Here is a 64848-nt window from a genome sequence, read left to right as displayed (position 1 = left end):
TTTTATATATTACTTTTTTGCCAAAGTGTGACTTACCAATGAATATTTTTTTACTGCTGTAAACTGTTAAACATATTATACTTATCGAATATCTTTTATTTCCGTATTTTCAACACGTTTTGTACAACACTACAAAACGTCTCAAATATATCGATTTTCTTGCTGTAACTCGTAACTTAAAACTCGTGTACACGTTAAATATTAATTAGTAAAGTAATCAATTATTTATACAAAGTACTAAAAGAAAGTAATGTTCAATACGATTTACTTAGTTTAATTTATCAAGAGACTTGTTTAGTACTCTGATAAGAATGTTGAAAAATTTTCACAATTCTAAAAATGTTCATCAATCTATTTTAAACTAAAATGGAATACAAAATGCTTCATTTGATATTCAGACGGAAAAACTTCAAACACGTGCTCCCTGATATTTAATAAGAACGTTTCATAGATAATTGGAAGCATTTTTTATTACATGAAAAATGTTTATTATTGTCGAGTTGCGTAGTAACTGATTATGCATTATCGATCGGATTTCGGCGTGTTCTAAAACAATATTCTATTGTGTCTCGTTTAGCTTCCATATTTATACTAAATTAATTGAATATAATCCGTTAATAGAGCTATTTATATCTTAAAAAGATAAGCCAGTAATCATTTTTTGTATTATATATATATATATATATATATATATATATATATATATATATATATATATATATATACTATATATACACACACACAACTACTTATATATAATACTTATTTAAAAAGTTGTAAATAATATTTGAATTGTAAATAGATAATCTACAATAAATATGTCGTTTAATTTTTTCATACAAAAATAAAATTAAAAATCCTAGATTACTACACAATAGATAGGTAAAAAAAAAATTAAAAGAAAAAAGAAAAAAAAAAAATACTATTTAGATTAATTTAAAAAAAAATATTGGCGATTTTTTTTTAACAAAAATATATCGTTATTTTTTTTTTTAACAAAAAGAGTACATTGGAAAGTCTTAAAAGAATTTTTAAAGCAAGATCGTTAAAAAAAATTAATTTTTAAAAGGGGCTGTCCATAAATTCAACAATTTTTTGGCGATTTTTACCTTCCTCCACCCTTTTGTCAACAACTTGCCAAACATTTAGAGATCCCCTAAAATTTTACGTCATCATTTGACAACTTTCTCTCCTTCCCAAACAAAATTAGATTCGTATATATATATATATATATATATATATATATATATATATATATATATATATATATATATATATATATATATATATATATATATATATATATATATATATATATATATATATATATATATATATATGCATATACGTGTGCGTGTACGTGTGCATGTGCGTGTGTGCGCGCGCGTGTGTGTGTGTATTTGAATATATATTTCTAACACAAATTTACACCAGTGACCGTTCTAAAGAATGCATCTAAGTGCGTTATGCATCTACGTACAAATTATATATTAATTTGCATAAAAATAAATAATATAAAACAAGGTGTAAATTTTACACCTTGTTTTATATTATTTATATTTATTTTAATTAATATGTAATGTGTACGTTGTAATTTGTACGTATAACACACTTAGATGTATTTAAGTTTTAAAAAATTCTAACGGTTTTAATTGGAATAAAATTTTAATTGTTAATTAAATTATGATAAAATAAAACTTCTTTTCATAGATTAAAAACTATTTGTTTATATAAATATTAAGCAATATTTCAATGAATTATAGGAATGTTTATGTTTTTATAACGGTTTTAAATACCATAACATAAAAACAAGGGTATTTATAATCCATTGAAATTTTGTTAAATATTAGACAAATTGTTTTTTTTCATACGTTACTTCTTTTAAATTAATACAAAAAAATTCAAAAATCTCATGCAAAAAAAAATTTCAAAAAATTAAAACTGTTTTAAAGAGTATATATGAATATATTCAAGGTTTGTTCATATATATTATATATTATATTATATATATTATAAAATATATTCAAGTTTTGTTATTTTTCTTATAGTTTTGGTTTTTATAGAATACAAAAATGTTAGAAAAATAATTAAGAAATGAGTGAATTAGGAATTTGAAGTAAGAAATGAGCGAATAAATTTAAAACGCAGCGCGCGTTGTAAAAGCACAGCATGCATGTCTCTACTCTCTATATAGAATTTTATTAATTCTTATTTTTATTGTTGTTTTTAATATTGGTCTTTGAGCTGAGTTAATGCCATGTGTCAGCTTAAACTATATCTGAGAAACTATTGGAGTTCATATATCTTCAGTTCAACTCGATTATGGGGTATTAGCAATTATCGTTATCAATACTACAAACTATTTTTTTAGGCTTAAAAAAGCAAAAACTTATTATAATCTTTTAAAATATGGAATCTTTTGTTAGGAAGTAAAAACGTATTTAAAAACATTAGTTAAATGTGTTTACGCAAAACTTTATTTATCAGTTAGTTCAGATAAAAAATTAGAAGTGCTTGATGCGGCATAACTAGAAATATATATATATATATATATATATATATATATATATATATATATATATATATATATATATATATATATATATATATATATATATATATATATATATATATATATATATTTGTAGTTATTAAGATGCTCCCAGAGATAATCACAGAGTACCGCGGAAGAACATTTAACTAGGAAGTTCGCGCCTTCTTCCCTACCAATATCGCTTATTAGACTTGAGCTGTCTTCAAACCTCGATCTCTTGGTTCTTAGCCAGAACTCTAACCACTGTGCCACGGCTGCCTAATATAAATAAATATTGCAGAACCAAAATGTACCTAAAATAACCTAAAAAACGTATTTTATTTATCGGAAAAACGAAATTAGTGAAGTAATAAGATTAATGAAATAACAAAATATTTTATTTAAGTTATAATTTTGCACTTGCAACTTTGGGTTGTATACATAAGATCAACGTTGATCCATAAACATTAAGTCAATGTGATCCATATACATATAAAACAATCAACTTTTACAACTTTCTTTACACAAGTTGACCGATATAACTGTCCAAGGTATTATTATTACGTCGGTATTAATCTTTTCATTCTAACATTGATCTTTATGTTGGATTTGCATCCGAAAAAAGAGCAGATGTTGGCGATGATTTTACATTCTTTAAATCGATGTTTGTGTGCTATAGCACACATAAATTAATTTAACCTAATTTACATACGATTGAACTTAATTTATATACGTTAGGTTAATGTATGTATGTAATGTATGCTGAGATATTACTTGAATAAAATGTAACGGTCAGACACAAAAAGTTTTGGATTTTGTAGTAAGTAAGTATCAGAATTAGTTTATGCAGATTTTATTTTTATAATCTTTGTTATATTAGCTTTTAGGTGGTTAATTACCATTTGGTAATTTACGATTAAAATTAAAACATGTTTGTACAATTACTTTAAAAATTTAAATTTGCATATCCTCTAACTCTATGTTAGTAAAATTTATTTCAGTTGAAAATTTTAACTATTTTTACAATTTTTTTTTTAATTATAGATTGTTTTTTGTAAAACTTTGTAAAGTTTATAGTTTATTATAGTTAAAAATACGAAAAAAAAAGAAAGAAATACTAAAAAAAGGACAATTTACATGAACTTGAAATAAAAAATAAAATGTCTGCGCAAAAATTTTTGAAAAAAATGGAGTTTTTTACTCCATTCGTAATTGCGTTGCTTAAGGTATTAAAGTTTCTTTAGGGAAGAAATACTAAGAAAACAAAAACAAAATAATAATGAACTTTTTAAAAGTAAAACCATTATTTAAATTTAATTTTAAAACTATTTTTAAATGAACTAGAATTTTTTACAATTTAATATTATTTTAATTAAAAATTAATTTCATTTAACATTTTTCACAATTAGAAGTAAGAATGAAACAGAAGTAGTATAAACTTCTTGTACAAATTAATTTCATTTAACATTTTTCACAATTAGAAGTAAGAATGAAACAGAAGTAGTATAAACTTCTTTTACAAATAATTTCATTTAACATTTTTCAAAATTACCACAGTATTTGACGTAATTTTTAAACCGTCAGTATTAAATTTGTTTAAGATTAGCGAATTATTATAAATTCAAAGAGTAATAATCCAAAAAACAAGTTTTATGGTATATTACTAATAACTTAAATTGATTGTAAAATTTTATTTCCGAGACTTTATGAAGCTTTTTGAGAACATTTGAACTTATTTAAATTTATTGACTATAAATACATAACTTTATTCCTATTTTTATATGCACAAATGTATTGAGTGCTTTTGCAAATTCTAAAATCAAAAAAACAAAACAAAACAAAAAACTGTTACAAGATGTTATAAAAGCGTTGTATCATTTACTCTCTATTATATTATCATACTCTCTATTATATTATCATTGTTATCTCTGTTATACTATCATTATATTATCATTATATTTGTTAAAAAGTCAATATAAAGTAGAAGTAAGGTAAATAAAGTTACATTAAGGATAAACGTTATATAATCATCTCGGAGTTTTTTCATTAAGATTGTCTTTGAAAATGATTATCTTAAAATTTTTTCTACAAGAATATTGTTGAAAGATTGTTCTTTGTTTCTTTGAGTTCCGGCACTCAATTTCACACTTTAAAACCTGAAAATCCATTTCGGGAATTATATTTTTTAAGACAATAACTTTTATTTTGTTTTTGCTTGGCATTATGTTGCCTAGGTTTAGGTTATGTCTATTGCACAAAACCTTGATACTATCTAAAAAAGGTATCAAGATGTTCGGTTTTTTAACTCTGACTCAACAATACCAAATGTTATTTTAAGGCGAATAAATGCTTAGATTATTTTGCTGTATAGTTGTTGATATAACCTGGATAAAAAACAAGGATGGAATATAACTTTTACAACATTTTGAAAGGTTAAGGAGTAACCTCAGTACGTTCCTTTCTACTATATCAAGCTTTTTTATTAATACTTTTTTATGTTCATAAAGCTTTTTGTTTACCATTCTTCTTTATTTTCACAAAATTATGTTCACGCTACTTTATGTTCATGTTCACCATTCTTTTTTATTTTCACAAATGTATGTTTAAACTTCTTTATGGTCACAAAGCTTTATGTTGCTTATTATATATTATCATTATTATCATTCTATTGAAGTTAAAAAAAGTTGGAAGATAGTTTAGAGGTCAGTCTTAATTTGAGACCTTTTTTGAAAAGAGGTTTTGTAGATGACTATTGCTGAGAGATTATGCCACCATTGGCGTCACTAGGGGTGCGGGGGTGCGGGTCGCACCAGGTGACATTATCACGTCTTGACACTGAAGGGTGACACCAAAATTTAAAAAAATGCAAATTTGGGAAAACAACTAATGCTTGTGTTAAACTATTTTTGCGTTTGACCTAACTAATAGTTTTTAGGTTTTAATTTTTCGATAATCTTTTCTAATAGCTCTGCTATATCTTTATTTAACCCACAAATCTTTCTAGACACTTGATGATTGGTATCAAGTCTCGGTTTATCGTCTGGTTTTGGTTCGATATCTTACAGTATCGATATCTAAATCATTAAACACTAGATAATCAGTATCGAGTCATGGTTAATTGTCTGGTACTGGCAAATACCTTATAGTATTGATATCGAGATCACGCAATATCGAAAGATTGGTTGTGTTGGTATCGTTCGGTACCGATAGTGTCATTTGGTATCGCAGCTCAGGTCTTCAAGAGAACTTTTATTTTATTTTTATAAACGATTAGTAATTTGAAATAGTATATTTGTATAATAACTGAAATGTAGGAGATAGTGGGAAAGAAGTGGGATATTAAAAAATATTTCTAGAATAATTTTAAGATCTTTTTTATATAATATATGTACTGTACCAAACAAGTTTTAATAAAAAAAGCATCACTTCGGGCACTGATTCCATCCCCTATGATTGACAGCAGGTTATAATAAAGTATAAAATTTACAATATACTATTTGTAATTTTAGAGAAACTGTGGTATTGGGGTAAATTGGGACAACCATGGGGTTAAATGGGACAATAGAATATTACATATTCTATTGTCCCATTTATCACCAATAATATCACCAATAAAAAAAAAGCTTTGGACCAAACGAAAACCTCGCTAAGTCTAATGTAAACCACGTGCAATGTTTAATGTTAAAACCACGTAATTTTGGTATTGGTTGGGGCGTAAGTATTTTTATCTCAATTAATTATAGTTTACGTATTTTTAACTCAATTAATTATAGTTTACGTAACGATCTTTGTGTGAATGAAATAGATTGTGAGTCATTATGTATTGAATTAAAAAATAAAAACACAAAAAACATAATTGTAAATGCGACATATAGACCACCATCAGGTAATTTAAAAAAATATAAAACTCATCTGAAATCATTTATAACAGCTTTCAATAAAACGCGAGATCATGTCTTTTTGGCTGGTGATCTAAACATTGACCTAAAAAAACATGCTTCAAATAATAATGTAAAAAATTTTATGAACACTCTTCTTCAAAATAACTTAATTCCCACAATAAACAAGCCAACTAGAGTGACTAACAACTCTTCTACACTTCTTGATAATATAATAACTAATAACTTTCATAATAACCGTCTTAACAAAGGTATAATCAAAACTGACTTATCAGATCATTTCCCAACATTCTTAGTTACTAATAACATAATAAATAACAACATTCTTTCTAAAACTACCATATTTAGGCGACAGATCAATGAAAACTCTGTAAAACAGTTTCAAAACCTTTTAAGAAACAACATTGATTGGATGTTTCTTAAAAGGTTTTGAAACTGTTATGGATGAACCTAATCTTAAATTAATTTAATTGCGAACCACCTTTTACAATCTTAAAAATAACAAAAGTGCTGGATTTGATAAAATTAACGTTAATGTTGTAAAATCTGTTTATCATATAATCGAACCTCTTTTGTTTCACATCTTTAATGTTTCTTTTAAAACAGGTATTGTCCCGGAAAAATTAAAAATTGCACGAATCACACCGGTCTTTAAGACTGGCAATGACTCTATTATTTCTAATTATAGACCTATATCTATATTACCGTGTTTCTCAAAATTGCTTGAAAGAATAATGTATAACAGGCTATTTAACTAACGGGTGATGCGGAAGTTATCGGACAAATCCTAATTTCATTATTTGAGCATAATAATTAGTTTTTGTGATTTATCTTTGATTTTATCACAAAAACTGATTATGATTTGAGCATGATAATCAGTTTTTGTGGTAAAATGAGGTTAAATGCAGCTGAACGAGAATCTTTTCGAAAGTGACTAAAAATGTTTTTTGTAAATAAACCTAATATAAAAAAAAAAAAAAAAAAATCGTAAATCATTTTGAAAAGGAAGGATTTGCTCGAAGTACAATATATGATAACCTAAAAAGACTTGAAACTGTTCAATCGTTTTCTGATAGAAAGCACCCTGGTCGTCCGACATCCTGGACTAGAGAAAAGAAAGCCGAATTAACGAGACTTGTCAACAATCGAAAAGGGGTCAGTCACAGAAAAATAGCTATTATATTCGGTGTAAATCAATCGACAATTGGTCGTCAGTTAAAAAAAATGAATATTAAATATAGAAAACGTGAAAAGACTCCAAAATACACTATAGAACAACAAATAAAGGCAAAGAAAAGAAGCAGGAAACTAGTTAATCAACTCTATAACACAAAATCGCTTCTAGTCATCGATGACGAAAAATGCTTTTGTTTTGCAGGGGACAACATGCCTGGAAATTCTGGATACTACACAAACAACAAAAAGACATGCCCAGAAAGTGTTCGTTTCATAGGAAAAGTGAAATTTCCAGAAAATTATTAATGTGGATAGCCATATCTGACCGTGGTATGTCCGAGCCATTGTTTCGCACTTCCAAGGCTGTAGCGATCAATTCATCAATCTATATTAATGAATGTTTCGAAAAACAACTTCTTCCATTTATTTACAAGTATTATGGAGACTTTAACTATTTATTTTGGCCAGATTTAGCAAGTTCTCATTATTCTAAAGATTCTCTAAATTGGAGGGACCAATATATTTATTACGTTGATAAAGAATCCAATCGCCCAAATGTGCCTCAAGCACGACCAATTGAAAATTTTTGGGGACATTTGGCACAGAAGGTTTACGAGGGAGATTGGCAAGCTTCAACAGAGCAAGTTTTGATTGATCGCATTAAACTGAAACTACAAGAAATTGATTTAAACTTTTTACAGTCGCATATGAAAGGCGTCAGAGCAAAATTGAGATCAATTGCAGATGGTGGTGTTTTTTCATATAAAAAATGATACATTTTTATTAAAAGATAAATGCTTTATTTAAAAAAAATATAATAGTAGTTTGTTTTTTAATTTATAAATAAGTTATTGACGTTTTTATTTTGTCCGATAACTTCCGCATCACCCGTTATTTATCAGAAAACAATATGTTGTACTTAAAACAGTTTGGTTTTAAAAAAAAATGTTCCACTGAACATACAGTGATTGAAATAGTCAATCAAATAACAAATGCATTATGTACTAAATACTTTAAATTAAGAGTTTTCATTGATCTGTCAAAGGCTTTTGATACTGTAAACCATAACATACTAATAAAAAAACTTAAACATTTTGGAGTAAAAAATAATAACTTACTTTAGTTCAAAAGCTATTTGACCAATAGAATGCAATTCATCTAATATGCGCAAAAACAAACAATTCCATATGCTGTAACTTGTGGTGTCCCCCAGGGCTCTATTTTAGGACCCTTATTATTCTTAGTATATATTAGTGATGTGCCATCGGCTAATGCCGATTGTGGCTAATAATAGGTTTAATGTATTTATTTAAGAGTTTTATAATAATAATAAGGGTTTAAATTACGTATTTAATATGTTCCTCTTCATCAGTAGTGATTCGACCTATTAGCCTATGCTATTGGTAACCAGCAACCGATTAATCGGCTAAATCATTGGCCGATTAATCGGCCGATGGCATCGGTTGATTAATTGGCATTGGTCGATGCATCGGTATTGACTATTAAGCCAAACTAAACAGGTGCATAGGCACACCTTATATATGCAAGATGCATACCTATTATTAAGATATCACCTTTATATACATACATTAAACTCTATAATTAGCCTTAATCGGCCTTTGCCGATGGCACATCACTAGTATATATAAATGATTTAAATTTAGCAACACACTTCTTAAATTGTATTCTTTTTGCAGATGACTCCAATCTTTTTTATTCCCACATATATTGTATATATATATATATACAATATATATGTTTTACGTTAAATTTTGTCAATTAACCAACTCATATTTCTGTTTTACCAAGATCGACCTAAATTATCAACGAGCATTAATTTTTATTAAATTTATTTATTTATTTCGCCGTTTAATAACTTTTACAATTTACAAGGTTTATTAATAAAAAAAACTGGCAGGGCAAGACATTATTTTGTCTTATCACCGAGCCCCAATCGTACGTATTTACAATAGCCGGATAATATATTTATACTTTACAAACTATTTATTAAAAATCATAAATGTAAAAATAAATTACAATTAGTTTAAGAAATACTTCAAGAACAATACTCATGTTAAGAGTAATAATCAAGTAAACAAGAAAAACTGAAAGAAAAGTAAAAAAGAAAAAGAAAAAATAAATTAATTAATTAAAGAGCACGTATTTTCAAGAGCCACACTATATACGTATATTATACAAAGTATTTGTTGAAAAATATGAAAATAAAATTTATAACAATTTGTAATAAAGTAATATGTAAATAAAGAACAAAAAATTCAAAATAAAAGAGTACTTAAATTAAAAAAACCGTTTTATATATGTATATTTTAAAACTAATTTAATTAAAAGTAAAATAAATAACAACTCATTAATAGTTAAGTAAAATGTTGAAGATTTCACCAATAACTTTTAAGATTAGAGGAAACACCATAACTGAAATAATGAAAAAACAAACAAACAAAAAAGTTGATAAATTCTTAATTTTTTAACCTAATTTTAAAAACAAGAAGAATAATAGAAATATCAATTTTGGTAATACTATTTTATTCCAAATATGGGCTGCACAATATGCAATACAATTGATTGAACTTAGTTCTACAAAAAAGTTCATTTAAAAAACTATTATTTCTTAATGTGTATTTATTTATTGGTTTTAAAGAAAAAAGGTCGTTAAAAACAAATAAAGATAAATCGCTTTTTAATATAATAGTAAAACATAAAACATTAAATATGTTCAGTTTATAAACATCTAGAACCTTCATATAATCAAAATAATATTTTGAATGTGAAAAGCGATCCGCATAACTAACTACGCGGATTGCATGTTTTTGACGGCGATATCCTGTAATTTTGACGGCGATAATCTGTAATTTTCTTTTATCCGTACTTCCCCAGGCGATGATTGCATAATTTATATAATTGTGTATAAATGAATAATAGAGTTGGGTTAAGTTTTTTTGTTTAGATAATTTCGAGCTTTGTATAAAATGCCAATATTTTTGGAAATTTTTGTGCTTACATGATCAATATGTTTTCTCCAAGTAATATTCTCATCAAGATAAACACCTAAGAATTTTAAAACAGTATCTCTTTTTATTATAGTTTCATCAATATAAATTTGAAGCATATTACTTGGTAAAAAACGTTTTTTTGCGCAGGAGTGAAAGATAATCCATTTTGTTTTGTTAATATCTAAAGTTAATTTATTAGCTTTGAACCAATTAGAAATGTGATTGAGTTCTTTTTTTGTAGTTGAAAAGAGTTCATAAATATCAGTATGGGATAAGAAAGAGTTAGTATCATCTGCAAACATTATACTTTTTAATTTGGAAGCTTTGTTTAAGTCGTTTACATAGATTAAAAATAGTAGTGGTCTGAAAATAGAACCTTGTTCTATTCTCAGGGGTTCACTTTGCTGACCATCATTACTATACACAAGTTGTTATCGATTTGTTAAATAGCTTTCAAATCATTTTAAGATTGTATTGTTTAAACCATGTTTAATTTTTTGGATTAAAATGCGATGATCGACCGTATCTAGAGCTTTTGATAGGTCAATAACACAAAAACACCTAGCGTATATTGAGATTTTTCAAAAGACTAAAATTTTAGAAAATATAGAAAGAACAGATATGGGACGATAATTACTGATATTGGATCTGTCGCCTTCTTTATGGATAGGAGTAACCCTGGCAAGTTTTAAACGTTCAGAAAAAATACCTTGATAATAAATAGATGCTCTGAAAATTTTAAAAAGAATATTTTATAATTTTCGTAGCAACCTATAACAATATTTCCGTTTATTTTATCTGCACTAGGTGCTTTAGTTTTTTTTAAAGATTTGAAAGCTTTTTCAAACTCATCAAATGATAGTTCGGCAGATAATTCTTCAGAGCAAATACCTTTATCAATAGGTATCAAAAAATCATAAAATGAGGTTTGGGTTTTTGGTATTTTACTTGACAGAGTTGATCCAATTTCAGTAAAATATTTATAGAATTCATGAGCTATTATTTGTGGTTCATACAAGCTATTGTTATCGACTTTAAGCATTTGTGGCCAAGAGCTTGAGCATGTTTTTTGTTTTCCAGTAATTTTTTTCAATACTTGTCAAGTGCTTTTTGAGTCATTTTTAACTTTATTAATTAATTTTGAATAGTAAGTTTTTTTTTATTTTTTCGGGTTTTTTCGAAAAGATTTTTGTAATCTTTGTAAATTTTTTCGCCTGCTGGTGTTTTTGTTTTCAGATATTTTATGTATAACTTTTGTTTAGTTTTGTATGATTTTTTGAATTCTTTGGTAATCCAGGGATTATTAAAATAAATATTTGCTTTAAATGTAATTGTAACAATTAGAAAATTAGATTCGTAAACAGCTGAACGTTTCAAAGAACTTTTCATAAAGGTTGTTTGCGTTTTCATAAAAATTTAAGTGTTTCTAATGTAATAACGAGAGCTGATTTTTGAAAGACTCAATATTTGATGGTTTATAATTGATGGTTTATAACTTTATTTAATTTTTGTTTAGGCGGTTGGTCAGTGTTTATGGTTAGAAAAATAGGAAAGTGATCTGAAATATCTGTTTTTAAGATTCCCAATTTTATATTACTGTTGAACAAGTAAGTGGAAATAATATTATCCAGCAAAGTTGTTGAAATTTTGACTCGGTGATAAGTTTTTCTTAAATACATCTGTTTAAATAATAGCCTTTGATAATGAAATGATAATGAAATAATAAAAGTTCATGTAAACCATATATAATCAAAATGTTTAATTTAACTATAATTTCAACTTGGTATTTGTTTTTACTTTTCCTAATAAAACATGTGTTAATTAATTTGATATTAAATAATTATATTTAAAAAACTTGTCTTCTCTTACTTTTTTCTTTACTCTTTTGTTATCTAAATCCAAAGAAAATGATGCTACTAGGGGTAGATGAGGCAAGATGGTTTTTCTTATAACAACTCAAGAAAAATTATTTCAGTGTGGTACAACCAATTACCACTTTATTTTAGGTGTTGCACCACCTTAAAGAAATTCACCCAAAAGACATTCACCTAAAATCATTAAAAGGTATTTTCTCATCAGATTTAAAAATAATAATAATCTGGTCTGTAGATTTATTTCGTTGTGTTTTCTTTTTCTACCATTATTTTCGTTAAACTTTATTTTTAACTAGCTGTTTACTTAACATTTGAAAATGTTTTACGATCGAAGGTCAATTATTTTAATCTAATAATGTTTAATTATTAGATTAAATTAATTGACGGAAAAATCTTTCTGATATATTGAAAAAACATTTCTGATGCCTTAATACATGCGTCGGAAAATTCATTTTAGAAATACTCATAAAGAAATGCATTTGTTGACTTTATTTCACTAGCTAATATGTCGAGAGAGGTTGCAGAAGACAGAAGAAGTTCGCTTGATTTGTTGATTTGAAATAAAACGTAATACCAAAAAATGATTGATAATAAGAAAGGCTATGTTACAATATATTCCGTCAGCGATTGTACTTCTGTGGCTATTGCCTCACCTCTCTTTTCCCAAGCATGTTCTTCCAATCTTTCGAGCGCCTCTAAGATTTCTTTTAGATAATAGCGAAGTGGTTTAACGGAGTTTACTCTACTTTCCCATCTGGTATCAGATTGTGGTTTGACAGAAATTGCCACGCACGATTTTAAAATTTCCTATCGAGGAGGAGACGATAAAAAGAGTGTATATAACCTTGAAAGAACACCAAAAAAAGAAATTGCACTGATGAATAGCAGTATACCATCGACAATAACAAGATTGAGTGAATGGTTCCAGAAACTTAGCTTGAACACCTTTTACTTTTACTTTCATATTAGCACCATTATCATAAGATTGACCTCGACAGTCTAAAATATTTAAATCCCAACTTTTTGCCTGATTTAAAAATGCATCAAAAAACCTTTTGCCAGTGGTATCATTTACTGTGAGATATCCAAAGAAATTTTCGGAAATGCCGATACCTACTCCAGGAGTACATGTTACTGATCGCAGAATAACGCGATTTCATTTGTTCTTTGTGCGAAACGTCTGGCGTACAATCTAAAATAATAGAATAGTATTTTGCCTTTTTTACCCTAGAAAGGTTTTTGGATTTAATCTCCTTTGCTAAAAGTCTAGTTAACTCGTTCTGTGCGTCATTGCTCAAATAGTGCTTCTTGGTTCCTTTGTCCTGAATTCTTTGCATAAGCTCATTGAGTACTTAGCCAGAAATTCAAACACCCCAAGAAAGTTTCAACAGCTCTTTAAAACAATAGCTGTGTCTGAACCTCGGAATTCAAGATTTCTTGCAGAAAGAAATAATGTCCAGTACCCTTTCTAATATAGTCCTCCATAATATGTGAAGTTGTCCCAAAGTTTGCAACATAGTCCTCCGAAATAGTGAAGTTGTCCCAAAGTTTGCAACAAAAACAAAGCACTTTATTGCTATTCAAAGAATTTATGAGCCATGTCCGTTCAAAGATTTCTTCATTCTTCATCTTGTAGTTACAGGGTTCCCACTATTAAAACTGAGGCTAAAAGTAAGGATTTTAAGGAAACTTGAGGAGATATTTTTCTAATACTTAACGAGATTTGGTCGCGAACGACAATTGGATTTTGTGATTTCCTCCCTGGCTGCAGCTTTTTCTCTTCTCTAAGTGACGTCACTTTTCACTTTTTTTATACCAATAATTATATCGTTAAAAACTTACGAAAGATAATTATAAACTTTTGCAAACTTTCTTTCATTGTTTGTTTTTTATGATATAAAAAACTAACAACGCATAATAATAAAAAAATCAATTCAAAAATACAAAATAAAAGTCCATATGATTATGGCCTTATAATCATAAGGACTTTATAATAAACAAATGTAAAGCTTTACAGTTTTCCAATCCTTTACATTTGTTTCTTTAAAAACGATGCGATTTAATTAAAACAAATAACTTTTTATTTCATAGTACTAAAGCAAAAGTAATAACATATAGCATAGTAATAAAATTATTTATTACCAAGGTAAGCTGTGAATTGCCGAAAACAAGAAAAGATTTATAATTTATAAATAAATAACCTTGAAATATGTAATCTAAATACAAACAATAATATATTCGCATATAATCATAAAATAGGTGACGTAGAGAAGTATACTTCTTCACGCAAAAGGCTGCTGTTTAATGGTTTCTCGTTAACGGTTTGACAGATTTTTATAAAGTTTGCGTTTTATAATAAAATTTTCGGGAGTGTTGAACAATTTTTTTTTTTTTTTTTTGCATTAAAAATATTATTGCTTTTTTTACGCTTGCGTAATTTAGATAATATCGTGATTAAAGTGCCAGGTTTTTTTATTAATAGTAACAGTAACAATATATATTTCAATACTTTTATTATAAAAGTTACAAAAAAAAGTTTTTTCAAAAACTTTTTTTTGTATCTTTTATAATAAAAGATACAAAAAAAAGTTTTTTTGTATCTTTTATTAATATATCCCCTAAAAATGCTACCCCCCCCACCCAATTGGGGAGTGTGGGGAAGCCTAGCTACGGCTCTGTATACTTGGTTTACTTAATTTTATAATATATATAAATGATCATTATATATCATCAAGTTTAACAACCATAAACTTTTGCATATGAAAAATAAATTTTTGTTTCATAAAAGTACTAATTGCTTTTCATTAATATGACAGGTGAATTAAAAAAATACCTCCGTTTGTAGTCTGGTCGCTACATGTAAAAAAAAAAGGAAAACTAAATATTTTTAGTGGACATTCTAATTTTTGTACAGACTTGTTTCCTATAACTTAAGAAGTTTAAAAATCTTTACGTGCCACTAGCAGAGCCGGCGCTAGAGTATTTGGCGCCCTAGGCGATTCTCACACACTGCGCCCCTACCCCCTACCCAACTTACTTCCACAAAGGAATGCTTAAGTTATATTATTATACTTTGTGTTTACATTCGGAAGAATACATACATGCGTAATTATAAAGAAGCGTATATTCGTGTAACTTTATAATATAAAATTAAATAATTTCAAAACTTCCTTTTCGCGCTTTTGTTTTTGCAAATGTAGAAACGAGTTCCGTCAGGTTAATGTTTCTAGCAATATCATGTTCACTTGACAGAATAGCTAATCGAGCAAGTCTTTCTTGCTGATTAGACGTTCTCAAAAATTTTTTTATCAGTTTGAGTTTGGAGAAGCTTCGCTCACCGCTTGCCACGGAAACTAGAAGTATCAAGAGGATTCTTAAAGGTATAACAGTGTTGGAGACACAATCTTTTAGGTTATTTTTTAATATAAAATTTATTAAATCTAGTGGCAATGTACACCTTGCAACTCGTCTTGAAATTGATTTCAGGTCACTACATAGATCAACTGCATCGATATCTTTGGAGTCTTCATGTTGCAAAGCTTTCTCAAGATTCAAGCAATGTTCCATAACTTCTTTGTTAGTTACACTCAGTAAACTGTGAACATCATAGAAAACCAAACAACGAACTTATTGTTTGTATAAAAGTAAATCTTTATTCAACCGATTGTATTGCTGTGTCAAGAATAGCAAATTAAAAGTTTATTTTGAATTTTTTTTGGATCTTGAATAGGTTCGTCATCTCCTTCATACGTAAATTGTTTATTCTTTCTTCTGATACGGGTTGATTCGGGTTCAAAAAGTGCAGGTATCTCTAAACTGACTGAAATTTCAACTGCATCTGCTAGTATTTTCGTAAACTCCATTTCATTTCTGCGATTTACAAGAAACTTCTTTATTTTTTTAAGATTTATGATGCCATGCATATCTAATTCTTTTGCATGAAATTGCTTACTAGCCATATTGATCACAAACAACACGTCGTACCACACAACCAGAGAAACGATAAATTTAAAACTAGAAATAGCGTTTGCAATAAACCGTGTACCTACCCGTGCTGAATTATCATATGCTCCTTTTAAATTTGTGACGTTCGCAATCTCTGCCAGAGCATCGTAGATATCACCAAGTTGATAACGGAGAGGTTTTAAAGCATCAATTCGGCTTTCCCACCTTGTTTCAGTAAGGTTTAACAGTAAGATTAGAAACATGTCGTGTTAAAACTTCGTTGTCGCTGGGAAGTTTTATTTAACAGCATCGTTAACAGCCAAATTCAATGTATGTGTACAGCAAGGTGTAAACAATGCTCGGAAACTGATATCTAAAATTCTTTGTTGGACACCTTTATTTTTCCTCCTCATATTTCTGCTAATGTCATATCCTTGACTGCGTAAGTTTTTAATAGATAAAGACATCTTGCCTAACTGCCTAATGATGGTTTCAGCCATACCAGCACCAGTTGTCTCCTTTAGAGGCATAAAATCTAAGAAATGTTCCTTTATAGATGCTTTTGCTGCAACGCCATTTTCTGGATTTGAAATCACATCCAAAAAGCGAATGATCATAGTCATTTGTTCAACATGACCGCATCAGGTGTGCAATCTATAATTATTGTAGAGTACTTAGCATCACGAGCAGATGTTAGAATTTTTTGTTTGTTTGCATTGGATAAAAGATGAATCAATTCATTTTGTATGTCTTTGCCTAGGTAATGTACATCTGTTTCATTTTCTTTAATCTTTCGAAGATGCTCATCCATAAGTGGGTTAAACAAAGCTAAAAACTCCACAAATTTCACAAAGTTATTAGCAGTGTTCAGTTTCTCATGCGTTCCACGAAAAGAAAAATTTTGCATACCAAGAACTCTAACTAAAGCTATTAGCCGTTTGAAGATTTTCTGCCAATACTGCTCTTCTTTTTTAACAAGACGCAAATGTTCGGCATCAATTGTTTTATTGTATTACAGTCGCAGCTCAAACTCTTTCCATGACTGAAAATTCGCAAGTTCACTGCTTTTCTTATGCCCTGACAGAATTGCGGACATGTTTTTCCAATCATGTGAACCATTGAAAGAAAGAGATGATGCAGTTGTTGTGCTACTGGTAAACAGTTTGAAGCAGATGCAATACACAGAGTCATTACTTACAGAATACTGCAGCCAATGTCTGCAAACTTTATCTCCACTGACAAGCTGGCGGTTGTAATGGTTTTTTGAAAATTTTCTTTGCATACTGCCCTTAGGAAAGTCAAACTGATCAACTTGTTTTGGTCCATGCTCTATCAAAAGTTGTCGCATTTCATCATCAAATACGACCCAAGTAGGCGGATCACTATAGGTAGCATATAGACCAGAGAATTTATCAATTTTATGCACTTCAGATTCTTTGCGTGCTACGTGTATTATATTATGTAATTCAAACTCTTCTGATACTGTCATCTCATCGGCTTCCCTGTCTGCTTCAACTTGATTTTTTAACTCATCTGTGCCATTTTCATTTCTCTGCGGTGAACAAAGGTACTTTAAAAAAGAACCAGCCTGTTTTGTTTTAAACCCTTCATTTGCAGCCCGTCGTTTACGATATTGCGCACCAGACAATATTTTCTTTCTGCCATCGTGGATTGAAATCACAAATGAAACTGCTAAAAATAATAAAAATGATCACCTCGTGCATCTTTAATATTTTTAAATTAAAATATTATTTTAGCTTCTTTATAAAAATTTTAAAGATACATTTTAAAACTTTTAAAGGTCCATAAATATAAATAATAACTCTCTATTAGTATAAAAACACAATATAAATCAGTTAATTTGTTACTATACTACTTCGCAATTGCTATCATAGAATATTTAATTAAAATTAATTTCTTACTATTTCTGAATTGAGACGCCAGCAAAAACAATTTTCTTAATAAAGTTAAACGTGCTAAAATTTTCTATAATGAGTAATGAAAACTTTGCATTGTATTAATTGCTTTAAAATTTCCTTCTGCATAAAGGAAAGAAAAAGAAAATCGCGTCTAATGAAACAAAAGTATCAAAGTTGATTCTTTTGTTTTATTTGACGCGATTTAAAAGATTCAAAATTTTAAAAGGTTCAAAGATATTTGAAAAAGATTTTAGCAATATCTTTAACATATTTATTTTTCATAAAGCTAGTTTTAGTGCCGCCCTTGACGGCCGCCTATTTCGCCTAGTGGTTAAACCGGCCCTGGCTACTAGGAAACTGCTTATAACTTTAGTTAGAGACATATATAGATGCAACTTGTTGAAAAGATTTCAAGTATAAAATGTTGTAAAAATGTATAAAACGTTGTTTATAATCGTTGTTTATAAACCGTTGTTTATAATCGTTATAAACGTTGTTTATAATCGTTGTTTATAAATCGAATACATTAATTTAGCATTAATTTAGTTTTTACAAATTATTGAAAGGGGGTTATCAATTTGTAAAATTAGTTATTTTAAATATAATTACTAAACTCTATGTAATCAAAATTTCACAAATCTTATTAAAAAAACAAATTTATTTATAATTGTTTTTAATATTGTATCAAAATTAAAGTAGTAGTAATTTAATAAATCTAAAAAAAAAAATTTGTTCCCGTTCTTCGTTTGCGTTAAAAATTTACTTTTCAAAAATTGTTTACTAAAAAAACGACTATATGATACACGCATTAGACAATTTAGAGATTATTCATACAAGCAAGCGATTTGAATTTTACGAAAATACTGCACAAACAGAACAAAGATTTCAGAGAGAATGACTTTGTACGATGCTTTTGTTGAATTGATGCTATAGTTGAATAGAAGAATTTGACGGGTCTGTTCAGTTGTGGTCACCAAAATAAGACTATTTTATACATCAATTTTAAAGACTTTCTTATACATCAATACCATTGATAAGAGGAAAATCATTGAGGTTTTTCAAAAAAGATTGAGAATCTGGAAAAAAAGAATAATCCAAAACCGATTGAACAGCTTATCGATCATGACGTACAAGAGATTCGCAGTGAGGTTTTGTCTATGAAATAAAACATACTTTGAATGACCTCCTAATAAAAACGAGTTATTAAGAGTTAAGACTGAAATTCCACCTCTTCTTCGCCAACTTTTTTGCAAAAGTTCTATTTTGTGCTAAATTTAGTAAAAAAGGAGTTGTCAAAACAAACTCTCTTTGTGAAGATGTAATTTATAACGTAACAAACGGCCATCATGGATGCTCTAAACACGTGTTACTAGGGTAAAGTACCAAATAAAAAACTGGATCAAAAGAGTTGGTGAAATGGCTAAGTAAATAAGGACATGGAATTTCCTTTGATGAAGTAAACTATTTAGAAACATCTGTTGCACAAAATCAAATTTTAAAAAGGTTTTGCCCTTCTGTTCTCCAGCCCTCAAAATTTTTTACCTTTGTTTGGGACAACAACGACATAAATTTCGAAACTTTAAACGGAACCTCTATACACGTTACAAATGGTATTGTCATTCAGTTACAAAACCTCGATCAAGTACACGAAAATGGAGTTAACGAATATATCATGGTGTTCCACTCTTCACTAAGTTAAAGCCGATATTTAGAAAGAAACTATTTTGATTTTCTACTATTTTTTTAGTAACCATGCTTCCGTTTTTTATTGACTTTTGTTAAGAGTAAGTTTAAAAATTTTTTAAACTATCGTTTTTCTATAATAGTACGATTACGTTTTTTAACAAGTTCAATGTATAATGACTTACAATCCGTTTCATTAATAAGATCATTACGTGGATAAAGCTTATTGAATTGTGGACAAAATATGCTTACGCCTCCGCTATCCTAATTTTCACGCAGTTTATGCGTAATTAACTAAACCAAGATGTAGTTAATAAAATCAAAATGAACTTTGCTAATCGCATTTACACCATATTTCTGTAAGACAAACAAAGCTAAAAATCATGTTTCATTTCATACAAGAAAAATTCTAAATTTTCAAAAATTTTATCAAAGCTTAGAATGTTGCTAATATATATTTAAAATACCTTTTTCTTTTTTTTAAGATTATTGATTTGCGTACTAAATAGAAATTTAATTTGTCTAAACAATTTGTTTTGATGTCAATATCACTAACACTTTCACAAGAAAATTAAAAATCAAAACTTTCCTCCATTTTTAAGAATAAAAACAAAATGAAAGAAAGAATTTAGATCAAAATTTTTCACTTTTAGTTTGTCGTTCTGTTACCGGCATATTTTACTGCATTACGCTCAATATAATACAATAACTTGTTAATTATTAAAAATAAAGACGTATATCCTTAAGAAAATGTATTAACTTAATAATCGAGTAATACGGCTGTAACACTTCCAGAAATAAAGAAACTTATAAAAGAAATGTTCAAAGAATTTAAAAAGGAAACGGAAGAAATGTTTCAAAAGCAAGAAAAAGCAGTTCTCGATATTATTGGCGCTGACATCAAAATAACAAATGATAGATTTGAAAAGGTAGAGAAAAATATTGATGGAAATGCAATTAACATAAATAAATTAACAAAAAATTAGAAGATATAAAGGTAAGCCTTTATTTTAATGAAGGACTTATCGACGAAAAAAAAATTATTCACAACAAATATCTAGATAAAAAAATTGAACATACAAAAATAGATAATGTATTAAAAGAAAAACAAAGAAACCTAGAAGATTGATCACGTGATTGATCACGCCGAATCTTGGGATTAATGAAATTTACGAAAAGGATAAAGAATATGGGGGAGGGGGGAGGGGATACCGAAAAAAAAGTCCAAACATTCTTCTCCGAAAAAGTTGGACTAAAAGATGTCGAAATTGAGAGAGCTCACCGCACTTGACGAAAAAACGATGGACGACCAAGGACTATAACACTAAATTTTCAGAAATACCGAGACAAAGTAAGAATATTGAAGGATTACTAAGTATGGTGTCCCACAGGGTTCTGTTCTAGGACCTTTACTGTTTTTAATATATATTAACGATCTGCCTCACTCTATAAATAATTCGATTGTTCATCATTTCGCTGAGACACTAATCTTCTATGCATAAATAAATCACTCGCGGAGCTTTGTAAAAAAGTTAATTCAGATCTCCATCATTTTTGTCATTGGTTAAATAGTAACCGTCTTTCCCTAAATATTATTAAAACTGAATTTATTATTTTTCACCCTCCAAAAAAAATTATTGATAATAATAATGTGAAAATTAGAATTAATGGTAAAAGACTTTTCCCATCTAAATATGTAAAATACCTCGGCCTATTTCTTGACAAAAACCTACCATGGTACTATCAACAAATTCAATTAAATAAAAAAACTCCCACGTGTCAATAGTATGCTGTCATTAATACGACACTATGTTTCCCAACATGTTTTAACATCAATTTACTATTCCTTGTTCTCCTCACATCTAAGTTATTGTTGTACTGTTTGGGGTCAAAAAGATAGTTTTCTATTACATCGTAAAAACAGTTTAAAACGCACTTCCTTAAAAATTATGACATTTTCTTCCTTACAATCTAATATCGAAAATAGGCTTTCTGAATTCAAAGTTCTAAAATTTCAAGATCTTGTAAAGCTTTATAATTGTTTCTTTGTGTTTGATTTTCTTCAAAATAAACTACCAAATTCCTTCAATAATTTTTTTATTAAAACAAGTGACACACACAAATATTACACGCGAAATACTGAAAGTTTTAACTTGCACACTTTTTCAACACTATTAAATACGGCAAGCGCTCTATAAAACATCAATGTATTTCTACTGGAACCAAATAATACTATTTATAAAAAAAAAGATTTTAACTAAATACCCTATTATTACCAACATTCTTCTTCTAAATCAAAACCAAATTAAGAAATTTTTATTTGAGTATATATTTAATGAATATTATCTGAGAATATATTAGAATTATCTGAGAATATATTGAGTTTATATTTAAAGAATATTATCTGATTATTTATTTAATGAATATATATTGAGTATACATTTAATGAATTTTATCTTTTATTATTATTATTTTTTTTAAATTAATGTATTTATAAAACTATTATTATTTTTATTTTATACTGTCTTTTTTAACTCTACTAATATTACTATTATCATTAATTTATCTTTGTTTTTAAATCTTATTAATATTATTTATAATGATAAAATTGTAGTAATAGTTTTATGATTATTGTCCTAATTTTTGCAATTGTTATGTTTATTTTATTAATCACTGTCATAGTTATAAACTTTACTATAACTATTTTTACCATTGTTTTTATCATCAGTTATAATTTTTAGTAAAGTTATCATGATATAGTTACTATTTGTTTTTGTATTCACATTATTAATACTATTATTTTTATTATATTATTATTGCAATTATTAATATCATCTTTATTTATTAGTGCTTTATTTTCCTTTCTTTCTTTTTTTTTTTTTTTTCAATTTTTTTTTTTTTATTTATAATTCTTTCTGTGTTTTATTTTTTTGTGTGTTTTGTTATGTTTTTTTTAGGTGCGACTCCATTGACTAGTTTTTAGCTATATGAGTGACACCTAACCTTATTTATGTGAGTTTATAAAATATTATTGTAAATTTTCATATTTTATGGTTAAATTAATGGATAGGATTCGTTTTGACTCAAAGGCACGAATACGTTTGTTAATGAAGACTTTTTTCGAGAAACCGTCGCTATTTGAAAAAAAAATTGTTTGCTAAAGTAAAAGAAAGCCGATTGAAAGGTGAAAGTGTTTCGGTTAGATATGACAAAATTGTTTATATTAAAAATTTTTTTAAAAGCAACTTTAACCAATAATTTTATGGGCATTCTTAAAAAGATACCTTAAATAAAATATAATAATCATGGCTACAAATAAAAACTTTGAATCTCGTGTATTTAAATTTGAAAAAACGAATTACTCAAATGAAAACTTAGACTCCGGTAAAAAATTTTCTCACAACAATTTTTCAGATCGTTCATATTACTTTCCTAGCCAACTAAAAGGTTTTCTTATTAAAAATGAGAGTGAAAAAAATAGTAATCAAATTTATAAAGTTTTCAAATATTATTAAAATTTAAAATTTCGAAAAACTTTTAAACTTATTAAAAGAAACTGAACACGTTTTTAATATAATTTGTTAACGGAAACTTGGACTTATTTTGAAGAACTAATTTGTCATCTACCATTTGAATATAATTTCAATGGAACTCAACGCCGTTAATGCAAGTCTTAAACTTTTTTGTCTTGTTTGTTCTCGGTGATAACAAACATATTTTTTTCCGGTCTGCAACATTTGTTTTTAAACAATATGATATGTTAAGTTTTAAAAGATATGTTAAGTTTAAACAATATCTTTATATATTGTTTAAAACTTAACATATCTTTTGCGATGGAGTATGAAAATATGTATATATATTTTCTACAAAAAAATAAAAAATATATATATTCAAATAAAAAATATATATTAATCTATGATAATTTAAAGACCGGAATTTTAGTTGAATAGTTTTATGGCATTATAAAACAGGGATGGCTTATATCACAGTAATGTTTGAATTTTGAGCTTAGACTTTTAAATAAACCTTAAGAGGTTTAACTTTAAAAGTCTAACTAGTCGTATGTCAATTTGTGTGTTCTTCACACTCATACTAATAAAAACTTTCATATAAAATGGAAAAAACAGACTTTAAACTTGAAATAACTAATTTTTTTTGACCTTTAATACGTTTGCAGACATATGACTGGTTAGAAATTAAACATATAACTTAAAACTTGTTTGAAAAAGTTGTTTTCTCAGTATAATGTTTTATCTTCATTGAGAGCAGCACTATTTTATACCAAGATATGGTCCATCAACTATAAAGCAAAATTTTATATCTAAACTTGAATAATTAAAAAAAAATTTAACTTTGTTTGATTTTAGACAAACTAAAGCGCTAGGAGAAAAAAAAACTTTTTTTTCTAAAATTTATTCGGGTTAAAAAAATGCAGCGAAACATAACATTATTATAAAAACGCAAAATTCGTGTATTTTCCATGCATTAACCGCGTTGAGAGTGGAAAACAAATAAGCGCGGCGATGGTTTTAATTTATGCTTACGAAAATTATGAGCATTGTTTTAGAAATGATTTTAGCGTTTCTAACTGCGAAAAAGAAAATGTAACTATTGAAATTACTAACAATAAAAAAAAAAAGAATTACTAGGCTGTTATTATCGGCAACCTGACGGTTGTAAAAACCTTATCATGTTTTTATAACGAATCATTAAAAGAGGTGCAGTTGAAAAAAGCAAAACTTTATAATTGAAGATTTAAGCATGAATTGTTTTCTTTATAATGATAATCTTAAAGTTAAAAATGTTTAACTTTTTAGGATGCTATTTTTGAAACGGGTTCAATGTTTTTAACCCAGCAACTCTAATAGATAATATAATAATTTCAGATATTTTCAATAATGGTTTAAAAGTAGGTATTTTGCGAACCAATATATCAGATCATTTCCCTATATTCCTAATACAAACTCTGAAAAAACTATAACCACACAAAAAGTAATTCGAAAATGCATTTATAATGAGGCCAATCTTAAGTTATTTAAAAATCAACTATCATTACTGCACTGGAATAACATTAATTTTAATGATAATGCTAATAAATATTTTTTCAAAACATTTTTTTCTGTATACGATGCTAATTTCCCAATGGTTGAAAATAAAATAACAACTAAGAGTTGCAATACACCCTGGATTTCCAAAGGGTTCAAAAAATCGTCCAAGATTAAAGAAAAACTATATATAAATTTTTTTTAAACAAAAACACCTACAAGTGAAAAAGTTTCTAGAAACAAGGACAAAAATCTATTTAAAAAAATTCGCAAAATCTTAAAAAAAAAAAATTACTCCTAATTACTAAATACATTTAAAAATGATACAAAACGCACATGGCAAATAATGAAAGAAATTATTGGAAAAAAAAAATCATGTTTAGGTTTTCTGCCACAAATGGTTAAAGTCGATAACAAAAGTTTATATGAATTTAAAACTATTGCTCAAGAATTTTACAAACTTTTTATCGATATAGGTTCAACACTGTCCAAACAAATCCCTGAAACCAAATCTTCATTTACCAATTTTCTTGTACCCATGGGTAATTGGATTGGTTCAATTGAGTTGTCTTCTGAATTATTGTTTGAAGAGTTTGAAAGAGCCTTCGAATCATTAAAAAAAAATAAAGCAATTGGATCAGATCAAATAAATAGAAGCGTTATTATAGATTGTTTTGAACAGCTAAAAATTGTTCTTTTTAGAGCTTCTATTCATCAAAGTGTATTCCCCGAACAATTAAAAATTGCTAAAATTACTTCTATTTTCAAAGACGGGGACAAATCAATTATTAATAACTATTGCCCTATTTCTCTTCTTTCCACATTTTCAAAAATTCTAGAAAGAATTATATGTAACAGAGAACAAATTACTTTACATTTATCAAATCGGTTTTATGAAAATATTTATATACTCTGAACATGTGATTCACAATATTTGTTAGGACTTTTTATTGACCTATCAAAAGCTTTTGATACAGTTGATAACCAAGTTTTAATCTATAAACTTAAACACTATGAAATAAAAAATAAAGTTTTAAAATGGTTTGAAAGTTATTTGTCAAATCGTAAACAATTTGTTCCGAGTAATGACGGAACACCACTTGTTTTTCTATCTCATGTGGAGTCGCACAAGATTCCATTTTTGGGCCACTTCTTTTCCTAATTTGTATTAATGATTTAAATAAAGCCTCTAAACTTACAAGTATTATGTTTTCAAATGATAATAACTTATTCCTATTTAACAGCGACATCTTTGAACTATTTAAAACAATGAGCAAAGAATTTAGACATCTATCGAGTTGGTCTAAGTGTAATAAGTTAACTCTAAACACTAATAAAACAAAGTTATTCCATTCGCTTTCCAAAAAGCGGTTGTTGCCATTAAACTTACGTAAATTTTTATCGATCAAGTTGAAATAAAAAGGGATTCCGTAACAAAATTTTTAGGTGTTTATCTTGATGAAAACAACACTTGGAATCGCCATATCGACTACATAAGCACTAAAATTTCAAAAAACATAGGAGTTTTATATAAAGCATAAACCTACCTCAATAAGAAAATTTTAGTCAAACTTTGTTATTCATTTATAAACAGTTATCTAAGTTATGCTAATATTGTCTTGGGTGGTACAGAAAAAAGTAAGGTCTTTATCGCCGTCAAAAACATGCTATCCGTTTAATCTGCTTTGCAAATCGCTTTTCTCACGCAAAACATTATTTTATTGAAATAAGAATTTTAAAATATATATGAGCTAAATATGTATAATGTTTTATGCTTTGTATACATGTGGAAAAATGAGTTGGGCCTATCTGTCTTTAAAGATATTTATACTCCGAATCCTATCAACAAATATAATTTGAGAAATACTGATTTTTTAAACTTAAAAAAAGTTTAAAACCTTTATGCCAAACGAACTTTAATCAATTTTGTATTGCCTATCGGGTACCACACCTTTGGAATAAAATTGTCGAATTTTGACTTTGAACTACCCATTACTTTTCGCCTTTTTGAAAGTAAATTAAAACCCCTAATTTCATTAGATGACATATTATGTTATTATTAATAACTAGCTGTACGGAAAATACGGGTCTTAATAAATCTATTCCACACCAACCTTTTCTATGCTTATCCTTACTTCGATAGTTTTTAGTAAGTAGTAAAAAAATAATTAAATACATGTCGTCACTGAAACTGCAAAACCTCGTAACAGCCACATTTGACCTATTACTGTTTATGATGCAAAACGTTTCTATAAAGTGGTATACATGTACTTGCAAAACTTTGTAACAGTTTGGCCATTGAGATGGTCTCAATTTGTCATGTGACAAAAACATTTAGTTGGATTGGCTATGAATATGAAAGCAAAACCACTTATCATCAAAATTACTAAAAAATTACATACGAGGTTTTGTGGTTTCAGTGACAATATAGAAAAACTTATTGTTTCCTTTTTAAAGATTTGAAATAAAAAACATTCTATTATAATTAACTTTTAAACGTTTAAACGTTTCGGTAGCCGTTTCGTGAATCGCTATTTATCAATGGATTGGATATTAGTACCTGTCTAAATATTATTTAGAATACCCGCTTGAAATATGTTAACTAATTACCATCGGTATAAAAAGCTTCAAAAAACATGAGGAAATAGACTTAAATACGTGGAATAACGGACTTACCAGGGCCCGTATGATACTGGTTATGGTATTCCACACCGACCACTTTAATAATTTCGCTTTATTTTTAAAATTTTTAAAAAGGGGCAAAGTATAAAAATCTTTATTTTGAGTTAACGATTAATGTTCAATACTTTATTGTAAACTTATTGTAAACTTCTATAAGAAAATTAAAAAAAAAAACGGGGACAGACCTTATTATTTTTTTCTTTAATAAGTTTCTATTTACTTTTTTTTTAGACCATCTGCAGCTTGTTAGGACTCTTGCCCCGTTAATTTTGAAGAAAATTAAAGTTTGCATATGAAATCTACTATCTATAAGTAAGTTGTCTCTTTAATGTGTACTAAACGCACAGACTAATTACGTAAGCATTTTAATAACATAAGTACATCTATCGTGACATAATGTCATAAACGCGCATATTATGCGCAACAAATTTCCAACAGTATTTCCATGTTTTTAGAAATTTTTTAAAAACTTTTTGATGTTTTTAGAGATTTTAAAGAGCTTTTTAAAAAAACTCGCTCTGTTTCGTTTGTTGTAGTTATAATAACTTTTAATATGTTATGCATATAGTATCTAAAGGCCTTTGAAAATGTTTTACTTGTATTCTAGAAAATTAAAAAAAGATTTTAAACATCAAAATTTAGTGTGTAAGCAACAGGATTTAAACCCATGCGAAGCACTTCAACCACTTTGGGATGCTGTATCATCTTTTAACAGTTTAATAAACAAAAGACTTATTAAACCTTATAAAACATAAAGCATATACCGGGTTTTGCATCCATTTAAAACAAACATGACATCCATTTAAAACAACCATGACATTCATTTAAAACAATCTTGATTTTCTATAAAAACATTTAACGCATGCGCAATCTTAACATCCCATATTCAAAAAAAAAATGGTTTTATTTATATATTTATTTATTTAATATTATATAAATTTATTTTTATTAATATTATATTAATTTAATGAAATTTATTATAATTTTAAATGTGTGTAAGCCTTACTTACCGGGTTTTGCATCCATTTAAATTAATTAAAATAAATTAATGTAATATTATTAATAATAAATTTACATGATATTATATAAATATATAAATAAAGCCTTTTTTTTCGAATAATGCAGAATGTTGAGAATTCGCATGCGTTGAATGTTTTAAAAAATCACGATTGTTTTATTTGATTGTCACGATGTTTCATGGTTGTTATAAACGAATATGTCATGGTTATTTTAAATGGATGTCATGTTTGTTTTAAATGAATGAAAACCCGGTTAATGCTATAAATCAAAATTAAGGAGATATTGCCGCAAAGAAATTTTCAAGTAAGAAGTCCGTAGGGTCTTATCACAGAGCACTGCGGAAGAGCATTTAATAGGAAGTTCGCTCCTCCTTCCCAACGATGTCGCAAAACTTGCTCAGAGGTGGAGTTTGAACCACGGATCTCACGTTGGTGAGGCAAATGCGCTACCACTGCGCCACGGCTGCTCATAATTATAATAAAGATATTTGTATAGAGTTTCGTTCACATAGATAAAATACAAATTATTACGGATTGTGGTTTCAAAAAAATGCCTAATAGCTTTGTGAAATAAAAGATATTCTTTAGTTACATATTTATTACCAAATTAACAAAAAATAACATTTTTCAATAGTTTTCAATTGTATGTCTATTGAACAAACACGTCATTTGAACAACTTTAAAAAGATTTAACCATATCTGGTAATTTTTCTCCAAGTCTAATAACATCTGAAAGAATTTTCTCCGATGTAGTTACATCTGAAAAAAATTTTAAATGTAACTACATCTGGTTAAAATAATGCATCGTTAGTTAATATTTTTTTCCAGATATAATCACATCTAAAAAAAATACTATATGTAATATATTACATCTGATTAAAATAATGCATTATTAGTTAATTTTTTTTCCAGATGTAGTTACATCTGAATAAATTTCGATTTGTAATAACATCTGGTTAAAATAATGCATTATTAGTTAATTCATCTTAAAAATAGCTTCATCTTAAAATCTACAGATGTAGTTGCACATATATTATTACACTTTGATAATTTAAAAGATGTAACTACATCTGTAATATTTATTTAATTTTTACACAGATGTTATTAGACACCAATAAAATTTTAGATGTTGTTGTACAGATGTTATTAGACATCAATGAAACTTCAGATGCTGTTGGACAGATGTTATTATACCTCATTATATTTACAGATCTTGTTGGACAAATGTTATTAGACATGGCAAAAACTGATGTTGTTACCCTGACCCTTTTAATGGTTATCAAAATTCTGTCATTGTTGGGCACTCGGTTTAGAATGATTAACGGGGGCGTGGTAAAATAGCTGTAAAAACTTTTAAAAATCTTAAATTTAATAAAATACCTTACTTCAAATATAAAATTAGAATTTTCAATTATGTTTTTAATAAAAATATATTTATTAAACCCCCTTACTGTTATAAAAAAGTTAACGTCGCCGCGTGGCAAGTTCAAATCATCAGCTTACCTTTTTTTGTTGTTGTTGTCATTTAAAATGTAAAACAAAACAACTTTCTTTCTTTCAAAACAAACTTCTTTTTTCAAAAGTGTTTAATTTTGTATTTTAGAAAAATCGAAACAGATTTAAAAAAAACTCGCGAGTAGTAGGAATCGAACCAGGGCTTCCGCATTAGAAACTCAGCGTGCTAACCGCTCGTGGTTAGCATAAATGAAATGATGAATGAATAAATGAAAGTTTTAAAAGTATGTAATAAATAATGACTTTATAAAACGGAAATAAGTGCTACTGATCAAATCTTAAGAAGATGTTGCCGCAGTCCAATTTTCAAGTGAAAGTAAAACTACAAAGCTTGATATATGTTTTAGTATGTTTTAGCATTACATAATTTTAAGTTTACGTAAGTTAAATATTTGCATACACTTTCGTTGACTTTGTTTATAAAAAAAAGTGCGGCGACTCTTTCTCGCTATTACCTCGGTTGCAATGGCTGCCAAGAGTACTGTGTCAAACACGCTCGAATGAGTACTGCTATTAAGTTCCTTATTATATTATAATATGAATATGAATTAATAACTTTGCCTTTATTTACATTTATATAAAGTTTATTCTTACTTATTTTGTTGGTTGTTGTACTTTTTACTTAACATTTTATTATATTTTGGTACGTATACGTTATTATAAAATATTGGTGAGTAGATCCCCGTGATCTCTCTTTTGGTTATATACTTTGTAGAAGTTTAATACCTTTGTTAAATACTTGTTTGAACTTATTTAAGGTTCTGACGACAAGAAACTTTAATCTTCTTCCAGATACTTTGTTTTTTATTTTTTATATCGTTTATCAAAAAGTTGTGAAAGTTTATAATTTTAATTTTTGGCAATATATAATTGAAATACGACCAAAATGTAAAAAAATAAAATAAAAATAAAAATCATTGTTTCTGAAATAATATCTTCTTTAATAAAAATATCAGAATGAATATTTTGTCTTGATAGTTAAGCAATTTTATTATGGTTCCAGTTTCACTTGGGGCTATTTTTTTTTGTAATTTTCGATTCTTATTATTGTTTCTAAAAATAATATTAAAAAATATTCAAGAAAAGCTCATTTATTTATTTCTTGGAGCTCATTACCATTTAGTTACAGAATTGGTTAAATTGGTTGAGATTTACGGGTTCTACAAAGTTTTTCAAATAAGGTGAATTCGAAAAAAGTTTTTCTCTTTTTAAACGGAGAAAAAAATTATTTTTGTCCATTATTTTTATTGGGTTGTCTTTTGTTTAATATTAATTACCTTTGCTGTTATTTTATTTTTGAGGTGCTTTCTTTTTAAATATTATTGTTGCTGTTTAATTTTTTTTTTAAGTATTCTATATATTTTACTGACGTAAATTCCATTAACTAGCTTTTTTTTTAAAAAAAAAAACAACACGTTTTAGGTATTCATTAATAAGGTTTCATTTAGTATTTTTAAAAAACAAGTTGCTTTTTTTTTTATTTCAAAATTCATTATTGAAAGTTTATCTTTTGTTTAAAATGAAGTTTTAACTTATAAAATCAGGGCTTTTTTTTATATACTGACAACATTATCACTTTTTTTATATATTGACAGCCATTTTGTATGATGTCATCTTAATTATAATCTTTTTGTTGTACACTTGTTGAGTTTTATTACCAGAGTTTTGGATTCTTTTATTAGGTTATCGTCAAAGTATTTATTTAAATCTGTAAAAATATTGTTTCTTGAATATTTCTTTTTATTTTAAAGTAAAAATAATTGTATTTGATTTGATATTTCTAAAGTTATGAATACCAAAGCAAATTCTTAACTGTAGTACTGAAATGTGATACCTTATTTTAGTTATGAGGAAAAAAAAGGACTTGTTACCACAAAAAATTGCTTAAATCAGAGCACTATTAGTAAATACTATTTTTTCTCAACGAGAAATTGCCAGAAAATGTGGTATTTCGCGGGTTTCTGTACAAAATATACACATAATATGGCTAATATGGAGAACTTGATGCCAAAGAGAGTTGGTAAATGTGGAAAGAAGAGAATCCTAGTACCACGTGAGAAAAGAATACTTACCAAGATTGTTCTAGAAAATAGACAGGCCACCAACAATGAAAAAACTAATAAGCTGGACCAATCTGGAGTCAAAATGTCAAAGAGAGCGGTTCAACGTCGCCTACACGATCTTAGTTACATTTACAACGTCCAGCTAAGAAGCCTAAACTAACATCAAAAATGATGCAAAAAAGGCTGGAGTGGACAAAAAAGTATAGGAATTTAACAGAAGAAAATTGGAAATTGTTAAAATTAATTTAGAAGTGTCTAAAATATTCATTTTCTTACACCAAACTTTAAATATTCACTTAACAATCTTTGTATAATATTTTAAGGTATGTTTTTGCAATAAGAGTACTTTCCATGTTTTAACAAAGAAGGCTCAATATGTAAAAAGAAAAAAAGGAGAAAAATATTTACTGGACTGCATCAACTGTTAAACACCCCACCTCTGTGATAATCTAGTCAGTGATATGTGGAAGGGGAATGGGAAGGCTCTATATTGTAGAGGGAATAATGAATCAGTTAAAATATAAAAAAGTCCTGGAACAAAGATTGTTGCCACAATTGGCAGAATGGTTTAGACCAGGTGAAAAAAAAATCTTCATGCAGGACGGGGCACCATGTCACACGGCTAAATTAGTTAAAAAATATCTATCAGAACAAAATATTCCATTACTTGATTGGCCAAGAAAATTTTCTGACCTAAGTCTTATAGAAAATGTTTGGGGGCTCCTATAAATATATATAAAACCGATATTAAGGTTGCTTTAGGAGATTCAGTGAAAAATCGCAACCATTTTTTACTGATTCTCCTATGAAATCGTAACCAAAAAATTTAAAAAAAGAAAAGAAAAAAAAAAGCAACTTTATTATCGATTATATGATTTTGTAAGACTGCTGGGGTTCAACACAAATATTCAACCCAACAGTCATACTTTGTAATCTTTGTTATTCTCGCCTACTTTTGATCGTGAGTTATACAATAAGCCTGAAACTTTCGACACCTACCAATGATCATGACACTTAATAATGATCATGACACCTACTAATGACCATGACTTATCCAATAAGCCCGAAAACTTTTGGCAAAGAAAACTGTTCTTTGTCGAAATTTAATTATTGGATAAATAAATCGACAGAAATCAGAATAAAAGCAATTGAAGTAATCATTAAAACTATATAATATAAATTTTGATATTTTACAGCATTTTGTTCATTCATTTATAGTAGAAAGAAAAATAGTGTAATACACTGATATTATAAATTAAACTCTTAAAAACAAAAAATATATGCACTGTCTAAAAACAATTTTTGGAAATCAAGCTGCAATATTTGTCATTCAAACTACATAAAAACTATATCTAAAAATTTCATCGAAAAATAACTTTGTGCTATTTCAACAGAAAACTCTAAAGCGAAAAAAAAGGGGGTGTTTTCATTAAATGGCATCTATTAAAAAAAGGATAAATGTCATAAAATATTGGCTAGCACAAATTATTTACTATATACATAATATACTTGCAGAAAATACTTATAAGAACCTAGTGTATTGAATTTATCAATAGAAGTATAAATTTTCTTTTTCATAAAAAAGTAAAAAACAAAAACGCAAAACAATTCACTTCGGTAGTCAAAACAATCCGTTTCGACCATTAAGTGTGTTTCGTTAATGAAAGGTTCAATAAGTTATCTGAAAGGCTTTAAAACAGAAAAATCTTTCACGCAGTGCAAAGTAGAATGGTACCAGCCATAAAATAGGAGATAAAAGTCTCCACAATGCAACTGATCTTGAGGAAAAGAAATTAAGTTCTCATCAATAGAAAAATGCATTTATAACAAAACTGACATCAATGGAATTATTTTTTCCTCGTCTTCATAGTTGAAGTTTTTAATGTTTGTACATTTTCATTATGAATTTGATCAAAATTTCTCTTAAAGGTTCATTTCAAACAGTTTATTTAGAGAAATTGTACTCGAACCACGCATCTTCTGATAATTAAATTTATCAGGCATTCTGTGCAACTATTAATATGCGCTTAAAATAATAAACTTAAACGACGTCGACTACCGCCTAGGAAAACAAAAAAAGGTAATAAATCCACTCAATCATCAAATACATTATAAAAGAAATGAAACAACACAACATTAAAGGCTACCAAATTACCTGATCGTTCTTGGCGCACAGCAGACCTAAACCCGGGATCTTTTGATAAGTGCATATCACTCAATGAAAATATTGATTCAGCTAAATTTAAAAATACCACAATTAATAAAACTTGGCAAAGATTTTAATCTCGAGAAAATACACTGCTTAGTGGGTACATTGTGTTCAGTGGGTCAGAATAGATAAAAACTATAATTAAAAAAATTAATAATTAAATGAAAGTGATTTTATCACATATATTTGCATATATATCAGCATAATATAAAAGCCAGGTAAATTCAAATATATTACCTGTAGTGATCGACCGAAACTGAAAAAAAGCCTAAACCGAAATAAACCGAAATTTCGGGTACTCTAGTTCACTGCCGAATCCGAAACCGACATTTCGGCTAGTCAAAATTAATTTAATTACAAAAATTTATTTAAAAATACAATTTTACGTTTGTTGTTTTTTTATACTCGTATTATGTTAAAGTTGATTACACGCGTATTACAAATTGAGATTAAATACATAAGTTGGCGATATAAGTTAATAGCGAAAGTTAAAAACTGGCAGATTTTCTCTGCAAAACAAGGTTTTTTCGAGGTATTTTGTTTTTCAACCGAAATTTTGCTTTTTACTGAATTTATAAAAAGTACCGAAACCGAAATTTTGGTATCGGTTCAAATTGAAATTTCGGCCGAAACCGAAACAGAATTTCGGTCGATCACTAATTACCTGTATTATCTGTATGTTGCACACTGTATCGTTAAATGTACTACTACTACTACTACTACTACTACTACTACTACTACTACTACTACTACTACTACTACTACTACTACTACTACTACTACTACTACTACTACTACCACTACTACTACTACCAGTATAGTAGTTTTATTTGTACTATTACTGGTAGTAGTAGTAACTACATATAGTAGTAGTGGTAGTAGTAATAGTAGTAGTAGTAACTACATATAGTTAACTACTACAACAACAACTACTACTACTACTACTACTACTACTACTACTACTACTACTACTACTACTACTACTATTACTACTACTACTACTACTACAGCTACCAGTATTACAAATAGTAAAATAAATGATAATAATGATTATTATAATAGTAATAACAATAAAAAAAAAAAAACTGCTACCAGATGTATATTTAAACATCAAATATTTGAACACACATACAGTAGCAAACGAGGAGTAGTCAATCATTGCCACCATCAATTATTAGTAAACATAATCCAACATCAAAAAGATTTTACAAAAATTGCTCAATGAAATTTGGTTTGAACCACAAAGACAATTGCTGATAGTGCTAGCTAGATTTTTTACTGCTTTTGTCTAAAAGAGTTTCAAAGTTAATGTCTTAAAAGGTACCTCCCAACCCCTCCCCCTGAGTTTTGTTGCTTAAGAAGTTCAAGGCAGCAAAAAAGGCAAAAAAAATAGTTACATAGTATTATAAAAAAATTGATTCCACTAACTAATCAAAGTTAAAACTGTGTGATCTTAAGGATATTCCTGGGTCCTGGAGGATCCTGGAGGATATTCCCGGGTCCTGGAGGATGAGGAATCAAGTAATCTCAATGCAGTAACCATTTTTTCGTGCTATTGAAAACTTAAGTGACACGTGGATTCTTTTTTACATTATCACTTCATTAGTTGAACTTTTATACACATAGTATTATGGAGTAGACTCATGTATTATGGAGTAGACTCATATGTATTATGGAGCAGACTCATATATTGATGGTGTTCTATTGACGTCACGATGTAAACATTACTATTCCGACGCCATCTTGTAGGTCAAACTAACGCATTAGCTTAAAGAGCTTTAACGCAAGGCCAATTACTATTATCTGTTAATGTGGTTCCTATAGAAAAAGATTGTTAAAAAGTTTATTATTTTGATTAAATTTATATAGAATTTAATTCTCTTTCTCATGATGTAATTAATTTTTTTTTGTTTAAACTAAAACTCAATATTAAATAACTTGTTTTCTAAACACTGCCAAACAAGTTAATTAACCTTAGCAACTAAGTAAATTGCAAATAATATAATCTGAAACATTCTCAAACTTAATAAATAACCAAAAAAATAAATACAACTATTTGTGTTAACATTTTAAAAACCTTATGTTATGTATTCTAAGGCATTTTATTAAATTTTTGTTTTGAATTAATTTACATGACTCATAGTACAGTAAACATAGTTTGGTTGTTTAAGTATGCTCAATAAAGTATTAAATGGTTTTAGTATTTTTAATTGCTCTGTATATAAATAATATGCTGATGTTTATTCTATTGTAGTATCTAAAAGTGTTTAATATTTTTTAACAATAATACAATACAAGCAAGCAAAACCACAAACTTAGAAGAATGTGTCATTTTAGAGGCAATCAACACTCATGCAAAAAACGTACAAAAAGTTACAGAAGTTCCAAATGATTACGATTTTACTATAAACTAAAATACTACAAACTTAAAATTGTTGAAAATTTATGTTAACCTTTAGCTGACATTCCAGAATGTTTTCCATAAAACATAGACTTTATATTTATAATTCCACTCCTCACATGGTTGCTGTTCATAAGTTTTACTTTAAAGTTAAAAGTTGTGTGTTTAAAATATAGCTGCTCTTTACATCAAATTCTGCAGCGAAAAAAGTAGACGCATTTGTTTAAAGTTCGATATGAAGGTCTTCAATAAATAGGAAGTAGAAGATATGAAGCAAATCAAAAAATTTATGAAATAAGTTGTAACATTTCAAGGACTTTTACGTAGAGTACAAGTATATTGTATGTTGATCTTGTGCCACCAAATAAACATTTCTAAAATCATATGAAGCTGTTGCAGTATTATTTATGGCTTGTCCTGCTTAAAGAAATTAAAAAAATTGGAAAAAAGACTATTCATCATTGAATAGAGTTGTAAAACCTTATTACAGTAATAAAATGGTATTAATGTATTGTCAGAGCACCGCGAATCATGAAAAATTGTGGAATGCAGATAAAAATATTGATTATCATTTAAAAAATTGATTTTACTTCATAGATTAGTTAGCAAAGTCTACATTACAATGTTTACCCAGGTTTTCAATTTTACTACATGGATTAATTTGCAACACTGAAGTTAGCTTGTGTAGTTTTGTCTTATTGAATTCTATGATGCTTCTTAAGCTATTTTTGATGTCTGAAAACAAAAACAGCTCAAGCAAAGTTTTTATTCAAAGTTTAGAATGATGGAAAATCCTAAAAGCAGTCAAAAAAGGGTTAGTTGATTTAAGTCAGCCAAAAAAGAAGATTCTTTCATATTAAAAAGAGTTTAAGTTTTTGTGACTTATTAGTTATTTATGCTTTTATTTTGTGTTTTCTCAAAGCAAAGTTTTTCAATGAGTACACCTTGAAAATATGCTCAAATTTACACAATATAATTTTAATGAAAAAAAATCTGTTTCAAAAACTCAACAAAAGTGTAGTTTTTTTCTTTCCATAGGAATCTAATTAATGAAAAAAAATCTGTTTCAAAAACTCAACAAAAGTGTAGTTTTTTTCTTTCCATAGGAACCATTACAATGATAATAAGCCTATAAGATATCGAGGTGGGAGCGGGTAAACCCCAAAAACTTAAAATTAGAAGTAAATGTCCATGAAATCCTCCACAAAAATGGATCTTCTGCAAGTCGTCTATTTTTTTCCAAATCCAAAATATTATATACTTTTTTATTTCAACAATAGGTGTTTCACTGTATATATTGTTGTCAAAATGGAGGAATATGCTCAAACATTACAGGGTGCTGCTGCAATTCGGTATGTTGCAAAATTACAGCTTGTTAGTGGGGTAGACCCTTATAAATTGAAATGTAGCGAATGGGACACAAATCCTAAATCACTTCCTTCCGTGGAGTATCCAGACATTGTAAACTATTACGTCTACACAAAAAGTGCTTATACAATGAATTAAAATCTTATAAACCTCTAGATGCATACTACCAGTTCGTCAGCGGTTGGGTTTTTGATTTGGCAAGCTATGTTGTGAATAACCGTGTCATTGTTAAAGCCAAGGTAGGAATTAGCAATATCAACAATTTAAGTATACACGTATACATATATGCTTACAATTATATATATATATATATATATATATATATATATATATATATATATATATATATATATATATATATATATATTCAAATATATATATATATCATTCATTGTTCAGGTGAGACACTCTCAGAGTATCAGCCGGCCACCACTACAACCTTGGATTATTGCTGAAAAGAGTGAAAATATTTTAGCTGCACACTGCAACTGTATGGCAGGTTTAGCTGAAACATGTACTCATGTCAGTGCCACGCTCTTTGCAATAGATGCTTCTGTGCGCTTAGAGAAAAGCCGAACTGTTACTGAAGAAGCAGCATACTGGATGCTATCATCAAATGTGAAGAAAGTAACATATTCTAGGCTAAAAGACATTGATTTTACATCGGCAACAACGATGAAAAAGAATCTTGATAATCTCAGACACCTATTAGACAATATTATTTACAGCCTCTTCGTTTGTAGAACCTCCCAACACTACGGAAATGAACAATCTTTTTCAAAAATTACATGACACTGGCGCTAAACCAAGTATACTGTCAATAGTACCTAACTTTGTTGAATCTTACGTTCCTAGGTTATTATCTTCCTTGTACCCCTGGGTTTCTGTAGAACTACGGAAAGACCGAGGCACATCAGCAACACTTGAGGATATAGATGAGTTGTGTACTCAAATTCTAACTAGTAACACGCTGCTTACAACTAAGGAAGCGTGTCAACTTGTAGAAGAGCAGACTAGAAGTCAAGCTGCAAGCCACATGTGGTTTAGATTCCGCGCAGGCAGAATAACTTCTTCAAATATGAAGAAAGCATGCATTACTTCGCCCTTAAAACCATCAATAAGCACTGTAAAATCTATATGCTATCCTTCATTACTTAAGTTTAAAACAGCGGCTACAGACTGGGGGTGTCAGCACGAATCAGGAGCTCTAGATTGCTATACTAACTTAATCAAAGACAAGCATACTGAATTAAAAATTTCTAAAAGTGGCCTACATATCGACCACAACAACTCATATTTAGGAGCAACTCCAGATTCATTAGTATCTTGTAATTGCTGTGGCAAAGGAGTATTAGAAATAAAATGCCCATTTTGTCTTCGAGATATAGATATTCAGGGTTGCGTAGACAAAAGGTCATCACTGGAGAATGTTTATGGCAAACTGCATTTGAAAAAATCTCATGCACATTATTACCAGGTTCAAACACAAATGTTTGTGTGCAAAGTAAAGTTTTGCGATTACTTTGTTTGGACCAAAGCAAGTTCTCACTTGGAAAGAATATAAGCTATGGAAAGACATTTTGCCACGGTCTGCTCTACTTGAGCAACCGTTGCCAAAACAAGTACTTGGCATAGTTTTGCTAACAAGGATAAAATAATTTATAGTTTCTATAAAAAAAAAAACAATGTTTTTACACATGTTTTAAAACAATCTTTTTAAAATGTATAATGAAAATAAATAAAAAATATTCTATAATTAAAAAATCTTTTAATTTAAACTTTTATTTCACCTATCAAATTCGAATTAGAGAAGTTGTATTTTATATAGTACACAATTCTAAAAGAAGTTGTCATGTATATTATTTTAAACGTGCTAGTCCAGCATTTTTTGTCAATTTGAGCATATTTTTAAGGTGTATTTGAAAATTGATTTCTTAAAAATCCAGATAACTTAAAACGTTTAGAATCATGTTTGTTTATAGTATCAACAAAAGGTTGTGTTGTTAAGTCATTATTGATATTAATTATTAAGTTCCAGTTGTTTGCATTCATCGTTGAATTCAATGAAATCACTAAAAATCTGCACATGTCCAACACACTTCACTTTCAGTGGTATATAGAATTGTACATAAGGCCCACAACTAACAACATCTTTAAATAAAAAAGAGTCACCTCTTCTGAGAAAATCATTGCACATTTATCAATGAAATAAAAAAGATCTTCTAAACATTATTGTTTGAATGGATACATATATTCCTTGAAAATGTTTTAATACTTACAGATTTACTATAGATTTACTAATAGAAGTCATTGAAATGTTGTAACTTATTTCAAAAAAATTTTTAATTTGATTTGTGCCTTTTCCTACATATCTTAAAGCTAATGTAGATCTTCCAATGAATTTCGTCTACTATATATACTTTTATTTCCAGTAGAATTCAATGTAAAGAACGGTTAATTAAAAACACTGCTTTTAAGCAAGCTTTTAAAGTCAAAGTTTAACTTATGAACAGCACTCATGTGATAAGTTAAATAGTCAATAAAAAGTCAATGTTTTATGAAAAACATTCTTGACATGACAGCAAAAAGATACACATATATTTTCAACAACTCAAAGTTTATAATAAAATTATAATCATTTGGATCCTTTGCAACTTGTTTACGTTTTTTGCACGAGAGTTGATTGCCTCTAAAATGACACATTCTTCTAAGTTTGTGGTTTTGCTTGTTGCCAATTATTATTGTTACTAATTACTATTAAATACTTTTAACATACTACAGCTATTAAATAAGTAATTTATATACATAGCATTTTAAAATAATAATACAATTTAATAAACTTATTTAACATGCTTAAACAACCAAAATGTTTTCGCTGTTTCTGAGTTATGCTAGTTACTAATTGATAAAAAAATATATATATATAAAAAAGAATTGTATGTGTTATAATACTTAACAGAAGATCTTAAAAATGTAAAACAAATAATTTAGTCTATTTTTGAATGGTTTGAAGTACTTTATGTTCAGTTTACTTAATTGCACATTACTTAAAACACACTTTTGAAAACAAGTTATTTAATAGAGTTTTATTTTAAGCAAAAATAAATAAATTATATCGTGAGATAGAGAATCAAATTCTACATAAATTTACTCAAAAATAACTTTTAAAAATTTATCCACTACAAGATATGTTATCTTAATAGTTGTAATTAAATACGTTATGTTAATAAACGTTCGCTTTGTTTACTTTATTTGCCATACAGTATGGCGGCCGCGAATTTTAACGTCACGTGATAGAATACCATCAATATTATGGAGTAGACTCATATGTATTATGGAGCAGACTCATATATATTATGGAGTAGACTCATATGTATTATGGAGTAAACTAATGTGTTATTCACTCCTTTTGATATTATAAGTTTCAATAACATAAAAAAATTACTGTAAACATCAATTCGTAGTAAAAATTCCTTCAACTAAACTCAGAACCTCTGAAAAACATAATATTAATGCCATGTCTTAATGGAAAAAAAAAGAAATTTAATAATGGGATTGAAAACTATAATGATATATAAAAATTCAGTGGTTGAAGAAATTGGCGTTGATATACTATTATCTTTATATACTACTACTGCTATATATAGCAACTAATGACTTTGCAATCACAATATTTTCATTACATATTACATATTTATCGAAAAAAAATATATAAGATAAAAATAAATAAAAAAGTTCATAAACCCAAAAACACATTATAGCATCTGAAAAAAACACAGTGGCATCCAAAATATAATTGATTTACATTACTTCCACAGTAGTGAAGTAATGTAAAGACTTTCAATTGTGTAGTTAAAAAGATTGTTTCATAAACGAATCCTTGACTTTGTCCCTGAAAATTGACCCTGTCCCTTAAAGTGCACCACTGAACTTATTTCTCTGTGCTGCAGCTCATCAAGGTTCAACACTCAAAGCTTTAGCTGGTATGAGAGGAATTAAAAACAAAAATTAAAAAAAGGTTAAAAAGTACAAGTCTGGGACTTCAGTTTGGCTAGGACTACCTTGGTACTTTTTAACCAAAAATCAAATTACAAACACACACACAAAAAAAAGTTGTTAAAACTGACTTACTCTCACTTAGATTGAAGACATCTGTTCCTAAAGAAGCAAAGTAGGAATGCTTCATTCCTGCAAAAGCATCAATACGTGCTGCAGGTACAAACTTAAAAAGAAAAATGCATAAGAAATATTAAATGCTTTATGTTAAATGTTATATACATTATAATGAAAGTGTTATACATTAATAAATAATTAATATATACATACACAAATAAATTTTTGTAGCAAATCTAAGCCTTCAAGCTCAATTCTTGATAGTAAAAAAAAAATTAAGATAATAATTTTAGTATATAAATATTTCAGATTTTTTTTTAATATTTCAAAAATTTTTTTAATATTTCAAATAATTCTAATACTAACATTTCAGAATATTTTTAAATATTTTAAATAATATTATTTCAGAAAGTCATTTAATATTAATATTTTGAAGTATTTTTTAGTATTAATATTTCAAAACTTTGTTACTATTAGAAAATAAGATAATTAAAACTTGAAATAAATAGGAAACCTTGGTAAATGATTATGCAATTTCTCAGGTCTATAGTTTGGAAAACGACCTACAAAATTTAAAAACACAAAAAGGTAATGCAGAGATATATTACAAAAGAGTTGACCTGAAAAAAATCAGCTCAATATTTTTATAATTTAACTCTTAAAAAATGGATCTGTATGCACATGAAAACAATCAGTAAATCAGGAAGAAAAACACTAGACATCAGTCTCAAAAAGTAATCATCTAATAATACATGATCAATAATTCAATAATTTAGAAAAAGAATAATTTAAAAATCTGTTACAAACCTGCTATAAATTCTGGGTTTGTTGTTATACCAGGCCATGTTTTTTCATTTGGTGTGCCTAACATCTATAAAAGAAACTTATTCCTGTCAAACAAAAAAACTTAAATAGTGATTTAGAGAATGTACTAGAAATATTTACCTTAAATATTAAAGTAAGTTCATTGTCAGAGGTAGAACCTGGGAACATGGGTCGACCAGTTACCATTTCATAGAATATGCATCCTACACCCCTAAATAAAAATATGACCATATTGAATTAATTTAAATTTCAAAAAGAGTGGCGCATAAAGGTGAAGACCTTGAGATGAATAAAAAATGTGTAACATAAGTGTATTGTGATGACATCATTAAACTCTTATTAGCCTTTTGTATTTATGAACATTTGCTTTTTTTATACTACGGCAATATACTAACTAATTAACTCAAAAAATGGAGAAATTTTATTAGAGAAATTTCATTAGAACATATTTTTACTAAAAATCTACTTTTAGTGGAAAGTGTTAAGCTAACTACCTACAAAACTTTAGTGGAAAGGCATTAGAGACCTTTAACAAACTAAAATTAAAATATTAATTTGAATAATTCTTTAATAAAATTTTTTTTAAAAAACCAGTACAAAAATTTCTGTCCAGTTATTGGATAGGAAATGCGAGGATAATTGGGCCAAAAAAAATACACTTCATTAAAATTGATATCTTACAAGAACTACTAAAGATATCACAAAATAGTTAGTGTAAAGTATGTTTATTTAGGTTAAAAAATATAAAAAATGACCTAGATTAAAAGCTTTAAGGAATATTATCAAAAACAAGTTTTAAAACTTCTTATGTAGTATAAGTTAACATAAACTTTTAAAATGAGTGTGAAAATCTGGCTTTAGCACCATAAAAACAAAAACTGCTTTAAAAAATTTGTTTTCATTAAAAGTGCAGGCAAGTATAAAGAAAACAACATTAGTAAATTTTTGATCATGTAAAGAACTGGAAGGGATGTCTTGTTTGGGTTAGGAAGGCTTAAGCCCAAATCATTCTCGCTATAATCAATCTACCACACAACCCGTTAACTACTTAAACCTGGCTTAAAAAATAAACTTTTCTCCTATAGATCTTATAAATATCAAATACCAAACAAAACAAAAAAAAAGATCTTGCAAGAGTTATATTTTGGTTACATATATTTTACTTATTTTCAGCATACAAACTTGTAAATGAAATGTAATTAAGTTATTAAAAATGTTGTTAAATAAAATTAAAGTTAATTTTTCCTATAGCTACAGCATGTTTCGCTTATTATTTTTCTGTTTTATTAAACTAAATGGAATATTTCATTTTTAAATTATGCAGCACTTTAAAACAATGGATGACTTATAACTACATAAAACTGCTGGTCATTGCTGTTGCGTCCATACCTGAATATTTGTTGCGTCCATACCTGAATACTTGTTGCTGAATATTTCGATTAAAAAGAATAGCTAAACTTTGTTTTCAAAAATAACAATTTCTAATAGATCAAAATAATCTCTATAAGTAATGATCAATTAATCAATAATTAGGTGGTGATGAAGGCATTAATTCAGGTAAATTCTTATTAAATGTGAAAACATACCACATATCTATAGAAGCATTATACACTGTAGAGCCAAGCAATACATCAGGAGGCCGGTACCATAATGTTACAACTTCATTTGAATATGTTTTTGTTGGTACAGATTTTGCACGAGCTAATCCAAAGTCTGCTAGTTTTAATTCACCTTTTTCATTTATCAGCAAATTCTGAGGCTTTAAATCTCTAAAACACACAAGTATAAATATTATGATTATGATAATTTATTATAACTTTTTGATAATTTACTTACATGCATAAATACATATATATATATATATATATATACATATATATATATATATATATATATATATATATATATATATATATATATATATATATATATATATATATACATACATATATATACATACATATATATACATATATATATATACATATATATACATACATATATATATACTTTAAACTTTTATTTTAAATCATAAACTTGAGAAGATCAAACTTTTTTAAATGTTTGATTATTAGAGTAATTATAGACCATACAGAGAAAAACAAAAAAAAAAACATTATAAAAATGAGTTTTAAAAACATAACATAAAAATCCAAATATAAATAGGAATAATATTAAAAAAAAAACAAATTTATTACCTATGCAAAACTTTCCTTTTGTGACAATAATGAAGGCCTCTTAATATTTGAAACAAAAAGAGCTAAAAAAAAATGATTTAAAGTTAAGTAATTATAATAAATTAATAACTTATATAAAAACAGGTAAAAAAAAAAAAGAGTCAATAGTAACAGCAAACAACTAAACTCACTTTAACATTTGATAATGCGATAATTCCTCCACAGTCATCCATGTATGATTTCAAATCTTTTTCCTTAATAAATATAATTTTTAAAATTATATTTAATGACAATCAAGGTTATCATTTTATTATTTTTTGGGTTCAAAATAATTGTTGGGCATTAATGTCTTTGACTATTTACAAGACCTGTTTAAAAAGGGGCAACCAATCTTTATATATTTTGTCAGAGAAAATGAACACGAATAAAACATAATAAATATGATGAACAGAAAATAATTAAAGAAAATATTAGTTTCTTATTAAATCAGGTATATAAAGATATTTGCATGTGTGTATCCATGTATGGACTACTATATGCATGAACTACTCAAAACCAAATCATATACCAAAATCATATTATTTATTTCTCTTTTTGATAAACAACTATTTTATATCAAAATATCTATAAATTCAGAGCAACTGCCAATAGCCTAAATAAAAAAACATCAGGAGAGTTATTAAAACCAAACTCTCAAATGGAATAATTCTCTAATAAACTCAAATAAAATCCTTTGCTTACAGTAGAACTCAATTTCGGAATACTCAAATAGCTTCTTTCCGAAGCAGCTTACACAATGTAAAACAATCTGAAATCAAGCTTTTACATCTTTTTTCATTTTTAATTGTTACAAGAACCCTTTAAATGCAAGTAAGACCATTACTTGTGTCTATTCTGATTAAGCGAAGGTAACAAGTGGAGTACCACATGTATCAGCATACGTATCAACCTGACTGGAAAGGAATGACAAGAATGTGAAAGTAACAACAATAATAACAAAAAGAACTTATGATTGCATATTCAAAGCAATATTGATATCCTAGTAGATCAGCCAAGTTGGTCTTTCAATAATGAAAAGTGGAAAGTCATGAAATTTAGTTAAAAGCCTAACAAAAACATTGAAAATTATTATCTTCCCATAAAAAAAAGAAAAGATACTTGAGCTGTTTTTAACCTTGAAACAACAAAAGCTCAGCAAAACCTAATTGTAAGTTGTAATTTTTAACAATAAATTAAAATGGAATGAGCGCATTAGACGCAACTCAAATAAAACAAATGTAATCCCAGGCATGCTTAATCAGACATTGAGGTATTGGAGAGAGCCTATTTTTGTCAAATACAACATTAGTTTGACCTCTTTCAGAATATTGCGCATCTGTTTGAAAGCCCTTTCAAAAAAGACAGAAATTTTAAAAGCTCAGCATAGAAAAGATCAACAAATTTTGTATGAGCAATATGAAATATAGATTACAAAGCTTGTCTAACTCATCTCAACCTGCAAACTCTTAGAATAGGGAATATAACATTTTAAAACGTAAAGTAGCTCTTTTTAAAATCCTGACATTCTTCAAACAAAATAAAAAAAGAAAAATAATAATTGACCTTCATATGTAGATACTGCCTGCCAAAATTAAACTCTCAGCCAATGTATGTACTGAAACCCTCAAATGCCGAACATATAAACATCAAATAAATCCTGTTCTTAAAACAATTATTGTTAAGTTTTTTTAGTGTTTGTTGTTAAAAAACTAAAAAAAAATTTCATTGTTTTGCATAGAGTTATTCATTAACTTAGGTTTTCAGAAAATTATATTAAGGAACCTGTTTATTACGTTAATAACAATTTAAAAAACAAATTAATAACTAAAACTATGAAAATTATATAAATTGATTCTATTGATTGTAACTGATTGATTGGAATTTATTGCAATCTATCTCATTAAAATACACATACACAAAAGAATCAAAAACTAGAAAATAAAAATAACAAAAATAGAAACAAAACAACCTACTAAATATTCAAAAACCAGCGTCAATGATTTTGGTGTGTGTATGATATCATGAAGTGTCACAATATTTGCATGCTTTAAATCTTTAAGAATTGAAACTAAAAAGATATATGTAACACATGAGTCAAGTTATGAATGAACTTGTATCGAAAATTACAAATAGCCTAGTAAATACAACTTCACACACATATATATATTTTTAACATATCTTTATTTTTCTATTACTAATTTTTATTGTATTTCATTTATATTATATAAATTATAGTTTTATTTTTAATAAACTGCTATACATAATAAATTTAAGAGCATTTAAACTTAATTTTTATTTATTCATTTAAAACTTTTAAATTCAATTCAAAGGGTTTGTATATTTTTAAGATGTTACAAAAATGTTCTTGTAGTAAACATTACTTGCAGTAAGTGATCCTTAAAACTCTCTCAAGCATAAATTTTAATAACAAATAAAAAAATTTAAAACAAATTCCCAAAAAATTTTCAATAGAGATTTGTGTCACAGAATAATTTACAATGTGGATCAGAAAGTCCATTAGCTTTAATGGAGTGTCTCCTTGGATTTTTTATACTGATAATGCATTGTTTTATCTCCCCAGGGAAGCAGTTGTGTTCATATCTTAGTTTTACAAAACCAATTATTTTATTTATATGGCATAATTACTTTTTAAGTATAGTAAAAATTAAAATTAGTGTTTAAAGTATAGAGAATATACTTGTATACTTTTTTTTTTTATAGCCATACAGGCTTGCGTAAACATTTACTTTAAAATATATTATGCATAAATGTGTGTATATTTGTTTGTATATTTTAACATAAATTTTTTATTTTAAAATGTTTTAAATTGATTGGGCCAAAATAAGGTATTCTTTAGATCCATGTTTGGGTGTCACAATTCTAAAATTTAATGAACTAAAAGTAAAAATATAAAAGAACTAAAATATATGCAGTAGTTGCTTTCTTGTTACTGGTTGTGGAGTTTCTCATCAGTGTACACAAGCTGCTACTGTAGACAACTTAATCGGTAACTGTTTACAATTAGGAAAATATACAAAACAAATAGACAGTCACTAATTAAAAACAAACAAAAAACAAAGAGTGAATGTATTGAAAATGTGGCATTTAAACTAAAAACACAAGGATCGCCTTCAAAATGTGGCATTTAAACTAAAAACACAAGGATCACCTTCAAAATATGGCATTTAAACTAAAAACACAAGGATCACCTTCAAAATGTGACATTTAAACTAAAAACACAAGAATCACCTTTAAAATGTGGCATTTAAACTGAAAATACAAGGATCACCTTCAAAATGTGGCAATTAAACTAAAAACACAAGGATCATCTCTATTAGAGTTGATGCACACAATTCTATGTGTAACAGAAGTAGTAAACAATTTTCTCTATAAAACAAACAATCATGGAACAGCAAATCTCACTTGTACTTTTAGGCAATGCAATAAAAAAACTTTTTTTATTATTACAACTGGATTGAATGGAAAAGATTCTGTGGACAGAAACATTTTTCTAAAACTAAAGTATCTTAAAAACAACTAGATGAGTTTTATAGTATAAAGCAAGTTGAAATTGTTTCTAACCAGAATGAAGTTAACATCAGAAATTTAGTATATATAAAAAATCCATCTGATTTGATCTTGCATATTAATAGAAAAAAAGATATTAACCAGTTAATTTAAAGCAACAACCCCTCCTCCCAGGTGAGATGCTATCAAACCTAATGGGTTCTCTGGTCGTCAGTGTTTCTCAGGATAAAGTTTTATAATAATTTAACATATTTTAAGTTGATAAAAGTCTTATAATAATAAATGATAAGCTAGTTAATTAAATTTAAATCTAGGTAATCAGACTTTGCGTCAGCTAATTTTAAAGTTTATGTGTAATGAGAAAGTTAGAATACTTTTTGATTTTAATAAAGAAATTTTAAATAGATTCAACCTTCCCGAATTGCAGTACACGGCGCACCCTCTTCATGTTCAAGACGAATTTCTTTTAAAGCAACTATAGTGTCAGTTAAACGACTCTTCCCTTTAAAAACAGTAGCATAGGTCCCCTAAACATTAACTTTAAATAAAAAAACAATGAATAGAAAAAATAATAATATTGTTTTTATATAATAACAGTATTATGTGCAAGAGAAACAACTTACTTTGTTTAATAAATAAAAAAATAAAACAACAAGTAACCTCGCCAAGCTTATCAAGCTTTGTGTAAGAGCTCATTTTTCCATATCCGAGCTCAGCCTAAATTTTCATAATAAGAAATTAAAATGACAACGTAACTAATTAATTTTTAAAGAATGCAATGAATAAATAGTAAAAATGTAAAAACATAATACAAAACAGCAAAATAACAGGCTATAATGTAACTTTAAACTGCATATATTTTAAATATAAATGATAGAAATGCCGAACCCAATATTCTGTAAATAGGTTAGATAAATAGTTTTACCTATATACTTATATACCTGAGTGACAACATATGGTGCAAACAAAAATGCTTTTTAAACATTAACATTGTTTTACTTCAACAAAAAGTGTTAATATTTTCTAGGCTGGATGTTTAGAGGATGAAATAAGTGAAGTTACTTATCTAATGATACTCAACCAGTTGTGCATTTTTACATAAATATCTGTAACCCAAAATTGTGCATTTTTATATAAACAACCGTAACCTAAATTTATGCAAATACTTGCACAGCTTAATTTACAAAAAAAAAAAATTTGAACTATTAATTCTTAAAATGCAATTTTATTTGGAAAGTAATGAAATCTATTTCATTTATCTGTTAATACTTTATTTAGTCCACAAATAATACTGAACTTCACTTTGGATATTTATTACAGGTCTTAAACAAGAAATGTAAAATACCATATATACACATAACTATTTACCTAAAACATTATTTAAGTAAATAACCCTTTGCCTTTAATAAAATCAACAATGGCATTTTAAAAATGTCAATATTAATAACCAAAATAACATAAATAATAATAATAATAATAATAATAAAAATAATTATATTAAAAAAATTATTGTCACAAAAATTAAGAAACCTAATAATAACAAAAAAACAAACAATATTTATAATAAAATCAACAAGAATTTATTATATTAATATCTATTATAATGTTGAGAAAATAAATAACAAAGAAAATAAAATAACAGTTTTTTGTAAAAAATTAAAAATAGCATTAAAAATAAAGACATGCCATTGAAGCCCGTCGCTCTTTTCTTGACATAGTTGGTTCAGAAGGTGATGATGGGACAGCTTCACCCTGTTCATACATATTTGGATACAAATTCAGATTTGCTGGCAATGACATTCGCTTTTTCTGCATTTCCTATGTTCAAATAAATGAAAATAAATAATGTATTTCACCTACTCATTTAAATATTAAATAATTTAACAAATTTCAAGAATGACTTTTATCAAATTTTTCTATTGAAGAATTTTTACCAATATAGAATGATTCATAAATACTTTCATAAAGAATTTCATCATAGAAATTAAATCCATATTTTATAAACCAATGTTATTGTTAAAAATAATTTAATATTTATTTCAGATCCTTAGTTTTAATAACTTAAATTTTAATATATATATATATATATATATATATATATATATATATATATATATATATATATATATATATATATATATATATATATATATATATATATATATACACACACGTACATATTACTAATATTTAATAATATAAATTATTGATAAACCCATATTTTATAAACTAAACCTATTACTTACATTAATTAACTACTTTATTTGAGGTTTTAATTTAAAGGACTAAAATTTATATTATATATATATATATATATATATATATATATATATATATATATATATATATATATATATATATATATATATATACATATATACATTACTAGTATTACTTAACTTTAATTTTAAAACATAAAATTAAAACTTTGTTTTTTAATAATACAGAATAAACTATTAAATCTCATTTTTATGATTTACATACCAAAGAAAAATTTGCCATCCTTCGAAATCGAATAGGTGGAGTTAATTTTGGTTGACTATCTAACTCATTACCAGATCCATGACCAGAGTCATTTGACACAACACTTTGAGTTCGACTTGCCAATTTGTTATCAGTGCCTGATATAAAGTAATGATAATAATTAAAAAAAAACACTCTAATATTTTATAGTTTGCTTATAGGGTAACAAAAAATTTCAAAAAGTTCATTAAAACTGTTATTTTAGACACAATTAGCAAATAAAAGCAAAATAAATGTATATATATGTATATAAAAGAGAAAAAAAAGAGAAAAGGAAAAACAAAAGAAATCATTTAAAGAATAAAAAAGTAAATTAAAAATAAAGTAAAATAACAAAAATATTAAAAGGTATAAACAAACTAAACGATTAAAGAAAAAAAAAACAAGAAAATGAATAAAAAAGTAAAAGGAACAAATAGATTTAATAAAATAAAACAAAAGCAATCAATTAAAAGCAAAATTTTAAGTTAAAAAAAGAAGTTCGAAAAAATGTTTGAAAAAATCTTAAAAAGAATTAAGTAAAACAAAAATAATTTGCTACAAATTTTTTACGCTTTTCTCTTTCTGCCAAGAATAACAAATATAATTTATTTTATTTTGTAGAAGTTTTTGTGTTTGCCTTTTCGTTATGTAATTTTTGTTTTCATTTTGTAGTTTTTATGCGTGCCTTTTCGTTTGCGTAAAGTTTGTTATTATTTGTGCTGTTGTTGTTAATTATTTTTATTGTTGTTATTGAGTGTTTTCATATTTTTTTGTCTTTTTATTTAATTTATTATAGCTTAATCATTTTTTTTTTAATCAATTTAATTTACGCTTGCTTTTATTTATTAACATTACTGTTGAATTTTTTGTTTGTTTATTTTATTTAGGTGTCACTCTAATGACTAGTTTTTAACTATATGAGTGACACCTAATTTTATAAAACTATAAAAATTTGTAATTTTCAATTTTTGGTTAAATAAATGGATATATATATATATATACACACACACACACACACACACACACACACACACACACACACACACACACACACACACACACACACACACACACACACACATATATATATATATATATGGTAAATCTACAGTTTAGCTCTAAAAAAATTTAGTTCTAAAATAATTCCATTCTTGTTCTCTCGTTTATAGAGACTTTAAAATATCTTAAATTATTTATTATAAATATCATAATTACTATTATAAATACTTTTTTTAATGAATAATAAAAACTATTACTATTATAAATATACAAATTATCATTATTAATAATTATTATCATTTATTATTATTATTTCATTAATATGCATTTTTACACTTTTCTTCATTTAAAAAAAAAAAAAGAAAAATTGAATTACTTTAGACTGTTGCTAAATTATCATTATAAATATGGTTAAATAAATGGATATATATATATATATATATATATATATATATATATATATATATATCCATTTATTTAACCATATTTTTGGTTAAATAAATGGATATATATATATATATATATACATATGTATACATATATATATATATATATATATATATATATATATATATATATATATATATATATATATATATATATATATATATATATATACATATATATGCATATATATACATATATATATATATATACATATATATACATATATATATATATATATATATATATATATATATATATATATATATATATATATATATATATATATATATATTAGTACTACTATTATATATATATATATATGTATATATATGTATTACTAATATAATTGCTCTGTTCTTTTAAGAACATTGAGCACTCTATTGTGTAGAATACTTTTTAAAGTTGTTTAAATATATATATATATATATATATATATATATATATATATATATATATATATATATATATATATATATATATATATATATATGTATATATATATGTATATATATATGTATATTTAAATATATATATATATTTGTGTGTGTTTATATATATATATATATATATATATATATATATATATATATATATATATATATATATATATATATATATGCTATTAAAAATTAAAACATTATAGTATACAACAATATTTATAAATATAAATAATATATTAATTTAATAATAATATTAAAAAATACAATTACTGGTTTAAATGTTTAAGAAAATTAAAAAACTAATTTTAAAACAATTAATTTGTTTAAACAAATTGTCTTTAAATTAGTTGAAAAAGAGTATTTATTTTTAATAGAAAAATGGTAACATAAGCTTCGACCAAAACTTAAGGGTATTATTATTACCCTTTATGATCTCATTATTATTGCCATTTAAATGCCCGTTGGAGTGACCATGAATATAAATACCATTTTCTTCATGTTCTTTAATTTCACCAATATGAGCTTTATTTAAATCCTCTTCAATTTCAGAGATACTTTCTTCTATTCTTGGTGATTTACTCAGTGACAAAGCTCTCTTCAAACGTTTCATAATTTAATACCGAAGTTAAAACACTTGAAATAATAGAGACGTTTGTGAAGAGAAGGACACTGCCTATGATACTACTTCTAAGATATTAACTTCACCTATACTCATTGATATATACACACTTTTCTTTGCCAAATTATATTAAAGCAAACACAATCAACAAATGTCACTTCATATTTGTCTCCGAAAGGATTTTTTATCACCTAAAGAAATCAAGACTTTGTTAGAATAAAACACGATTTGCAATTTAACCACTCATAGCATCGGATGGATTTACAAAATATCTTGTATTTATCTCGATTTACCATCTAATGTAAACAGAGAATACAGAAAAAATATTTGAATGGATATCGAGGGGAGTTTTGAACTCCACCGCATAACTTAAAATTATTGGTTTTCTAAAAATTTTTATGCCGTTGCCGAGCCCGTAATTAGGTGGTCAGAAAACTCGAAATAAGTAAGCAAGTATATGAGGAGTTAAAATTATTGTTTTGAAGAATTATTCTTGTTTGTAAACGGGATGGTCAAGCCGTTTTTGATTATCGCAGTTAATATGTCTGTTTGAAGTTAAATGTGGACGACAAAAAATGATTTAGTGATATGTTCCCTAATTTCGTAGCTTAAAAGGTTTTTACGAGCGTATTTTCCAAACATTACTTTTAAAATAACACTTTTTCCGTTTACAAGCATCAAAGAAGTAGAAGTTATTATTCAAGATAACAAACTCGTGAATAAAACAGCTGGATAAAACTTAAATTGCCATAAAACCATATTTTAATGGTTTTTAATGAAAAAAATAGAAAAAAGAAGGAAATTAGAAAAAGAATGTGGTTTATAAAAAAAATTCACAATACAAGTGTGTTGGCACTAAAGAGCTAAGGATATCTTATAAACCAAGGAGTTTTCTCTTTTCTCGAATTGAGTTGTATTAAGTTTAGAGTTTTTAAATACCAAGTACCAGTTTTAGGGTCCCCGTACTGTTCAATTATTTTCTTATTTTAATGATATATAAAAACTTTAAACTATATTAATAGTATTGTTATTTTAAATATTGTAGTGCTCCATGACAAGTTTGTCTCCTTTAAGCACCCTAATATCTCGGAAAATAAAAATGTAAGATGACTTGTAACGCATAAATTTTTGTTTTCGTTTACAATGCAACACTAGTTATTGTAGCATTTTATATACGATAATAATATATAATAATTAAATTTAATATATAACAATCGTTAGATTTGCAATAATAACAATGTTATTTGTATCGTAAACGAAAAAACGAAAACTTTATGCATTACTAGTGCCGAAACAAAATAAAAAATAATAAATAAAAACTCTAATTTATATTTCCACTGGTATGTCAGTAAAAAAAAGAAATTTAATAATATGTTAATTAAAAATAAATAAACAAAAAGTATGCAAAGTGTTAAAAGTCCATTCTGAGTGAACACAAAAACAGACTTCAGGACGTCAGCTGAACGTCAAGCAGGCGTAAATTTCTAAATATATTTATCAAGGTTTAAAGATTATGGCGAGAATTCCTTAAAACCGCTTTTTCTTAACTACGCCACTATATCTACGCCATATATTTTTTTTCACACCTAAAATTTATCAACCGAAGAAAAAAATTTTGATATTTTTTCAGGGAGGGGTGCAGGCAAGATATCGAGTTTGAATTGATAAATGAAATATTTATGAAATAATATTTATATCAATGGTTTAAATGATTTGGCATATTCACAATCTCTACCACACAACTTTTATTCATGTTCTTTGCTTTGATTCAACTTTGATTAAAGGTTTTCAATAAAAAAAGAGTGGGATAAATTTGTTGTCTGATAATAAAATTCTCGAATATTTTGTTTAGATTATTCTTGAATGCATCATTTCAGGATTTCTTTAGCATCATTTCAGGATTTCTTTAACGCTAATTGGTAGTAAATGATGTCTTAATCGCGCGTGTTTACGTTGAATACATAGCGAGTTTTTTAAAACCTTATTTTGCAAAATTTTGATTTACAACAATTGTTTAGTTCTAATAAACAAATAATAAATAATTTATAAACATCCGCTCTCTGGTGTCGGTAGACGCGACTTCCTCGGGAAGTTATATTCGAGACGACTTAAGCAAATGGACTGAAAAAGCAAAGAAGATTTTGTTTCACTTAATTTTAGTTGTTATATTTTGTCAAGTGTTTTTTAAACTGGCTTTGGTTTCTTTATTATTTTCTGTCTTAACACCAAATTTTGTTTAAATATAAGTTTAAATATAATTTTAAATATAATTTAACTATACAAGTTTAAATATAATTTAACTATACAAGTTTAAATATAATTTAACTATACAAGTTTAAATATAATTTAACTATAATTTTATAAAACTTTTTATTTAACTCTACACCACTACACCGCGATTGCATAATACTTTTAACTCTACACCACTACACCATGGTGGCATAACACTGTTAACTCTACACCACTACTCCACAGCCGCATAACACTTTTCATTCGCTATTTTAAAATTACAACGCTATTTCAATCATTTAATATCATAATAATATATGAATAAAATTTAATCCTTGGTATTTTCAAAGATGCCTTAACAGGTTAATACAAAATTTAACAAGTATATATAAAGATTAAGTTACAAATCAAATTTTAGGTTAAATAAGGTCTTTATTTTCAAAGTAGATTTTTTTTTTAAATAGACATTAAAATCGTTTTTTTATGGTATTAAAGGAATTGTTAAAAGGCTTGCTAGTAATGAAATTAAAAAAAAAATTTGTTCAGTTTTTATATTAGGGGAAAATCGGCTAGCCCCGAACACTTAAGAAAAAATAGGTTGTACACACGTGTACTAACAAAAAAAAAGTGTCAAAAGACTTTTTAAAAGTATAAACATTTATCTATCAAATTAGAATCAAAAAAAATAATTGTTGTGTACCTTAATAATATACAAAACATAAAAGAAAAATGTTAGAAAAAAGGAATGTTTCAAAATTGTTGGGTAGCCCCGGACACATAGTTTAATCATGGGTTTACCATGATTTTTTACGAGTGTGACACAAATATAATGAATAATTATTTAGCATTGGACTGTTCTCAACACATTTAAAGAAAAATCGCCTTTAAAAATTGCCTCTAGTATATAAGGAATGGGAATGAAAATATCATCATTTAGAAATGTAAGTATTAGCTTTTTTTCTAATGAAAATAAACACTTTAAAAACACTTTTTTCAAATCTTGGATCCTTTTATTGGAATTAAATGAATTGCTATTATGGGTTTGTGTATTGTATTAAATGTATTTTTATTTGTATAAAAATGTTGCTCATTTTTAATATGTAAATGGATTAAGTAGTCCGGAACCACCCTCCAAACATGAGTCCGATTCCACCCGATCATACCTCATTCACAAATACTAGTTTTAAAACCAGTGAATTATAGTATTAAACAATTTTTTTTAATAAGTATTGTAAATAAAAATCTCTTAGCAATTAAAATTTATTAGTTGACATAAAAATTAGGTATATTGATATGTGAATCAAATATGAAGATACATTGCTCTTCTGGGGGAGGGAAACAGTATCTTGTACTCCCAGACAATCGCTTCAGCATGTTATATTAGATATTTTGCACGAATATATTTTCATTCAAATAATTTCTTTATAGTATTTGAAATCACATAACTTCTTTAGTTTAAGCTTTTTTTTTTAATCTTTTTTTTATTTAGGTGCCCCAAGAAGTCCTAACGGTCTTGTCACAGAGCACCGCGGAAGTGCATTTAACCAGGAAGTTCACGCCTCCTTCCATACCGTCACGCGAAATATGTCCAAAGCTCTTTTCGAACCTGGATCTCCTGCTTATAAAGCAAGCGCTCTAACCATTGCGCCACGGCCGCACTTAATGTACAGCTTAAACTAAAGAAGTTATGTTAAAGTTTTATTGGTAAAATTTATTATACTTAAAAATTGTTTATTTATGTATGTTTGAACATGTTTGAGTTCTAAGAGCTACATGATAATTATTTTACAATCAATTTTGTAACCACTTCCTTTGCGTTCGATTAATTATTATTTTACCCGTACAAGAAGACAGGTATAATTCAACTCGTGTATTTAATTTTAAACAAAACTGTGCTGTTTAATGATAAGATTGGACTAGCTCCAGATAAATTAGTATGAAAGTATCGAATGAAAATAGTACCAATAGTATCGGATGAGAATAGCACCGAAAAAAAGCAGACCAATATTGAATGGACAAGAATAAATCAACTAAAAGGAAAGTATTGGAATGGATGGAAATAGTACTGAAATGAAAGAGACTAATATTGGAATGTTTTTTAAAAAAGACTCGCATCCGGAATTCTTTAATAAAAAGGCTAATTGAATGCTTTATTATAAAGACAAGTATCGGAATGTTTTATTAAAAGGCCAGTATCGGAATGTTTTATTATAAAGACAAAAGATTTTTTTCTATCATGTATCAACAGTAACATCACAAAGTAATGTTTAGTTTTGTCGTATCATCCTGTTCTAACAAACATTTTTATTATTCATTTTTCTCAAACTGCGATATAAACTATTTTATAATATAAATACTTGAAAAAAATCTCACTCTAGCAGTAAAATCTATGTGGATGGTAACGGGAAACAACTTTAAACGCTATTATGACGACACTCAGAAAATACATAATGTGAAAACACATTTTTAACATGGTTCATGTACATTAAAATAAATGTTTAACAGTACTTCTAATTTTTTATCGGTCAAAGAATATATATAAGCTCTTTACATTTTAAAATAGACATAAAAAAAAGAATTCTTTATAATATTTTTATTGGTATTTAAATGAGAATACAAGGAAATTTATATATGTGTGTGTGTGTGTGTGTATATATATATATATATATATATATATATATATATATATATATATATATATATATATATATATATATATATATATATTTATATATATATATATATATATATATATATATATATATATATATATATATATATATATATATATATATATATATATATATATATATATATATATATATATTGTATTTTATCGTCAACGTTAACTAGTGCTAAGAGCGTTAAGACGCGAAAAAAAGCAACTGTTTTGAGCAATTGTTTTAAAGCTATATAAAATCAATGTTTAAATAACTAATAATTATTATTTTATTATAAATAAATAGGTTATTATATAATTATAAGACTGAGTATTTTGATTTCTTTCATCTAATTTATAAAAAGCGTATTAACTTTTAATTTAGAATGATCGTCAAAACTAAAAAAACTTTATTCTTTTACAATATAATACAATTTATAATATAATGATTTAACAGATTTAAATATTTTAAAATTTGTTAAATTATTAAATAATATTTATGAAAAGTAATCCTATAATTTTTATTTTACGATGAACACGATTTTTTTTATTTTCTGAATGCATGAACGTCTATTTTAAACTATATTGTTCTATTTATTAATTTTAAAGTCTGTTATACTATATATTAATTAATCATATTTATAAGCCAATGTATGTCAAATTGGCACAACTGTGTTTTTTAATATAACTTTATTATAAAAAATTTATAAAAAAAATAAACTAAAAGTAATTTGATTCCGTGACGAAATTGGTTAAGTCATATATTTATATATTTATTTATTCAGTCATCAATCATTATTATATACATTTTTGTTGAAATCATGCACAGCAAAAACGTTCGTGGTAAGAATTTATCTTAAACGTGTATTCTAATTATTGACGGAGAGAGGCAGACAAGGACCCCTCTTTTCTGACAACATTTGCAATTATAGCTGCGCGAGCCAAATTCAAAAGTGTGAATAAACTGTACTGTTAAAGTTGAGTGTTGGTGAACTCACTGTTGTAGTTAATAAGGAATTCCAGTTTTAACTACTCGATTAGTGAAAAAACTACTAATTGCGTCATTGCGTTTTGTCAAAGCTAACTTTAGTACGACCTTGGGATCTATTCTTTTCAGGCAATATCAAATTCTGGTTTTTAATTGGTAAATAATTTCAGCAGTCCAACCATCTAAGTACACTTATTGTTTAAGAATTGTCTAAAAATATTTATTTGAACAAGCATCTGGCAAAATTTATGTTTTTGTGACCAGTTGTATATTTTGTGCATGTAGCCAATTTGTAACTGATTTAGAATAGTGTGATGAGGCTTTGACTTTGCTGTTTTAATGCTTGATCAGGTGCCCGAGTCCAGCCATTTTGATGATACCAGTTAGAAGCGAGCTTTCTTATGTTAAGTAGTTGTAAGCAGCTCTTATCAATAATATAATCGGAAGCTTTAAATTTTTGTAATACCCACTTTTTCTTAGCAAAAACTTCAGTTTGTTATTAAACTTTTTTTTAATTCAAACCCTCATTTCCTTTTGCATCTCATGTAGTTTTTCTGATTTTGGGGATTAAATACACAAAATATGTGGTTTGCTTCAACAATTTACTTTTTGCTGATATCGACATTTTTAAAAACATAATTAAAAAATATATGCCATCTATAAATCGAAAAAGAAAATCTGTTTTTTTTACTTGATAATCGTATAATAAACTTCAAATAGATATAAGGGGAGTAAGAATTTTACAAAGAAATTAGAAATTTACTTTAGAAAGAAATTAGATTTTATCGGCAAGATAAAATCTAATTTCGTTCTAAAGTAAATTTTGTATAAGATTTTTACTGTAAAATAAATATATATACTTTTAAGTTTTTAAGAATATAAACTACATGGCTTGGTACATTTAATTAGATGACTTCAAAACAAATATGTTATACAACCAATTTATACTACAGCGGTGGCCAAAAATTAAAGACCACTCATTTTTTTTTCAAAATTTATTTTTAACCTTAGTATAATTTTATTTTGGAAAAAGGTATCAAAAAAAGAAAAACATTTTTAGAAAGAATTTTTATTGTATTTTATATTTATTATAAAAGAATTTATAATTTTTTTACAAAATAATGTTAAAAAATTAAAAAACTGACTAGTAAAAAATATAAATGGGAAAAAAAATTCGACAAAATTTTAAGACCAGTTTCAAAAATATTCAAAAAGCAATAAAAAAATAATTTAGAAACGTGTTGTTCCTCCATTTATTTTCAAGCACTCTTGTACTCGTTCTGGCATTGAATTCATTAAAGTTTTGACTACTTCATCAGGCACATTTTTCAAATGATGAGAGATAGAAGATCTCTCATCATTTTGAATCACAAGCTTGGTAAAGAACAACTTTACAATTTGGAAGATCAAATCTTCCAAATTGTAAAGTTGTTCTTTACCAAGCTTGTGATCAAGCCACGACAATAAATTCTCTATTGGATTCAAGTCTGGACTATTGGCAGGCCATGGAAGCACTTGAATTTTATTAGAATTGAACCAATCGCTAACAACATGCGCTTTATTACACGGCGCATTATCTTGCTGGAAAATAAATCCATCTTGCAACTGCCATAAATCAATGCTAGGAATAAGCGAGTTTTCCAAAATTTCGATGTACCTTTTTTTGTTGAGTCTACCATCGAATAAATGAAAAACGTCAACTCCACCGGCACTCATACAGACCCAAATGCCTATTGAACCACTGCCTTGTTTTGTTCGTTTCAAAATGCATGATTCATCGAACCGTTCGCTTGGAAGTCTACGCAACATTACGCGACTTTTTCTGTTGTCTACCTCAAAGTTCATTTCATCACTAAAGACCACACGGCTCCACTGATCTGTTGACCAATTTTTATGTAGTTTGCACCACTCTTTCCTGGCAAATTTTTGTTTTTTATTTAAGCGTGGTTTTTTTGCTGCAGCACGCCATAAATAATTTAAATTGTGGAGGACCCTTCGCACAGTTCTAGGGCTTGCTTTCAGACCATTTGACAGTGTCCATTTTGTAGACAAGTCTGTAGATGATGCTTGTCTGTTTTCTTTCATTAATCTCACTAAAGAACGAACATCTTATTGCGTCCAGTCCAATGACGATCATTAATTGACCGGGTCTCTTTGTATCGTTGAATTATGTTAATAATGCAAGAGTGAGACCTTCCGAGCTTTTCTGCTATTTGTCTGATGCTATAGCCTTCTTCTTTTAATACAAGAGCCGTGTATCTGTCTTTTTCTTCGATCTTTGCACGCATTTTTGCAATATTTTTATATCCTTATTGCAATTCAAAAAATGTTTATTTGATATTGAAACTCAGGTTTCGACATTTTATTTTATAGTCAACGTAATAAGCAATTAAGACAGTTAAAAAAAAAAAGGATTATTATTTTTAATAAGTGCAAATTAAAGATTTGAAAGTGTTCGTTAAATTTTGTCCAATTTATTTAAAGAAGATTTATAAGTACTCATCAGTTTTTTAATAAGTTAAACGCTATTTAATTAGAATTAGATTAAAAAAATTATACCACTTTAATCCGTATGTTTTAATTAACAAGATATTAAAAAAAATAAATTAATATGTCAATTAGAATCTTCTTAATTTTAATTTTAAGATTAAGAAACCAACTAAAAAATAAGTGGTCTTTAATTTTTGGCCACCGCTGTATATTACTAACTCTTAAAAACCAAGAGAAAAAAAGTTTTATCTTAACATAAAATTTTATTAATAAATTGATAAAATTTTAAGTTGGGATAACAACCCTAAACCCAAACCCAAATCGATTTTGGGTTTGGGTTTGGGTTTAGGGCAGGTGCTTTCAACAAAAAATCATTCTTTAGTTTTTTTAATAAAAGTGATATCATTGTAACAATTTATTCAAAAACTGAAACAAATATCCATTTTTTAAATAAAAATGATATCATTGAGACAATATATTCAAAACAAACAAAAAATACCAGTGTAACAATTTATTCAAAACACAAATATATCTTCTAAATAAAATATTGTAAACAATTTTGCTATGAGCAGAATATTTGCTGCACATTGCAAGAGAGTTTTTCTGTCATAAGCACGAGGATACATACATGGGTACCGGTAGATTTTTGTGATATTTTAAAAACGACACTTTCACGCATTGTAAAAACTCTAAATTTAAGTATGTTAATACCAATGCCAAATAGAGAGGTTTTAGAAAATATTGGGATGTTCGAGACCTGGAAACAAAAAGTCCTTAAACATTTACCCCTCCCCTGCCCAAACGTTAGGGCACTAATCTAGAAAAATTTTCAGGGATAATATCCCCTAAATGTAACTAAATTATTGTAAATATTGTAGTTGCTCAATAACAGTTAGGTTGGGACTTGTATTATAGTTACTTATTTATTTAGTACAAAACATTTCCATTATATTTTTTAGAGGAGCAAATTTGGCTGAAAAACGTCTTTCATTTTTAGTTTCTCTCTCATTAAATTAAATGCAAGTTAACAAATTCCTCACTTTGCATTTTATATGCTTCATGTGCTCTTTTATAATTTGGTTTCTAGAATGAAACACTCCACTCGAGTATCACCACATCTAATAGAAGAAGTTCAGTAAAGCTCATTAACATTAAAGTACTTAGCATTAATACAGTTGACTATAAATTTAATCATTTGCGGTATTATAAAGGTATCCACATTTAGCCGCAAACCGCAATCCTTGTTGGTCCCGTTGAATTATAAATAATTGTGTGTTCGTGATTGAGCAGTATCTACTACGGGAAACTCACTACAAGTTTTCTCACCACTTTTTAAACTATATTTTGATCTAAAGTTTGACTTTCACGAGCAACTTCTTCATCATTTTCATCACAGATAATAACGTCTGCTTTTTGTAGAAAACATGCAACAAATGTTTTAGGAATTATCATTAACAATTTGTTTGTATTATTAATCTAAAATTTGTGACCTAATAACAAAAATATCGAAAAGCAGTAACATATAGTTGTTACAATGCCTTAATATGTAATGTATATGTAATAAAATTTTCTGGGGTAGTAAAATACCACGCCTTCCTTAAGGTGTTAAGATATAAAGCATAAACAGCTTCGTGCTCTCAACGGACTGGGGCTGTCTTCACAACTTATGGTTTAGCTTAACGGAACATTAGTCCAAAAAAAAAATTTCAGATTTTTTAAGTAAAAAACATTGCCAATTTTATTCAAATACATTAATGTATGTTGTTTATTTTTATTTACATTATTTAAATTAAATTTTGTACGAATTGTTTTATACATTACATTTTTGTACATTTACATGCTTGTACGTTATTGTTTTACATTGCATTTTTACATACATTGTACAAATTGTCACAAACTGTACATATTGCTTATTACATTTTGTACAAATACATTAATGTATATTTTATTTTTATTTACATAGTTTACATTACATTTTATTTAGATCATTTTATTTACATTAATGTATATTTTATTTAATTTAATATTTTAATGCAATAAAATAAAAACCAAAATAAGTTGAGAGATGTATTTCAAAAAAGTAAAAAAATATTCCCCCAAAAAATTTAGTTTGCAGCTGTCGTTGATGTTTTATTAATAATAAAACCACTTACAACAAAATACGACATTGAAACAATAAATCTTTAATATATATATATTTTAATAGGATTTATTAGTTATGTTAGACTCAATGGGTTATATAAAAGAAAACTAAAGAAATTTTTTTTCTTTAAACAAGTATAAGCTTATTTTTGATTTGTTACCTAGTCATTTAATTGATAGTTTAAATAGCGCGTTTTACAACGGAAAAGGCAAAAGCAGTCAATTTAATTTTTTATAAACCTTTATCATTTTCTTACAACAAAACAGTATTGATAGAAGAATATTGTTTACCTGCTGCTCTGGGTC

The 64848-nt window shown here is 26.9% G+C and overlaps 4 protein-coding genes across 5 annotated transcripts; 1 reads left to right on the top strand and 3 right to left on the bottom strand.

Annotated features, from left to right (window-relative positions):
• Positions 1 to 7913: 7913 nt before the first annotated feature.
• On the top strand, positions 7914 to 8381 carry LOC136091018 (uncharacterized). Its single transcript, XM_065818002.1, has one exon. It carries the CDS (start codon positions 7914 to 7916, stop codon positions 8379 to 8381), a length of 468 nt encoding a protein of 155 aa, XP_065674074.1.
• Positions 8382 to 16170: 7789 nt separating this feature from the next.
• Positions 16171 to 16701, bottom strand: LOC136091017 (uncharacterized). The gene has a single exon (XM_065818000.1). The coding sequence runs from the start codon at positions 16699 to 16701 to the stop codon at positions 16171 to 16173; it is 531 nt and encodes a 176-aa protein (XP_065674072.1).
• Positions 16702 to 17450: 749 nt separating this feature from the next.
• LOC136091016 (zinc finger MYM-type protein 5-like) lies at positions 17451 to 21776 on the bottom strand. Its single transcript, XM_065817999.1, has 2 exons — positions 21746 to 21776; positions 17451 to 18130 (listed from the first exon to the last, which is right to left on the bottom strand). Exons 1-2 carry the CDS (start codon positions 21774 to 21776, stop codon positions 17451 to 17453), a joined length of 711 nt encoding a protein of 236 aa, XP_065674071.1.
• An 11742-nt stretch (positions 21777 to 33518) lies between these two features.
• Positions 33519 to 54341, bottom strand: LOC100214259 (cyclin-dependent kinase 5 homolog). 2 transcript variants are annotated; one of them, XM_065818171.1, is made up of 16 exons: positions 53839 to 54341; positions 51509 to 51645; positions 50711 to 50842; positions 49685 to 49741; positions 49437 to 49551; positions 47470 to 47564; positions 45649 to 45711; positions 45479 to 45540; positions 44867 to 45049; positions 43401 to 43491; positions 43263 to 43326; positions 42970 to 43018; positions 42669 to 42711; positions 42474 to 42564; positions 34520 to 34600; positions 33519 to 34426 (listed from the first exon to the last, which is right to left on the bottom strand). In XM_065818171.1, the coding sequence occupies exons 1-16, from the start codon at positions 54023 to 54025 to the stop codon at positions 34392 to 34394; spliced, it is 1485 nt and encodes a 494-aa protein (XP_065674243.1). In that variant the 5' UTR covers positions 54026 to 54341; the 3' UTR covers positions 33519 to 34391. The 2 variants fall into 2 exon arrangements, with proteins under 2 accessions (XP_065674243.1, XP_065674244.1); XM_065818172.1 differs by having other exon boundaries at positions 53902 to 54309.
• Between the last annotated feature and the right edge of the window lie 10507 nt (positions 54342 to 64848).

This window comes from Hydra vulgaris, chromosome 14 (assembly GCF_038396675.1).
Source record: "Hydra vulgaris chromosome 14, alternate assembly HydraT2T_AEP".
Classification (NCBI taxonomy): Eukaryota; Metazoa; Cnidaria; class Hydrozoa; order Anthoathecata; family Hydridae; genus Hydra; species Hydra vulgaris.
This window is presented reverse-complemented; position numbering and strand designations above follow the sequence as displayed.

Excerpts from the sequence above, each read along its gene's own strand:
- LOC136091018 (XM_065818002.1), top strand. The coding sequence starts at position 7,914 with ATGTGGATAGCCATATCTGACCGTGGTATGTCCGAGCCATTGTTTCGC.
- LOC136091017 (XM_065818000.1), bottom strand. The coding sequence starts at position 16,701 with ATGTTTCTAATCTTACTGTTAAACCTTACTGAAACAAGGTGGGAAAGC.
- LOC136091016 (XM_065817999.1), bottom strand. The coding sequence starts at position 21,776 with ATGGTAGGTTTTTGTCAAGAAATAGGCCGAG. Across the intron at positions 18,131-21,745 it reads TTGTCAAGAAATAGGCCGAG|CAGTTTCATTTGTGATTTCA; the intron begins GTATTTTACATA and ends TATTATTTTTAG.
- LOC100214259 (XM_065818171.1), bottom strand. The coding sequence starts at position 54,025 with ATGAAACGTTTGAAGAGAGCTTTGTCACTGAGTAAATCACCAAGAATA. Across the intron at positions 49,742-50,710 it reads AAGAGCGACGGGCTTCAATG|GCTGAGCTCGGATATGGAAA; the intron begins GCATGTCTTTAT and ends ATGAAAATTTAG. Across the intron at positions 42,565-42,668 it reads TGCTACAAAAATTTATTTGT|TTTGTACCTGCAGCACGTAT; the intron begins GTATGTATATAT and ends TTTCTTTTTAAG.